The following is a 72,089-nucleotide window of genomic DNA, read 5'->3' as shown; positions in this document are numbered from 1 at the left end:
GCCTGATGAGGCTCAGTGTCTGCATCACGTGGCTCTCCAGTCGCTTTAGAGTCTCTCCGTTGTGGCCGTGAGACTGGAGAACTAGGCCGAGAATTCGTATCTGTTCTACTTTTGGGACCTCTGCTCCAGCTACCTGAATTAGAATATCCGACGGTGCCTTACACCGGAGATGCCTAGGGTTGTAGACGAATAGTTCCGATTTTTGTGGCGAACAAGCCAATCCTCGCTCGGCCGCGTACCTCACGATTGTGTCGGTCGCCGCCTGGAGCCTTTGTTCAATTTCCGAGTCACTACCCTGGTTGACCCATAAGGTAATGTCATCTGCGTAGAGGCTGAATTGTAGCCCCTCGATGCGTTCCAACTGCCCGGGGAGCGCGCACATGGCCACGTTAAAGAGGAGGGGGGACAACACCGAGCCCTGGGGAAAGCCCCTGCTGCCCAGCTCAATAATGGAAGATTCGATAGATTGGAATTTTACGCAGGCCGTCCTGCCGGAAAGGAAGTTTCGCACGTAATTGAAAGTTTTAGTGCCCACATTTAGATTGCTAAGTCCGGTAAGTATCGCCTCGTGCTTTACGTTGTCGAAGGCTTTCGTCAGGTCTAGCCCTAGGATCACCTTCGCATCCTTAGACCGCGAGTCGACAATGCCGTGTTTAATCTGAAGCATGATATCCTGCGTGCACAGATGAGGGCGGAACCCGATCATTGTGTGCGGCAAGAGGTCCTGCTTTTCCAGGTATTCGATTAATCTCGTCTGGATGAAGTGCTCCATTAGCTTTCCTATGCACGAGGTAAGCGATATGGGCCTGAGATTCCCGAGCTGCGGAGGCTTGCCCGGCTTGGGTATTAAGATGACGTTTGCCGATTTCCATTGCTGCGCCAGCTCACCTTTGTCCCAGCATTCTTGCATGTACTCCGTTAGGTAACCTATCGAGGTATCATCCAAGTTCCTGAGCATTTTATTTGTAATCCCGTCAGGACCCGCGGCAGACTTTGTGCGGAGCCTAACTAATTCCGCTCTAACTTCCGCTTCAGTGATGGGGGCATCAAGCGCCTCGTTGTGCGCACCATCATAGTCTGGAAGGGGAGTTTGATGAGTCTCACCTACGCAGTTTTCTATTAGTTTCTGCATGAAATCGTCGTCGCCACCATCAAAAGCCTGTCGAGCTTTGGCGAGTCTGATTCCCGATTGGGTTTTCGAATTTTCCGGGTCGAGCAAATGGCGGAGCATACCCCAAGTTCTAGCGAGGTTCATCTCCCCTTCCATCTGGTCGCATTTGTTGCCCCAATTTTGTTCACATAATTTAAAGGAGTAATCCTCAATTTCCTTGTTGTGTCGCGCTAACCTTCTCCGGAGGGTGCGGTTCCATTTTTGTGTCCTTAGACGTCTTTCCATGCTTTGCTTAGCCTCCCACATATGCAGGAGGCGGCTATCGGCAATCTCGGGGGCGTCTTCACCTTCTAAGGTTTTGGTAACCTCCCCGACGTTCGATTTTAGCTCTTCCGCCCATTCCCCGATGTCGCAAATGGGCTTCCCTTCCTGGTTGGATCTGATTGTTCTAAACTGGTCCCATTCGACGGTGGCTGGCGCGCGTGCCCTGCGCGTTTTAAGGCCTTCTTTGAGGAGGGATACCAGTATGTAGTGGTCGCTCCCAAAATTTAGCTCTGAATTGTGCCATTCGAGGCCGCGGACGTTCTTGCAGAGGGTGAGATCTGGAGACGTATCCGCACTAACGCTGTTGCCCACTCGCGTGGGGCTATCAGGGTCAGTGTGTAACGAAAGCCCCTGGTCTTGCATGTCCTCCCACAATTGTCTACCTTTTGGGCACTGATGAGAGTACCCCCAGGCCTGATGATGCGCGTTGAAATCGCCCACAACCACTAGAGGCCGGTTTCCGCTAATCTGGAGAGTTTTGCGGAGCAGGGCTCTGAACCTAACCTTTCTTTGTTTAGGCGAGCTGTATATATTCAACAAAAAGAGGCTGGGTTCCGTTTTTTTTGCCCGTTAAAATTTCGACGAAGACGTTCTCGATCTCCCGCAAATCGAGCTCGTGTTCTATCACCGCGATGTTTCGTTTCACAAGTGTCGTGACCGTCGATTTCTCGCCCCGGTCGCTTTGAAACGCCTGATATCCTGACATTTTCGCGGGTCCCCCCGTTTCCTGAAGCGCAATCGCGAGTGGCGTGATGGTCAGTAGCGGAAGATATCGCTGCAGAATCGGCCGCTTACGGCGGAAGCCACGACAGTACCACTGCCAAATTTGGTTCTCAGAACGACTGGCTATTTTGCAATTTTGAAACAACGTGCTCGATATTTTGCTGCCAAATATTATTGGCAACCAACTCGGTACGCAATGTCTGAGACTCTTCAGCTTGTTTCTGAATAGCCTCTGCCTGCTTCTGGATAGCGCCCAGAATGGCCTGAACTTGGGTATTCATGTTAATAATGAACTCGTCTAATGTGTTTTCCAGTTTCATCATTCTTCCTTCCAACGTCGGACCAGGGTCCGCGTCCTTAAATTTGCGCTTCAGCGGGGGTGGGAGGGTCGCCTCGGTAACCATTTTGTCCTCGCTTGACGGCGGCTCCAGGGCCACGGGCCGTGGCTGAGGCGGGGGAGGGGTCGGTGGCCCCTGGTTTTTTTTTTTAAATTTTGAATCTCTACCTTCTGAGATTCCACAATCCCGCTTAATTTTTCAACCATTTTCTTTAACTGATCAATCTCGTCAGCTCTTTTATCTTCCTTGGCCTGGGTGACCGCCTTTGCGAAGCTCACGCCCTTACGCTCCTGGCTCCAACCTCGTTTTCGTGGGTTGGCCAGGCCTCTGGAGCTGGAACGCCCCCTGGACTGGCTTCTTCCCCTGGAGTTGGCCCGGGAGCCGGATCGGCCTCTGGGTCCACCGGATTCCTTGTATCTAATCTTGGGAAGGACTCGTCTCGGACCTTGTAGCCCTTCTCCGGCTTCGGCTCTCTCGGTCGGCTCTGGCGTTCCGATGAGTCGGTCTGACGTTGATTTTGCTCCCACTGCTTCTTCTTGACGACGTAGGGTGTCCGGAAAATCTCCCGGCATTTCTTGTCGCCCAGTATATGCCCTTTGCCGTACAGTTGACACTTGGGCTCACAGCTGTGGTCCTTCGGTGGCCTTTCGAGACCGCACCCGCGGCACCTGACGTTCTTCGGGTCGGGGCAGACGGCGTCCCGATGGCCCAGGCGTCCGCAGGCGGTGCAGATCTCAAATTTCTTCTTATAAAGTTGGCATCTCAATGGGACGCCTTCAAAAAGGATCCATCTTGGTACCGTGTTCTCTTCGAACAGTAGCATCACGGCCTTCGACTCCTTGCCCAATCTTCTGACTCCCAGAATCTTAGGGTTGTCGCGGCGGTCGAGCCTGGTCTTGATGTCTTCTATCGTGTAGAAGAGTGGGATGTCGTATATCACCCCCTTGCCTCAATCCTCCGGGGTGGCCACGTAGGCAGAGGTTTCGACACACTCCCCGTCGAGCATTATCTGCTTGATGCAGGCGTACTTAAGCTTTCGCTTCTCGCACGTGGTCCCGACGAGAATAAACTGTTGTTTCAAGTTCGGCGAGAATATATCATCACCCTCTTCCTTGGGATCGATCCCGGCTGCGGCTTTGATGACGTCGCCCAGGTGGGCCGTCCTATATTGGATCAGCTTCGTCAGGCCTCCGCGCGGCCTGAGCACGATCTTCGCCGCCTCCGTCGGTATGCGCATCTGCCTGCGCTCTATGGACTTCAGCGCCATCTTTCTACCCATTGCCTTTGTCGGGGCGCGGCTTTGGTCACTTTCCCGCGTAATACTTTCCAACGGGACAATCTTCGATTTTCGGCTGGTAAACCATTGGTTTGCCACTTCCAGCTCCTCGGGTCGGGTGAGCTCACCCTCAACAGTGACCACCATGTTTAAATTCTGCGACGGCGAGCGCCGATTGACCCCGGGTAGGGCCGCCGCGGACTCAGTCGACTCAGTAGGCCTAGCGCGGTGAGGCGCCCGTTAGGCTTAGATGCTCCATGTGCGATGCGGATCTCGAAAAGCTGAAAAATGGCGAAAAAGTGGTCCACTTCCCTAATATTTTGTGCCTCCGTGGTCCTTGCGTACTCCACCACTCGATTCACCTAAAATCTGGGGTGAAAACTTCGAAAAGCTACGGAAATCGACGAAAAATAGCAGAGCCCGTGTGAAATGCATCCACTCACTCGTACTTCGTCGTCGTCTCTCCAAAACAACAAGAATTTATGCGTAGTACGTCTGTTGATACGAATTAAGTATAATTTTAAATTTTATTTCACTTGCTGTGTGTCAGCGTGCATAAGAGAACGCTGTATATTTCTACGTTTCCAAAGCCTTTGATTCAATCAATCATTCAGTAGTTCTGCATAAATTACACTTTTTGCGCCATGAGCATTGCACTTTGCACCTTGTTTGTTAATTACTTACCCAACACACTTAATTTCGTACGAGGTATTGTACATCACCCTCGTTTTTATACTCGATCTTCTGGTGTACCACAGGTGTCCACACTTTGGCCGGTTCTACTCAACTTCTTCATAAATCGTTTAACATCCTGTGCTCAGAAGTCAGTAATCCTGTAATATGCTAACGGTGTCAAGCAGGTATCATTGTTAGATAATTGTGTGAGTTTCATGAATGATGTCGATTCTGCGTCTAATTGGAATGATGTCAGAGCCTGTAATGGGATGATGTCAGGCTGTTTCGATAGGCAACCTGTTCAATGCGCAATCGTTTATATCAATGCGCCAAAATGACGTGTCATAAATTTTATGCGAACACTTTAATTTAAAAATTTCCCAAAAATGAATGTTTATTTATTTACTAACCTTTTAGAAATACTTTATTAAATGTTGACATAAAACGATGACCGCCTCTGGCTCGGATGACATCAGATGAAGGCCGGCAAAGGTGATGGGGAAGACAGAGAGCCCCCACGTTTCCATGTTTGTACTGTTATCATTGACAAGGTTTTTTTTTATAAATATTTACGTTCCCTGTACCGCCGTATACAGAAAGTTGCCCCAGTCGATGATTTAAAGAGATGCAGACCTTTTTATGTACTTTAGGTCTTGGCGAAGTTAACTGAGCGTATAAAAAATAAAGCACTTTTCGGGAACCTAAGTTTAAGTCAGACCTTGGTGCACCAACGGTTTTTTATTACGTTACATCAAGATGAATGATTAGTAATAAAAAAAAAACTTTGCAAAAGACTTAAAAATATATAAATATATAAACACGCTTTTTATATTTCTTGTGTTCAGAAAGGGACTCTACTTCATCGTTTTGTATTTTTCCAAAATATTTTGTCCTGCTTACTTCGGGCAACACAATGGACATTAGTTATGACTTACCTGAAATCTGAACCACAGTATTCAAAAATAAAGGGAAGAAACTAAAACTTCAAATATGTTAAATAATGGGTTCTTTGAGGATCTGTTCCTCGCTCAATATTATTTATATTTTCCATGAATAAAACGGTAAACTTACGGAATAGCCCAAACTTAGTATCATTTCGATATGATAACACTGCGTGCTTTTGTCACGTGGACACCGCAAGACCTACTTAAAAAGCAAACTTTAGACTGATGGAAGTAGACTCATGCTTTAAATATTATTAACTTTAATTTATCTTAGGGTTAACGAAAATGCTGATGCTGTTCAAACCGGAATGAATAGGCGCGTCTTCAATATCGCTTTTAAAATTGAAAGACGCTTTTTTTCTGCAGTCATCAACAACAAGGAAAACAGAGCGCTTCTGCACTCCTCTTTAATTGCTGTCTATCAGTGCAGTAAGCTACGTCCCAATTAAATTTGGAGTCCCTCCTATCTCTACAACTGCGGGCATTACGAATAGATGAAATATACAATGTTTTAGACGTGTTACACTGTACTTGAAGACACAATATTAGACGTAAGACGTTTTTACCAAAATAGAGCTTAGCAATTAGGCTCTTAAGATTTTCGTCAATATCAATGAGATAATGGCTGTTTAAAATTATGTGCCATGAATTGTCCCTCATGATGTAGAAAACGATTTATTAGTTAAAACACATTCAAGAACAAACTATGGTTACAAGAAGGAATATTTTCATGCACCAGAATTATGAATCAACGCTCCATTGAATAAAATATTTAGGGTTTTATTGTTATAAATTGGGAACTATTGCTTTAAACACTGCCCGATTTCGCCAAAGTTTTCATCTGTTTAAGTACAGTTTAATTTATTTAGCATGGGTTGTGTTGCAGTATAGTTGAAGATGTTGTACGACCTCGACAGGAAACTTCTGATTTTCGTCAAGTCTTTATGTTATAATGCTATCTCAGATAAATTGCTTTGTGTGTGGTTGTGCCAAAGTCTCAGACAACATCACCACTTAAACGAAATAAGTTGGCTCTCTAACAGTTGATACCCAGGAGACCCTAGGCCTAACTCAGGGTTTCTTTGCCAAACAAGGCCTAACTCCCTCCTTCAAAAAAGATCCAGTACGCCGTGTTTGCCAACAGAGCCGAAAACCGCGCAGCAACCCCTGCATCAATCTCACATTTAGGAGCGCCATCTTAGCCGTCACCAGCGTGCTGGAAGTCTTCCATGCCCACTTTGCAGTTCATGGTCTGCCGGGGGCGTAGTTGAGCGATACAAAAGCCTCCATCAATCGAATGCTGCACCTGTTATGTCACAACACTGCCAAGGATGGGGGCGCTGACACGAATACCATCTACAGGTTGGCCCGCAGTCAGATCCAGGCCAAAATTATCTATGGGGCCAGCTACCTAACCTATAGTTAGTTTGTGACAAATTAAGGAAGCAGCAGATAGTCCGCATCCAGCGCGACTTTCCTGGTTCTGTTAACACTTCGTACGTACGCGCAGCCTTAGCCCGGCGGATGGCAGCCAGCGCGTACTGGACGCGTAGCTTCTACTGCATTCCTAGCCTGTCACCGACTATAAGATTAATCGAGACCTTTGAAGAACCTCTTCTAACTCCATAAAACGTCACGCCCTCAAAAAGATCGCGCTCATTAAAGGGGCCCTGCAATCATATTTAAGCGTCTACCTTTTATGCGGTTTCCACGTCTCTCGGAGTTCGGGCAAGCCAGCGGGCACGGAACGAGTAGCTAAATATCAGTGCGCCATATTTTAACCGGACGATACGGAAACCTCCTCCACCGACGAGAGCGACCCGCGGTACCGAAAGCGCGCAAAATGTGACGTCTTTGGTCCTGGGCTTACTACTGGTCAGATCAACTAAAAACTTCTTTTTGGTCGAAATACAAAATATAAGTGGCGCGAACCGTTTCAGTTATTTATAAAAGTAGTTTTTGTTCACTATTATAGATGAAAAAAAGAAAGAAATGCAGTTTATAAAGTACGGAAACAAGAAATGACCTGTCGACATACCCGCCGCCAAGCGGTGTAAAAGGCGGCGCATACTAGAAAGGAGTAGTGGGATAAGGCGCCGACATGGAAAAATCCCGGATGTACGCGGTGGCGCTGCAGTCGTATGGACACGAGGATACGACCGGCTCCGAGCGTTCCGAAGGCCGGCGAGAGGCTTTGTCTTGTGGTTTGGCCGTTTCGCGGTATGGCAGCGCAAAGTAGCTCCCATTCTGAACTGATCTTTACCCCGTGTTTGCTGTCGTTTGTGGCCAATGAAGTGTCATACCGAATTAGTATTTAATCGCGCAGCAAACGCAATGAAAGCCGCTTTGGCTGCCCGCTGCATACAGCCTATCCAGAACATGCTTTAGTGGCGCCCTCTGGCGCCGTCGACACGGAGTGCGGCGGCCGTGAGCGCTCGATGAGCTCACTATTCCTCCTCTAGTTCACGGCCACTCAAGCCAGGACCTACGACGTCATGAAGGAGGTTATTTTTTGCTTGTTTTTGTAATTCTAAATTGCCTATAACTTTTCAAATAAAGCGAATTTCGCGAAAAGAAAAGTTTCACTAGGTTACTACGTTCAGTGCGCTCAGGGTCGGTGCAAATTAAAAAACACTAAAAAGTCCTTGCAGGGCCCCTTTAAGCAATTGATCTCGAGACAGAAGTCGAGTGTGATAAGGCCAATCGATTGAAACAAGGCCCAGCCGAAAGCTAAGGCAGCACTCGTACACATTATGTGTCTGCTCGTAATTCGATGTCAAACTTCTGCTGTACGTCATTCTGGATGGTGCTGGACTTAGTGTGAAAAGGAATAGAGCGGTGCTGATAGCATGCGAAATATTTATAACAGGACCTTACAGGGATGAAACGATTTGTGGAGAATATGTATGGTGGCATACCAACTTCTTTTTGAGTGACGAGGGGGGGGGATGCGGTGCCCTTAGTATCTCTTGGGCGCCGCCGGCCAGTCTTTGACCTGCCCAGTGGCGGCCATTTCAGGGGGTGGGCAACACATGACTTCCCTCCCCCCCCCCCCCCCACCACTCTGAAAACTTGGGGCCGAGTCCCCCTTGCCCCTCCCGGTTGGTACGCCCATGTGAATGGTAATTATGCTTGGCTCCTTTTGTGTGGCATTTTAGGCTGTTCTCTTTACTTCAAACTCTTTATTTATCATCCTGGGAAAAAATACACCAGGCCGAGGGCTGGTTTGACTTGATGTTACACCAGACTTTTTCACAGATGTGATTTGGGACATCTTCACTCCAGCAATCTAGTGTTTTGGTGTGACACCAGAAATCTAGTGTGTTCGTGTGACACCAGCAATCTGGTGTTCTGGTGAGACACCAGGATTTGTTGCGGTGTGATACCAGAGCACCTGTTGACTGGGTGTTGCTTTACTCACAAAAATGGCACAATGATAATTTTGACAACGCTGCTGTCATTACTTTCTTCAAAAAAGCAAAAAGCACAACAGTAAAGCTTCAGAAGCTTTACTGTTGTAGGGAGCTGGCCGTGATCAACTGGTGTTTGTCCGGAGCAACTGCAATGCATCGAAGAACCGGACGCCCTGCAGTTTCGCAATTCTTGGCATTTCAGCTCGCGGTTGACTGGTGTCTTAGTTACGCTGATTCGTTCCTCGTACCCCTCCGCGCCAGAAATCTCCTCTTCTAAGGCATCATATACGACAGATGGCTCGATTTCCTCGTCCAGCTCTTTCAGGGAAGCATCCTTAAGTAGAAGATTATCAAATGTTTCTTCGAGCTTACCGATGTCGGTTCGATCCGTGGCCAGCAGGACGCCAATCTCGTTGATGATCTTTGTTGTGGCGGTTCGCAGGGTAATCTTCTTTTGCCTCAGGCGGTCGACGCCCTGCTCGCTCGTAATAGACATGAACTGGCCGTTAATCCCCGGTTTTCGGCACCAAAAAACTGTAATAACTACTACCTTTCTTTGTTGTTTCGCTACCGAACCAAGCTCGTCGGAAGTCAGGAAAGTGCACCAACACATATCTTTTCGGCTTCGACTCACAAAGAAGACTCCTTTATTTTCTCAAACTTAAACAGGAATACGGTGGAAAGGGAAAGAGAAGCCCCGAAAAAGGCGAGCCGGCGAGCGCCCCAAGCTGCTCAAGGCCGCCCGGGAAACTGCTCGGGACGAGGGGGACACTTCGTGAGCACAAAGGAGCCCGCCGCGGGGTCTCCGGCGACCACCAAGACGGCAGGAAACAAGGCTCCACGTCTGGAGACAGGGCGGCAAACAAACTAATAGAAAGCATGCTCGCGGACCGGGGGGAAAAGTCAACAAAAACACAACTCTGGTGCCACATGAAACTGCGTGGTGTGCACACCAGGCTGCCTGGTGGGCACATGAGCCATTGTGGTGTGACACCAAACTCTCTGGGTGTACCCATCAGGCTGGTGTGCGGGTACACCCGCATTTCTGTTTGGCACACCAGGCTGGTGTGCTCGATACATCAGCATTGCTAGTGGGCACACCAGGCTGGTGTGCTCGATACATCATCATTGCTGGTGGGTACACCAGATATTCCGGTGTCACAGGAGGATTCTCTACGTCCCACCAGGATTGCCTGGGGTATTTTGCATTAGGGCATTGATTCCGCTAAAGAAAACATGTCGCCCCTTGTGAACCACATAGTTACAGAACGGTAAAGACTGCTTACCATGCTTGACGAAAGGCGTCTGCCCAAAATGAAACCTGTTTTGCAGTGAGCGCACATCTCAAACTGTTTTATTATAAGCTTCCGAGTCACCCATAGTGTGGGGAGTTCGAACAGAACCATATTTTTCTTCACTGAACTCCTTTACAGCGTTCTCTCCGCTAAATTGAAAAGAGTAGGGGGCTTTTAAAGGGAGCTGATTGTGTTATTCTTGTCTCTAACCTTTTTTAAACAATTTTTTTTAAATTTCGGTAGACTGAGATGGATTATATTATAGAATGGGTTCATATTGTAAATTTTGAAGCCACTTGCACCAAACAGATCTTTTGAATCTTATAAAGTTATATTAAAAATGACAACAATTGTAACGAGATACCTAAGGCTGCCAAAGTATTGCGATACATCTGAAATGTATTTCACTATTGAAATACATATGCATTTTTCAGATGTATCTAAATACAGAGATATAGACACCCGAAAGTATCTCTAAGATACTATCGCAGTATATTTGTATTGCGATATAGCCCAGTCTGCTATAAACGGCGACTATCATATCTGGTTATATGTAATACCGTGAACGTGTGACGACTGGTTACATACACTGCCTTCTAAAAGATGCAGACACATTACAAACATGGTGGTTGTTGATTTCCTCATATTTCACCACATTATTTGTGTGCTGAACTGTAGTCCTATCATCCATGTGCTACTGCGTATGGTCTAATGGCAACTGTGACTATATCACTTTTCGAGTAGCAGGTACAATTAGGGTAAAAATATTCTACAAACCTCAGGGTGATGTGTCAGTAAAAAAAGAGCCCAAGAAATTAATTGATGATAAATCAGTCATAAACATCACCTACATGTATTGAAGAGTAATGATAATGAAACACACGAGCTTCTCCCATTACTAGGGAACAAATCTTAAATTGCGACCTTTAGCACAAGACACCAAGCTTCGTCCTGTCGTGTGCTGTTCTCATCATGTATAACATTTACCAAATCGCCCAATTAGCTACCTTAGTACATCAAGCTGCATCAACAGAGCTACCAAAGGGTGTGTGCACTTAGTTGTGAATGATGCAAAAAATAAAATACAAACACTGTCATTAGGCACGCTTTTATCAATGAACTAATGGTGCAAATATTGAGTAGCGTTCTGCCCTTTGCGGGAATAGGAAAAACCTTTTGAGTTATTCTTTCAGCGCATTGGCAATAAAGAGAAAGCTTAAATGCAGCAGAATGAAGCAACTCCAGGAGAAATCTGTTGCTTCACATGGTTCACAACATCGTTTCTCGGGAGGAACCGAGCTGTAAAAAATGTGTGGGTACAGGTAAATTGACTCCAGATGAAGTTGAAGAATCTGCATTATCCTAAGTTGAAGAATAAACAATATCCTGAACATGACTATGAGAAACGTTCACCCACGAACCAAAAAATGTTGTGAATTTTTAAAACAGTTTTGATTCACACATGGAATGTTCACATTGTGAATAATTGAAGTAATTTTGTAGTGTTTCTAATATATGTACAAGTTATGTAAAGGGGTGATGCAAGCATGACAAAAATATATGACAATACAGCAGCGTCCACAGAAACATCAAGTGCAGGAGGGTGTACCTGGGCCGACGGTGTGACAATGTGTGTGTCACGTGTGGAGCGATTCCCGTCTGTGCAATAGAAATTAACACATGACCTAAGCAAGTGCCTAGACCAATTTCGTAATTATGCTAAGGAGTCTGACAAGCAAAAAAGAAAAAGGAATCAGTGTCCGTAGTATAGTTGATTACATACCTTGCCAGATGGTGCATCAGAGATGTGACGACCCGGGCAAAGTGCAGATCTTCTACCCTGTGCATCAGACATTTGAGTCATTAGTACATGTGATCTAACCAAGTACTAAGCTGAATCAGACGATATAAGCTTAGCAGTCTCACAAGTAAAGAACAAAAGAAAACAGGGTCCGCCGGATAATCAATTGCTCACCTTGCCAGACGGTGCCTCGGGACTATGGCGGCATCTGCTAGGTGCAGAGCTTCTGGCCTGCGCATCAGAGAATAGTCATTAGCAAACATGATCTAGCCAAGCACCAAGCCTAGTTTCACAAGGTATGCATAACAACCTGAGAAAAAGAAAAACAGTCTGCAGCATAGTTGATTGCTTACATTGCCAGACAGAGCCTCGGGACTATGGTAGCATCTGTGCTACACGCAGAGCCTCTCGCCTGTGCATTAGAGATTAGTCACTAGTATACGTGATCTAGGCAAGCACCCAGCCTAGTCACACAATTTTACTTAGCAGTCTGACTAGTAAAGAAGAAAAAAACTAGGGTCCACAGGATAGTCAATTGCTTATCTTGCCAGAACGTGCCTCGGGACAGTGACATCACTGCTAGGCGCTGAGATTCCGGCCTGTGCATCAAATCAGTCATTAGTAAACGTGATCTAGCTAAGTACCAAGCCCAATTTCACAATATATCCATTACAACCTAAAAAAATATTCTGCAGGATAGTTGGATGCTTGCCTACCCAGAAAGGGCATCGGGATTATGTTAGCGTCTGTGCTACAAGCATAGCCTCTCGCCTGTGCAGTAGAGATTAGAGTCATTAGTACACGTGATCTAAGAAAGCACCTAGCCTAAGTCTACAATATATGCTTAGCAATCTGACAAGAAAAAACATATCAGCAGGATTGTTGATCGCTTACCTTGCCAGACGATGCCTCGGGACTATAGTGGCATCTGCGCTACAAGCAGGGCTTCTCTCCTGTGCGTTAGAGATTCGAGTCAATAGTACACGTGATCTAAAAACGTGCAGTCTACTTTTACAAATTTTGCCCAAGAAGGAGTCTGACAAGTAGGGTACCAACATGACGATTCAAGGTCAGCCAAACTTGAGCTTCGCGAAAGCCAGTGGCCGCGAGTGCGGCCATTGCACATGTTTCCGGATAGACCTCTCAAAGTAACGCCAAACTGAGCACCACACGCACCAAAGCCGGTGAATGCTACCCTAGAGTTCTTTTATAGGCTCCTTACGGGAGCTAGAGTTTCGCGTCTGTTTTCCACATGCTGACACGCCGCAATTCACCTAGATCCGATCACGTGAGAAGCAAAATCCAAGTAGTGTGCAGGAAAGCCACCTATACGGCCTATAAGCCCCTCAGCGTACGTTCCCCTGCTTTTGCCTCCTCCCCCTTTCCTGTTTTCTAAAAAAGGAGAAGGAGTGCGTCGCTATGCGCCCAATCCAGTCACATGAGGAGCAGAATCCCGCCCCGTGCAGGAAAGCCTTTGCTCCGGGATGAACGGGCAGCTCTGGCTCAAGGTTGCCAGGTTGGGCTACTTATCTTTGGAGTAGGCGGGAAAATCTGCTGGCTGGCTATTTAGCTATTATTGGGCTATATCATACCCGATAATCAACAATTTTCAAAGCACTTGGTTTCGAAGCCATAAACATAATATTTCTGAGCCGGGTAGAGAACAACAAACAACTCAAGAGGTCAGAAAGGAAAGTATCCAAATCACAAGCGTGAAAATACAATATTTATTTATTTATTTATTTCAATACCTTCAAGGCCCAGGGGGCGTTACAGAAGGGAGTGGTGGAAAACATAAAAACAGGTAGTAAATTCAGAAATTGAACAGAGAATGAAAAATGCAGACAACGCCGGTTATTAAGAAAGTACATAACACTCAATGGCGGATCTGAAAGTGAAATCGTCGGTAGTCATCGCGATGGAGACGGGCAGCTGGTTCCATTCGTTACTAGCCCTTGGGATAAATGAATCGAAAAACAAGTTAGTGCGACAATGTGGCACGCCTACTTTGTTATGGTGGTCCGAACGAGATGAGACGTATGATGGCTCTGAAAAAAGTTCGGTTTTGAGGTGCGGGTTATAATGGTACTCATACCTCTATTTGCATAATTTACTCACTCATGTTTTGCAGACACATTTCGTACCGTTCACACATGCAGAAAAAAACTAGGCACAGCATCATCGACAGCAGACATCGAAGGAGCATCTTACTTTTTGGTGGCTCTACACGGCTTGCACGCCGAAGTGACGAGGGCCATGGCCGTCTGATCTCAATATTTGCTCGTCTAGGAAGCGGGAATTTTGTTAGGTCCTTTCTCGTTACAGCGGGAAAGCGCACAGCGCAAGATGCAAAGCTAAATGCACATAGCCGTGACGGATGCTCACCTTGGTGCGTGTGTGCCCTCATTGCCGTTATGATGTAGTGGGGTCGCCTAGAAGCTGAATCAAGACACTCCCCTCATTTTTGTCGCGTCTTTATTTCACTTTCCTTTCCTCTACATTATACTTTGAATGCCGCTTTTTGTTTACTATTCAAGCAGACCACGCACTTCAATAATTCGTGGATTCTAACAAAAAGAAATTAGGTGTTATAATTTGGGTTTACGCGCTCCACCGCTTGCTTCGAGGCTCAGCAGTGTCCTTGGTGGCACTAAAGGTCCGCAGCAACGGCAGGGAACACGGCAGACCAATCTCGCAGCCAGTGAGAACTATAGTCCTTCTGCACACGCGACAACCCCGCTTGGTGTTTGCGCGAGCAGAGGACGGGCGGCACAAGCTGCGTCGTGAAGTGGCGCCTGCGTCTTAGGAACTACAGCCATGGCGTCGTCACGTATGCGTGGAACGCTAATGGAGATCGCCCCACAGGGATTATACACTTGCAGCCATGGTCGAGTGCGCGACTACTGACCTCGTGCTGACGTCGAGCTTCCACAGTTCTTTTGAAACGTGTATTCCACACCATCAAGATTGCTGGTCATAGCAGCCTTTTAATATGAGCGGCTTCTCATCATGCGCTCTGAACAGCGCCCACAAATATGGCGTCCAGTAAATGCCGCCTATTTCGGAATAAAAGAATTGGCCGCTCTAGCGACGAAGACGTAAGAAGACCGACTTGATGGCGACTGAGGCAATTGACGGCAGACCTCGCACTCCGCTCTTCTTTTTTTGCGCTCTTTGATGTATTTCGACGACTCTTGGTTTTTGCTAAATACTTTTGCAATTAATACTTTCCAGAGAGAATGGTAAGTTAAAGACAGCTATGAATGAAGCGTATTATTCCCATGTTGAGGTACAGTGGACGTCTAACACAGTCTTGTGCAATATAAATTACACTACAGCAAAGCAGAAAGCAGCATGTTTTCGAGAGGTGAAGCTGACGCTATAGGTCTCCTGGTAATTTAGCTTTGTTTGAATTTCTGTATATCTCAAGGGGGTTACGTGCCTTCTAGGGTGCCCCTATGTGCACGTTGCTTAGGGTGATGACAACTAACCGCTCTCTCGCGACACTTTTGATACTTTCTTGTAGCACGCCAAAGAACGCCTCCAGGTACGAGCTCTGACATTGACTGTGCTACGGCGGTGTTTCGTTATTGCCAATTTCTTATGTTTTTTTTCCTCTCAGCGTTGGAATCGGGTACCGCAGACAATGGCATCATAATAAGCGGAAGGAAATCGAGGCACCATGGTGCTTTGTTGTATGTAACACAACCGGCGTGCGTGGCGAAGTGAGCAAGTCAATTCGTTTTTATTTCAGAAGGTCCGAGGTTCTCGCTGGTTCTCAAAACACTTAAAAGCTAATTGAGCGTAAATAAAAACAAAATTTCCTCACTCTTAGTTTGAGAGAAGAAGGCAAGGGTTCAAGTTTTCTATCTTAGTAGATTACTTCTCGAGTAGGGGCTGGTAATCTTCCAGAACCTATGATCTGGTACAGCTCATTTGTCTATCATATGGTATAAAATGATATGAGACTGGTTTGCTTGCACTTCAGTGGCCTCACCGAGACATCTCACTTCACTCACCATCCGCGTATCATCACCACTTTAAACTGCCTGGAGGGGAATTCAGAGAGGAAGTGCCAAACTTATCTGCATGGCTCTACAAGGTTGGGGGGACATAATCATTGCGTTGTTTTTCACGCAACTTCATCAGCTACCAAAATCACCTTCTTTATGACTAAGTGATTACAGTGTGTAAACACTTCCGTCAACAAAATCTTTGTGTCCAGCAGCTGCACATTGCCAGTGTACCCGTCGCTCTCAAGGAGAAGATGCAGACACCGCTATGGAACCGCTTTTGAATACTCAACTGCGTTTTCCGAATCTGCTCAATTCACTTGCAGGCGTTTTATGGCTGGCACCTAACCATATCTGCTTCGGTGCCAGGAACCAAAGTCGACAGGCCGACTGCCAGCGGAACTGTGGCGCAGCGCTCGTTTCCTGACTGGGTGTACACCAATGCTCGTTGAACTTTTTTTCCCGAGTGTCTCCGTTCTAATCCCGGCGGGGATAAAACGTCACGCGTTCAGACATAGAGCGGCGCTCAGCTCCGTGAAAGAAGCGCGCTCCGGGTTTCCGCAGAGGAAGGAGTACAAGACAGAGCGATAGAAAGCAGAGAACAAAAAACATACACTACATTATACGCGATCAGTTTGCGCGCTGCTCGCTCCAGTCGACACTGTACAGAGTCTAGACCTAGGAGAGGGAGCAACTGAACTATAGAGAAAGTTTGCAATTAAACGGCGGATGTCTCCCGATGCCCCTTGGTAAATTGACTGCAGGTGCACTTTCGCTGAGTTTCCATGGGTCATGGAGAAAAGCCGGCAAACACCCAGATATGTTTGCAGACGATCGACCCTTCGCAACCTTCTCGCGGCCCGTATTTAAACGCTGCCCATGAAAGACATGACCCCGGTGGAGCAGTGGGAAGCACTGTACATTACAGTAATGGCTTTACGGTAATGCAAAGTACTCAAAGCGTGCCACTTAAAGTGGCACGCTTCGGGTACTTCGCATTTACAGGCCCACTGCAGAGAATGACAGCCACAAATAAAACATCCGTGCATGGAACTGGTGCGTGCGTGATTGCCTTGCACGACAGAAGGCTGCGTGGTTAGCCATTGGCACAGATCCTTCGAGGTGCGCTCCCAAGTTCTCAAATGAGCGGGTGAGGCTCTACAGGTAACGCTGGAGTGTCTTGGCTGCAGTGGATTTCTCTTCGAAGACCGCGATTGGCGATGCATACGATAATCCTCCGCCGTGTACTTCCGCCCGGCCTTCACACTCCGCCCAAAACCGCCAAAAATGTCCAACAATCGTTCACTTACCAGATCAGTTGTGTCCCGCTCGGCGCAGATACAAATGTTATCACGGATCGTAGTGATGATTCAGTAAACAAGCGGATGACAAACTAAAGAAACTGAACGCTTAATGAGGCGAACTTGGGTTGAGAAGCGAAGGAGAATATAATATAATAACCCAAACAGTTTGCGCCTCATCGAGTGTTGATCATTAAAATGAAGTTCGCATCCTCCACTGTCGCACCTCACACTTTTATCAGTCTTTCCTACCGATGACATTGCTGGTCTGGAATCGCCTTCCCGCACCTATTTCCAGCATAGCCGATAGCGCGGTAATCAAAGCTGCACTTAGCGAATATATTTTTGAGTTTGGTTACAAATTTTTGCTTCGATCAACAATGTTCTGTTTGGATTTTATGCTTACATGCCTCATTACTGTTTATACTTGTGTGCAATTAGGTGTGTATGTCCACTCTCATCTATAATGCCTTCAGCCCGGAGGGAATCACTAAATAAATAAATTAAATAAATACTAGCGGCGAAAGCTTAGAAGTCGGCGTTACTCCAGGGGTCGAGCGCTGAAGCGAGATTGACTCCGGTTCGCCAGACCGAGCCCCTTAAGTACACGCGTGGGCTCCTAAACAATCGGCGTATAATGTTCGTAGAGCAGAAGTGTCGAACCTCGAAAAAGCAACAAGGTTCACGAATTTACCAGAACGCGACATTTATAGAAATAACAAAAATTTGCATCTTCTTCCAGGCATCCAACCTGCACCTTTTGCGTGGGAGCTGAGGACGATAACCATTCGGCCACGGACACGCTTTCTCGGAGACACGTGTGGCATTACTTTCACTTTTAAAAAGACCATCGTCTCAATGCAAAGTGGAAAAAAACGAAAAAGTGAAAAAAAAAAAAAAAAAAAAGGGTAAATGCGGAGCCTGGTAAAACACGGACAGATGAAGCATAGCACGGGATCGCAGTTCACAGTTTTATTGAGCGTAATACGGCTTAAGGCGCACGACATGGAAGATTTGAAGTCGAGGTGAGCGGCGTGATAATGTTCTTGTTCCGACGGGCATCACCTCGTAGTTCAAATCTGCGAGTCGACAAAGTACCTTGTAGGGTCCGAAGTATCGTTTTAGGAGCTTGTCACTGAGATTACGGCTTTGTATTGGTAACCACGCCCATACCCTGTCTCCTGGTTTGAAGTGGAAGTCACGGTGACGAAGGTAGTGCCAAAGAGCGCCAAAATATTGTTGGTCTTAAAGTCGGTGTCTGGCGAGCTGACGAACCTCCTCTGCTGGTTGACAGGTCAACTGGGCGTCGCCGGTTCCGCCGCCTGTTGGGGCGAGGCGTAGCATTGCGTCGAGCATTGTTTTCAATTTATTTAATTTATTTCAGTACCCACAGTGCCTGAGGGCATAACAGAGGGCAGGGGCAAGTAACAAAGCATAATACAAAAATCAGAATCAATACAAACATCTAACAAGAAAAATGCAGTCAGGGTGCCTGCTCACAAAAATGGCTAGTTACTGCAGTTCTAAAGGAATCAATTGATAATATAGATACTGAAGATGCGGGAAGATGTGACATGCGGTAATGTACATTTCCACTATGCACCAGCTATAAGGGTGTCATTCCGGTGGTCTCTTGAACTGCGGTATACGACGATACTTCATCCCGCATCTCGACCAAGGTATACGGCGACACCTCATTCCGTAACTTGTCGATGTACATAGCGATCATGTCGGAGATAGTCTTGTTGACCCGCTTCGTCAATCCGTTGGTCTGCGGATGGAGTGCAGTGGTCCCACAGTGTTCGGTGTGGCTCAGACAAAGGATCTCCTGGGTCAGATGCGCCATGAACGATGACCCTCGATCTGTATTGAGGACTTAGGGGGCGCAATGTCGAATGACGATTGACTCAACAAAGACCTTGGTGACTTCCACAGCAGTCCCCGAGGGAATTACTTTTGTCATGGCGTATTGCGTGAGACCAACCAGTGGCTATAATTATCCAAATGTTTCCCAGTTTCGTCTACAGAAAAGGACCGACTATATCAATCCCTATCAGCTAGAACGGTGCAGTTGGCGGAGGTATTGACTGCAGAAGACCTGCCATTTTGGTCGGCGGTTTCTTGCTTCGCTGGCACTCGTGGCATGATTCTGTGTAGAGGTGGAGTTTTGGAAACCTTGCGCAAGTATTACTTTTCACGAACACAAGCTAATGTCCGGCTCTAACCAAGGTGTCTGTACGTCGGGTCGTCGTGGTAGCCTTGAAAGATCTCTCAAAGGTCGGTCGCAATTACTAGCATCCACGGCCAGTTCTACCAGAAGTTCTCTTTGTAGAATATTCCATACCAAATGGCTTTAGATGGCAGTGCTCGTGAGAAGACATGTGGAATGGCAATCCTGTTCGCTTCCAGGTGCGCTATTTGTGCGCGCAGCTCATGGTCATCTCGATGACATCGTGCCATGTGGCCGGTGTTCACTAAGCCTAGAAAGCGATCGTTTTCATCGTCGTCACTGCTGCTGGAAGTTGTCTCGACAGGGGCTCTGGAAAATCAGTCGTCGTTGCTGTGCCTGCGGCCTGACTTCTAGACAACATTCATGTTCAACAGTTGTAGTCGAATACTCCATCGAGCGAGGCGTCTTGAATGGTTCTTGACGTTCGCAAGCCAGCAAAGCTAGTTGTGGTTCGTGACTACGCAGAACAGGCTCCCATACAAGTGCGAACGACACTTCGTGATTGCCCAAACAACCACAAGACATGTTTTTTTTTCAGTCGTGAAGTAATTTTTATCTGTTTTGAACAGTGTCCAACTTTCCTGGGCGATGACTCTCCCGGTGCGTTCTTGCACTTAAACCAGCACCGCTCTAGGTCCTGCATTACTAGCGTCCGTGTAAATCTGGGTTTCCGCATCCTGATTGAAGTGTCCAACCACAGGAGGAGTCTGGAGCCTTCGGATCAGCTCGTCGAATGCCTGTTTTGTTTTTCCGTCTATTTGAACTTCTTGGCGTCCTTTGTGAGGTTTGTGAACGGGGATGAAATCTTCGCAAATCCTGAGCAAACCGCCGATAGTAGGCACATAATCAAGAAATATTTGCACAGCATTTTGTATTTCGGCGCTGGGAATGTGGCGACGGTGCGTGTCTTCTCTGGGTCTGGGCGAACGCCTTCGTACCTAGGCACATGACCTATGAACTGCAGTTTGTCATAGGCAAAATGATTGCTTGAGTGTGAGTCCGTCGGTGTGTATGGCTTGAGGCACAGCTCGGAGTCTTTGTAAATGATTGTCGAAGTCGTTTAAAAACACCGCGACGTCGTCAAGGTATACGTGGCAGCTCTGCCATTTCAGCCCTGCTATAACGGTGTTCCTTGCACGCTACAACGTTGTCGACGACGTGCATAGACCAAAAAGCATCGCCATGAACTCGTAGAGCCCATCCGGCATGACGAATGCTGTCTTCTCCAGGTCCCGTTCTTCGACTTCGATCTGCCAGTAGCCGCTCTTCACGTATATCGATGAAAAGTATCGAGATTGGCGTTGCCAGTCTAGCGTGTTGTCAATGCGGGGAAGTGGATAGACGTCACTTTGTGTCACTGCGTTCAGCTGCTGGTAGTCTGCCCAGAATCTAACCTTTCCAACCTCCTTCTTAAACAATACGACTGGAGAGGCCCACGCAATCTTTGAAGTCTGGATTGTCATCGTTCAGCATTTCTTGAACTTGCTCCAGGATGACCTCTCTTTCTTTTACAGACTCTGTACGGCGATCGATACACCAGGAACACGACGTCTTTGAAACGATGCGGTGCTTCGCAACGGTGGTTCGGCGCACCATGGACGACATCGCAAAGCAGTCGCGCTATTCGGCGAGGAGGTTAATCAGCTGCCGCCGTTTCGGGCCCGGAAGCCTAAGGTCGATTTCGAGTTGCGCATGAGACGTACTTACTTGCTGAGGCAGCGAGGATTCTTCAGCAATCATGACGATTTTGGCGGAGTTCCGAAGATCCTCGACCTGGCCCACAATGCTACCTTCCGTTAAGTATTCCGTTTCTTGTCCGAAGTTTGTCACGAGGATTACAGTGCCTCCATCCTAAAGTTTAGTTACCCCCCTTGCAACCCGTATTTCTGAATAGGAGGTAAAAGCGCTAAAAAACGACGGACAAGTTGAAGAATGACGAACACCACAGAGCGCTAACTTACAACTGAAGTTTATTACTGAAAACACGTACACATATATACACCGTGACATCAAAAAGACAAGTGGCAATAATGCCGCTTCATCTATCTAAGGTTAATCTATGAATTGTTTACTCTTTCGAATGATTTCAAATATGCCACCTCAGAGCTATACAGGTTTACTGAGGGAGCGCTGACACACTTACCCTGATCGTACTTCAAAATAAAAAACGCCTCCGATATCTCTCTCGTTTTTTTTGTCTCTATTCCGAGTTAAGATAACGGTGTTGTCAAGCCGTGGGACACACCCACATCTGTTACAGTGTACAGCCAGATTGCCCGAGGGTGATGATCTAACTGACAGGGCATGTTCCCTGAGTCTGTCGTTTATGCACCGACCCGATTGCCCGATGTACACCTTTCCGCATGATAAAGGAATTTTATACACCACTTGTTCCTTACACTCTACGTATCTTGTTTTATGATTCTTATGGCATACGCCTACGCGCTCATCACCACGTGCCACCCTTCCACATAGCTTACTCAATTTTTGAGGGGCTGATAAGAGTACAGGGACCCCATGCTTTTCCCCCACTTTCTTTATTCTATGGCTCACCTTGACAACACCGTTATCTTAACTCGGAATAGAGACAAAAAAACGAGAGAGATATCGGAGGCGTTTTTTATTTTGAAGTACGATCAGGGTAAGTGTGTCAGCGCTCCCTCAGTAAACCTGTATAGCTCTGAGGTGGCATATTTGAAATCATTCGAAAGAGTAAACAATTCATAGATTAACCTTAGATAGATGAAGCGGCATTATTGCCACATGTCTTTTTGATGTCACGGTGTATATATGTGTACGTGTTTTCAGTAATAAACTTCAGTTGTAAGTTAGCGCTCTGTGGTGTTCGTCATTCTTCAACTTGTCCGTCGTTTTTTAGCGCTTTTACCTCCTATTCATGAATAACCAACTAGCCCAAGTACACACCCTTCTACAACCCGTATTTCTCTTCCCAGAAGTAATTTACTGCTGCCTTCCAAGACAACTTTGCCGCTTTAACTGCATCGGTGAAGGCGGGAGCAACAACACTTGGTCGCAGCGACAGGTTCACCTGGTCACCAGCGACATGGACAGCAACTGACGTCATTTGGGTGTCTTTAAATATAAAACAAGTGTCCGCCCCTATTGGAAAATTCGTCAAAATCTTCCAGTGACCTCCGGCGAAAACGTGTGAGCTTTTACCCGTTTTCATCTGAAACTAGCGTAGTTGATTATTCCTTACGTGAAGTTTTACCTGCAGGCACTCTCGTCACCAGACTCACCCGGGTTTGTTGAAAGTTTTACCGGCAGCCACACTCATTTTACCGGACTCCACTGGAAGTCGACGTGAGGTGAACGGCTAAAGACGAGAAAGCCAAGACGAGCAAGAGACTGAGTGTGTAATGGCGACCACCAACGCAGCGGGAGTGTTTTAGGTCAGGGCGACGTTCCACTCCTGCAAGAAGTGCGCAGAGCGAACTGCTTTGAAGATCCAGAAAGGTGGGAGGCGATCGCCGGCCACTACCGATTTGCGACAGGCAAAAGTGTCTGGGGCAGTGCAGGTACGAGACTGCTTGGGTGAAGCAGTCTCGTACCTGGGACTGAGTGTGTAGTGGCGGCCGCCAGCGCAGCTGCATTCTCGTGTTCTAGCTCAGGACGGCATTCATCACAAATGTTTCCCAGACCGACGCTGCCACAGACGACGAAAATAATCCCTGGAGAAGGGGAACAAGAAGGACGAAGGAGAAACACAATTCTTCAAACACAGCTAGGTGACTGGTGCACGACCAAAACAAAATCCGCCTGGTCCGGGTATCGAACCCCGGGACGTCTCCATTTCCACGGACCTTTTCTTTTTATCTTTTTCCTGCTCGCCGGTGCTGCTTTACCAATTTTTGCTGTGCGTGAGTGTCCCCCATGATGCGACCTCTCATGAGAAGATGAATCCCGGTTTTTTTCTTCCCCCGGTGGAGAAGATGCCCTCGGCACCGGCGAGGAGGGAAATGCGACGCGACAGAGAAAGACAATTTTCGGAGGGCGGACGGACACAGTTTTTGTGTCGGGAAGTGAACATGACGTTCGTGGCTGCGGAGTGATCCGCGGAAAACGGCGGCCCGGTGACACCATACTTGAGGCTTCTTCATCGTCTGACTCCCAGCCGTCGTCTTCCTGTTGGACTACCACCGCGGATACCCCGACAATGCCCCTTTGACTTCAATTTGAGTGAGGCCTGCCCTTTTGAACTTTTTGGACTTCACGTTTTATTCTATTTTCTCGCCTGTCCGTTGTTTTGTTATCTTATCGAATTGTCCAATGTTCTGTTTAGAACCTTAGTAATGTTGTAGCGCGCCGTCTGTTCAGATTTGCTAGGTGTGTAGTTATCTGTTGGAACTTTGTCTTTGTTGTTGTGAAATCGTTGATTATTCGCCAAACCTCGACATTTTGGCCGAGTAAATATTAATGCTATTTGTTTTAAACTATCTGCGCCCGACTCAGCTCATTAGCGTTTACCACGACTTGGGCATACGCGCCAACCGTACGGGCTAACTTGCCTTAACAAAAGTTTTTTTTTTTTTTTATCTCAGTCGTTCGAGATGGCCGGCGGGTGATCCGTAAAGGGGCTAACCGCTCTAGAGAGGGCGACTGCGGAAACATTGCAATCCTGCAATAAGTGCGAACAGCGAACTGTTTTGAAGCTCCAGAAAGGTGGGCAGCGATGGCAGGCCACACGCTATTTGCGAAAGGGAATAGTGTCTAGGCCAGAGCTAGTGCGAGACCCCTCGGGTGGAGCCCAACTTAGAAAGCAAATAGCAGTCACTTTTAATTTGCAATGTGTTTTAGTGCTTGTGAGCCACTCGTGTTTGTGGATGCTATTATTTTAAACTTATTGTTTATTATGTCACATGCCTTCAGAAAGCCAGCGTCGGTCATTTTTAGTGTGCGATTTCTTTCTGTGTTCGTCTGCCGGTTTTGGTGGTGGATGCAATTTTATTATATATATATATATTATTCATTATGCCATGCCTACCTCAGAAAGCCAGTGGCAGTCCCTTTTAATGGGCAATGCGTCTCAGTGTCTGTAAGCCAGTTTTGCTGGAAGATGCCATTTTTTTATTATTTATTATGTCATACCTACCTCAAAAAACCTGTGGCAGTCACTTTATTGTGCAATGTTCGACTAGGCTTGTGGGTCAGTTGTTCTGGCAAATGTATTTTATATGATCTAATCATTATGTTATGTCTACTTCCGAAAGCCAATGGCGCTACTTTTAATATGCAATGTTTTTTCTTAGTTCTTAGAGCAGTTCTGATGGTGTATTTTTTTTAATATCACTGGTAAATACAAGCCTATGGAACCCCTTTACCTAACGTTGTGAAGTGGCTTGTATACATTTTAAAACTACGCACTGCAGTCTTTTTCTTCTGATACATTTCATGTTCTAGGTGCTAAGAGTTTTGTTTTACTTATACCTGCCCAGTGTTTCTTTTTTCATACTTTCAGTCGCTCAATGTTTTTAGATAACTGCCATAATGGGCAGCACTATGTTGCATATTATAGGGAATTATTCTTATTATTATATGCATGGACGTTATAGGGTTGGTTGTGCAGTTTGTCTCACTGTTAGCAACCTTGTGGAATAAATAGATGGAACTTGCAAGTCTATATGAACTAACCGATTTATTTGTTACCGAATCCTCCTACTATCCCAGGAACATACACCACCCACGGTTCATAGGCTTCTTCCTGACTGCCTTCAGGTGACGTCCGAAAAAGAAAAAGAAACGGTAACTTCCGAAGAACTCTAGTAAATCCCGGCAAATCCGATGACTGCCGGTAATTTCCGGTGAACTCAGGCAGATCCGGTGACTTGTGGTAAATTCCAGCGATTTCCAGTAAATTCCAGCAGTACTGGAACTAAAAAGAGTCCCGTAATCCAGTAAAATGAATCTTCTTCTCTAAATTATTTTCCGATAAAAGATATTTTTCAATAGTGGCAGAGTCAATCTGTTCCCTCCAAGGTCGATGATGGCGCCGAATTCAAACAGGGAGTTTATGCCGAAAATGAATTGTCTGGAACAGTCTTGTAGAACGAAGAATTTCACAGGACACGTCTCACCGTTAATCTCCACTCGGGCAGTGCACCTTCCTGCGGACGTAATAAGCTGTCGCCTGGCGGTTCGGATTTGCGGTCTACCCCTGGGAGTTGTAGCTTTTCGCAGGCAGCGAGAGAGCCTCCCAATCAAGACTCATTGCTCTGGTGTGCATGAGTGTCGATGAGTCGTGGCCTTTGATAACAATGTTTAGGTTGTTGGCCACCGCTGGAGGAATGTCGTAGCGATACGTGGCGTCGGGAGATTGAGAGTGCTCCGGCGTTCTTGGAGGTTCTCTACTTCAGTAGTCTTCGGCCACGCCACCTCCAGGCGTTGCCGCACCTAGTTTTTTGAGACGAAGTGGAGGAAGAATCTCTCGGCGGGGTTGTGGTGCTAAAGACGCTTAACACCGTGGCGATGGTGAGCGGGCTGGGGATGGCGATCGTAAGAGATAATCGTCAATGTCACCAGGACGTTCGCCGTACCTTGGGAGCAGTCCGTACGGGTGCTACCCGCACAGCCCCAGTTGTCGGTTATGGCATCGACGGTAGATGTCGTCGGCTTTCCCGCAGTGGCGGCAAAGCGAGCGTCGGTCGGCCGTTCACCAGACGCCTCTTTTTTTTTGGCGAGGGACGCTCTGGACGGACGTACTGAACTTGTTCTTCCTGACGTCGAAGATACTGCAGAATTGGAGTGTCTCGTAAGTGTGGCGCCGAGGCTTGGCTGTTAGCTTGCGCCGGTCGTCGGGCCATGGAAGCGTAGCTCAGCGCCGTTTCCTCCGGCGTCGTCGTGTTGATGAAAACATCAGGTTGGACTGTCCGTTGAATTTCCTCGCGCACAGCCTCGGCGACGGCAGCTTCTTGTCGTCTGTGTCTTGTGGGTCGGCAGGGGCGCTCAGACGCAGGATATCTTTTAAAAAAAATTTTTTTAGACAGCTTAGATGGAAAAAGGATGTCATAAAACGATTTTACAACGAAGAAACAAAATTTTTAGAGCTATATTTACGGCGCTATACGAATTTGTAGTTGGCGCTCGCGGGAGCCGCCGCTGGTCACGTGGTAGGCCCGCGCGCCGCCGCGCTGCGTCGCCGCCGCACGCTGAGCGTTGTGCGAACGCCGCTTCAACGCGTTTCTCCACGCCGCCGTCGCCGCCGCCTCACAAGTTCGTCTGCTTCGGCGCGCCGCCGCCGTCGTCTGACCGGCGCACAGGTCTATCACGTCTGCTTGCGCTTTTTCAGGAGTTTCCTTTGGGCTCTAAAAGTTACTTATACGTCTTGGTTTTTTGTTATACTTCAAACAAAGATGAATAAGTTACTTTTAGAGGCCATAGGAAGCTTCCGAAAGAGCGCAAGCACCACGTGATAAATAAAGACCAGTCACGTGATAAATACAGACCACTTTTCCGCGGTGCCCAAGGGCGCCAACTACAAATTCGTTTTGCGCCGTAAATATAGCTCTAAAAATTTTTTTCTTCGTTGTAAAATCGTTTTATGGCGTCCTTTTTCCATCTAAACTGTTTAAAAAAAATGTTTCTTTCCTTTGCATGTGTCCTTTAAACGAAGCTGGTGACGCTTTCGTTGGGGCGTTGGGTTCGCATAGAGAGCAGATCCTCTGTCCTTTCTCTCGTCGGTGTTGGGTGGCGGACGTCCGCTGCAACTCGACCACGCAAATGTACCGCGACGTAAGCGAAGCCTCTTGGTTCTCGAACCGGTGCCTCGAAGTACCTTCAAGCGAAAAAAAGAGATCTCGCAGGCACTGCTCAGGAGTCCATTTGTTATACCGTGCCACGCGCTCGTAGTGTTGTAGCCAGTCTTCAGTATCCTCGTAGATCTCGCCATGGAAGGGCGTAGAAGTGCGTGGAACGACGAGCGGGTAGACGATGAAAGAGGCGGCCGGGTTCTGCTGGGACGTCGTCGTCGTCTTGGCCTTCCGCTGCCCGGATAGAAAGCCAAACCCGGGGGCTGTCTCTGAGTGCCACTTCTGGCTCGGAAAATTACTGCCTTTACGAAAGACAGTCGTCCGGGACTTTGTATCCGACTCGTCCGGCGGTTCCTTGGAGGGGTACGAAAAAGGGACATAGGGTGGAATACCCCGTGCCCCCAACAGTAATGTCATGAATGGGAGAGATTACTCCGTGAATAAGCCGATGAGGCACTAAAGAAACTGAACTTTTAATGGGATAAACTTGCGCCGAGAAACAAAATAGGATCGTAGCGTCGCAAACGTTCAACTCGGCGTAACAGCAGGGCTTGAGCGCCGAAGCGAGGCTGACTCCGGATCGCCAAGCCGGAGTCAGTCTCCGGCGCTCACGCCTCTTATGTACACGCTTGGGCTTCTGTAACAATTAGTGTTCAATGGTTAGCGGGTAGAACATTCGGACCCCGAGCAAGTAACAAAGTTCTCTAATTTACCAGAACGCGAAATTTAAAGCAATAACAATAAGGTGCTCCAGACATCCAACCTCTGCCCTTTGCATGAGAGGCAAGCACGATAACCATTCGGCTACGGAGGCGCATGCTGGGAGACGCGCATTGAGATATAACATGCATGAGATCAACGAAACCGCGTCTAGCAATTTGGGCGCACTGAGCGAATGCGACCAGCGCCATCCAGCCTCAACATGTGCGCCCAGTTTCTTTAAAGTACAGCTTCAGATTTTGTGTTGTGACTGCCTTGATCACGCTTTTACGGTAAATGACACTTTTTCACTCGCCCCGTTTTTTTTTATAGTGGAAAATTTCAGCTTAGGAAGCTTAAAGAGCTATACCTTCCTGTAAAAAAAAAAAACTAGATTAACAAACTTTTCAAAGGTCTACGGCGGACATCAACGCAGCAAACTAAGATAGAGATGGCTGTGCTTGTGCCATCGCCCAAATAGCGCATTTACCAGACGACACTATGCGGAGGGCAAGTTCGTCTGCTTCTTCCGCAGGGGGTAGCGGTGACGTCAGAACGCCGAGCCCTGATTGGCTGATCGCGCACCCCTAACTGAGCGTCGTCTGCTCCTTTGCAACGTCGTCTGCTCGCAACGTCGTCAGCGTCTGTCTTACCTTTCCTGCGACTTTCGGAAGTGCAGAGGCCAGATTCACGAAACGATCTTACGCCAAAAATGTGCGTAAGACAATAACTTAAGAACAAATTCCTATTCACGAAACGAAATTTTCGCAAGTTTTGCGTTACTACGAAATCGTACGACAGCTCTGAAGCTGTCTTACACACTTCTTACGATCAAATCAGCATGGCCGACAGCGTCGCGGTCGCGACGACCCACAGACGTTAATTTTTCTACGTGCGCTTCTCACGCGTCCCGACTTCAAGCAGCAAGAAAAAAGTAAAAAGTACTTGAAACAGACCATGACGAACAAGAACGCTGGATCCACAAACACCCGGGAAAGGCTCAAACGGCCACGATTCCACCGAACGCGACCATAGCGAGCTCGGCATTAGGCCTAGCAGGCACTCCGCGACTGGGTGACCGTCTGCCCACGACCGGCTGGCGTGCTGAATGGAATATGCCCGCGCGACCCTCGTGAACCCTTTCCGTATTATACTTTGATCGCTGACCTTAATCCTAGATTAAGAGGTCAATTTCTTCCTCTTGTTTCCCGAGGCAACGGTGACTCTCGCCGGTGAAAAAGCGGTGAATCTCCGACAGATGCAGGAAAGGTAAAGCAGCCATCGCTTTGACTAGCAGACGTAAAGCAGACGACGTTAACTGCGCCAACCCTCCGACGCCATTGAAGAATGAGGGGTCTCGCCGCACACGAAAGGGGGGAAAAAGTATTTGGGAGGGAACTTTTGGACACTAACACGCTCACTCTCAGTTCTTAGCAAACAAACCTCGGCGCCTCGGGACACCTCGCCAGAGAGTAATTTGACTTCTCTATTTGAGGCGCGTCTGCTAGTTGTTAGACAGAAACAACGTACCGCTCGAGTTATTTCGTCTGCCCTCTGAAAGGCGAAGGCGAGCTCGCTCGTAAAGACCTGCACTTCCGAAAGTCGCAAAGAAAGGTAGTAAGACAGACGCAGACGATGTTACGAGCAGACGAAGGCGCAAAGGAACAGACGACGCTGAGATAGGGGGTCGCGATCAGCCAGTCAGGGCTCGCCGTTTTGACGTCACCGCTACTTCCTTTCTCATGCGCAGAAGACGAAAATGAGCCCGCTTGCGAGGTGTATAGGTTTGACTGAGGGCGTCGTCTACCCATTCCGTCTATCGGGAGATGGCACCACGAGTGTAGTTTCCCCCAACTCGGTCTTCCCTGTCCATATCCGTCATTGATACTGGCAAGTTTGTCCGCCTCTTTTTTCCCATGATGTTAGCCACTTCTTAAACTTCACAAGCTAAAACTCGGCATTAGAAGCACGTTTGATTACTATTTGATATCCCGACAAGGAGGTGCATATTTTAGTGGTCAATGTTAGGGTCCCACTCAAAAACCCTGTCATTCTATATTTAGGGTTTGCGCGTGAAGGCAGGAAAGTCAGTTCCTAACTGCCTGCCTGTCCTCCGCGTCTTCTGACAAGATGCCCGTCATTATGTTTTCACAAGGTTAAACACTTGTCTTTGTAGCCAAGTGGAAGCGTCGAAAATACATGTTTTAGTATATCTGCCCCTGTCCTCCCAGCTGCACTTCACTTGTATGCTTTCATTATTTTTTATTTATTTTACATTTTATTAGTCTTGCGTTTAGGACTCTTATAGGAGTGGGAAAAAAACAATTAAAAGAAAAATGCAGGGATAAAACAACAAAGTCAATTGCATTCGTGCGTATCAATGGAAATTTCAGGAAGCGCGCTCAATGTACAAAAACGACCTCAGGTTGGCTGCAAAACACAACACTTTCGGGCAGTACACTTCACTCGCGTGTTGTGCTTGGAAAAATCATATTTTTAAAACACTCTTTGGTGCAGTTGTATTCTTGCAGATGTCGACTGTGCTTATTTCTTAATATTCTGGACTGGTGAGGTGTAACATATGATGTTTTGTTGACATAAAGAACATTAGTAAGATCCATCTAAAGAAGTTTTAGAACCTTAGTTTTTCTTCTGCTGGTAAGCGACGGTAGACCAGCTTGAGAGCAAAGCTGTGTGGGGGACTGAAGTCAGTGGTATCTACAAAATATAAAGCGCACAGAAAGGCGTTGAAAACTGTCCAATTCCAGTTTAAGACATATTACGTACGAGTCCCATATTTCTGAAGCATATTAAGTAAGAGCCTTACCAACTTTTTATATGTTGAAAGCCTCGTCTCAACGGTGGCATGTCTTAAGGATGTGCGGAGAAAACCCATCATACTATTAGCCTTTTTAACTATACTACGGACGTGCGTATTCCATCTAGGATAGTTTAGTATAGTAACGCCTAGGTATTTACAATCTTCCTCGTGATCTTAGAAGGTACCATTAAGATTATAGGGAAACACTAGCGGTTGACATTTGTGGGTGATGGTCATGCACTGTCGTTTTATGGTTCATAGACATTTTCCGCGATGCACACCATTCGCCTAGTTTGGCCAAAGCGCGATTTAGTATTTCTTAATCGAAGACCATTTGGACTTCAGTAAATACTAAACAAACTTCTGAAAAGAGTCTAGCGTGCACATTTTCATCACATACATTTTCATCACATATTAAGTCGTTTAAAAATATTAAAAATAGTAATCGGCCCAACATGGATCCTTGAGGAACCCCTGACGTCATGTCACACAATTCACAGTGGGCGTTCTGAATACTAACTTACTCTCTACGTTTATTTAAAAATGACTCAATCCATTTGTAGCGAACAAGCGGGCGACACCATCTACACCGTAGAGCAACGTGCACCAACGCACGCACTGCGAACGAGACAGGAGCCTCGAACCACGAGCGACACGCACACGAGACAGAGCTCCGATGGAATACGCCGGCTGGAACCCAGGCTCGTCTCATCCGACATAGACATAATCTCGGACTGGCCCGTATGTAAATATCTATCTGTAAATTATGTAAATAACAAGTGTGTCAGCAACGAATGCCTCTCGGTATGTTGACCACACATCCAACCAACCTATGTTTTTTTAACCAATCGTAATTTAATCATTAATTTCTGATGGCTTACTTTTTCAAATGTTTTCTTTAAATCTAGAAAGACGTCATCTTCCTGACCTCTAGCGTCTAAAACGCGTGAAAAATAATGTACAACTTCAGTTAGCTGCGTCACAGCGGAAAAGCCCTTTCTAAATTTGTGTTGCCTATTATTTGGTATAATATAATTAGCTGAAAAGGTGTCAAGTTGCTTCGATAACAGTGATCAAGACGTTTTCAACAGCTTGGGGTTAGTGAAATTGGCCGACAGTTTGATACATCTTACACATCCCCTGATTTTAGGATTGGCATAAATGTAGCCATCTCCCAATCGTCTCGAATAAAATCAGAAAGCAATGATGTCTGAAAAATAATGAAGACATCTTTGGCAGACCATTCAGCGTAACTTTTCAAAAATGAGTTTCGGACTTCGTCAGGTCCTTCTGACATGGCAGGGTCAATGTTAAGTAGTATCGGAAAAATTCCTTCAAAAGACACGGGGACATCATCGATCGTTGGAATATCAGAGTATTCATTCTACACTGATGACACACTATAATCGCTTGAAAATCCCGTGGAAAAAAGATGACTAAACGTGTTGGCTTTATAAACTCTTTCAACGACTTGCACACCATGACTAACAAATTTAAAGATATCAATCTTCCAAGCCAAAATTTCTTGGAAGCAGTCAGTATAAATCTAGACATTGTGATGTTATAGAATTTGTGTTTATCTTATTGTATGCCAGTCCTTATATTTGCGTTCACAATTCTAATAGTTTCACGCATGCATTCACTATGAGTTTTGCAGAGGCTTGTTGTACATCTGAAAAACTTTTTGCTTTTGATGAACTATATCTTTCGTAATCCACGGTTTGTTGGTATGCCTCCTTTTTGTTTTGGTGAGAATGTACTGGTCAATGCATTCGATTATTATTTTCTTATATTTCAGCCACGGAATGTTAGCATCGTTTGCAGGGCCAAGGTTCAATTGCCTAAAGTAGTGATATCAAGATTCCGGTTTTTCTTTAACGCCAGCGTCATCTGCATGATCAAAATACTTGTATTTTGTCACGTCGGTACTCGCACTAGGCTGCACACCAAGCGATAAGGACAGCAAAATCATGAAGTGATCGGCAATGCCTGGTAATACACGGTACTCCTACGGGAACAAAATAGCGCTTTCGCTTAGAAATGACAAATCAAGAACAAATTTACCTTCACCCTGCGCTCGTGTGTACGATTTCACTATATGAGATAAACCATGCGAAAAGGTCATATCAATCAAAGTCGAACACAGTATGACGTCTTGGTTCCCCGGCTTTAAAGTATCTCTATCGATGCTTGGAACATTCAAATTTCCGGAGATTATCAGCCGTAATGTCGGAGACATTACGGCTGTTGGGACGTGTTTTAACTAAAAAGTCGTTTATTTTTTTCTGGAAACTATAAACCAGAATTAGGTGGTCTATAGACGGCACCTATCATCATTTCGATGTGAGACAATTTTACTTTGCACCAAACACTTTCTATTTCCGATGAGTCCTCGATTTTGGTGCAATCAAGACCATGCCTAGCATTTATGGCAACGCCACCACCCCCTGCTGCCACGATCCTTCCTAAATACTTTCTGTTCTGGAGGAACTATTTCGCCGTTCATCACCAAATCAAACAACCACGTCTCCTTAATAACCATAAGATCGGGGTCATGCTCAATTAAACCATGTTGGGGGTCCTCGAATTTGTTAATAATGTTTCATGCATTTAAATTAATAATAACACTATTTTGTATATCTTTAGTTGCCCTCGGTCATATCGGTCACAACTGAGGGCCCCGAAATTCACTTTCTGGTGTAAGTCTTACTTTATCATTTATGCTATCATCTCAGGCGTACGTAGCGCCGTTTATTTTTTATCTTATCGTATGTGAGAAAACACTTTTCACCATTCGCTCTGTTTGCGCTGCTATTTTCCCACAGTTTTTGCCTAATATCTCTAACCTCTCTTGAATAGTTTTCGTTGGCAAAACATGCTCTGTCCTTTTATTTTGTTTTTATTTTTTGTGTTACGAAAGATTACAGTTGTGTCGTCTCAGCAACGAAGTTGCAGAAAAACAGTTTGTAGCTCATCGGGTAACTGGCTGCCCAGCCTCTTGATCTGCTGTACACTGCTAACATTGATCCCTAATCTTCCACTGACTACCTCTGTATTTAACCGAGCCTTGCAGAGCTGAAGGTTGCTTCAGTACCATAGAATATCAGCGTTTACGCCTTTCTTGCTTATCTTGCTAGTCTACTTTCATCTGTAATTCCAAATTGGTTCTCTTTGGGTCCTTCAGAGACGCGTCCAGCGACGTAATTTCATTTCGGGCTTCCTGCACTTCACTTGACAGACGATGTAAATTCGCCTACCGAAGACTCTACGAATTTCAGTCTTTGACCAAAAGCGTTTCGGTTTCTCAGGATCTCGCCAACTTCCAAAGCAATCTATTTCTTACTCTCGAGCAGCTGTTGCATAATAATAGTGTAAGGGCCAGTGTTGAGCTCTACATCACTGCTAAAATTAACAATAATGCAATCACACTCCATGACTCGGAGATGATGTTGCACAAGCTGCCTGGGGTCGGCACCACTATGTGATGCAATCATGTTTAAACCACTTGCAGAAGTATTTTCTACTAACCAGCACCTAGAACAGGAAGCGATTAGACATCCCCGCTGCGATCGTGCCGCCGATCCCACTAAAGCCGCAGCGTTTCCAGGAGCAGTTTTCGAGAGCAGCCGCGGGCCACTCCTCCATCGCAGTATCCGATCCTCGGTGTCCCGACGCATACTTTCTTATTTCGTCGTCGTCGATGACGGGACACTCACTTTGCACGCGCCAGGATTACGGTTGATGATCACGGACGTTGCGCAGCTTGACGGAAGATGCCGCTGCAGCCACTGGCCTTGCATTCTTCCAGTCCACTTTGCCGGTGTAGAAAGACTGCCACAGCAGGACCTGTACAGAGAACAGGAAGCGATTAGACATCCCTGCTCCGATCGTGCCGCCGAGTCCTTTCTATAGTCTCTATAGTTAATGAAAACGATGGAAGAGCAAGGCGTCTCTTCCCAACCCCCGACCTGTAGCACACGCCTTTTGACTTCCGCCGTGCTCTGGCTACACCTGCGCGCTCGAAGTTTACCAGACACTGATGTGTTATTGAAGATGCTCCCGCTGGAGACGGACAACTGCTCCCCTCCCCTCTCATCCTGTAGTGACCTCTCCACAGCTATCCATATAAACTGATATGCGATCCTATCAAGTAGGTTTTTTTACGCCTCAGACTCCAGTTTTCTGCTTTACGTTATTGTACTAAATTGATTGATTATACTTTTATGTGTTTGCACGCTGGCAATATGTTTGCTTGCAGGCAAATGTACAAGGGTGGTGGGGCGTCGTAAAGTAAAATTTGCTTCCATTTGCCCCCCACCTTTTTTTACTCAAGTACAGTGATATTAAAGTTAATATTATTATTATTATTATCAATATTAATATTGCTATTACTATTACTAAATTTATGATTAGTATTAATGTAACGACGCGTCTGTTCACACTCCTTTCTGAAAATCCGTCAGACACACGACCCCGCCGTACGTACCGGATGAGTCATCCCAGCACTTTTCTTACAAAAAAGAAGTTGAAGGCTAAAACGTCTAAGCAAGAAACAAAATCTTGGTTCAGCCTAGCGCGCGCGAGTACTCTTGTCAAAAGTAACAAAGATTCGAACTCATTAGTGTTGCACAGCCCAACACTAGTTCATATCACTAGAGTAGTCGTAAGAGTAAAACTATTTGCAATGGTACACCGTGCATTACGATTGGTCTCAAGGAAGCCATCTGTGCAATCAACGCGTGCTTTTTTTTGAGCTAAGACAGATATAGTGTGCCGTGCGCGTACGTAGTGTAGTGTGTGCGCTCACTCAGAGACGTATTGCTTGTACAGCTTGGGCCTAAAGAATCGTTTTTAGCTTCGAAACGAGGCACACGCTATGGACTCTTGATGTATCACAATTTTATGCGGCCTCGGGGGGGCTGAGAAGTCGATATATATTTTAAAGTTAATTTGTGTTTAGTTTGTGTAGGTCAGCGATCAAACTATAATACGGCAAGGGTTCTCAAGGGTCGCGCGTTCATGTTCCATTCAGCACACCAGCCGGTCATGGGCAGACGGTCTTGGCCAAGGACCGTGGGAGCACCGCTGCGCCGAGTCGGAGTGCCTTCTAGGCCTATCTGCCGAGTTCGCTTGGTCGGAGTCGGTGGAATCGTGGCCGTTGTTGTTTTTCCTGTGTGTTTGTGGATCCAGCGTTCTTGTTCGTCGTGGTCTGTTGCAAGCACTTTTTACTTTTTTCTTGCTGCTTGAAGTTGGGACGCGTGAGAAGCGCACGTAGAAAAATAAGCGTCTGTTGGTCGTCGCGAAAAAGCCCACCAAGTAAATGAGCGACGCTGTCGGCCGTGCTGATTTGATCGTAAGAAGCGCGTAAGATAGCTTCGGACCTCTCGTAGGATTCCGTCGTAACCTGCGCAACACTTACGAAAATTTCGTTTCGTGAATACGGATTTGTTCTTAAGTTTTGTCTTACGTACATTTCTGATTAAGATTGTTTTGTGAATCTGGCCTAAGATGTGTGGCGTACTCTGGGGGATACGCGGAAGTGAAAAAAAAACCTGTCCCCCTCCGCAGCTACAGTCGCCGTCAGCCCCGTGGCGAGCCGTCTTTTGTGTCGATCGCTCGCCACAACCTTCGATGATGCTAATCCTTTAAAGTCGATAATCGCGGAGGAAGTGGCTGGGGTCTCTGAAGAGAGAACCCAGGGGGATACCACGTGATCCCCCAGAGTGCGACACTCGAAAGGCGACGTGGAGAGTTGAGAGCCACTTTGACCTCGATGTGTTTTTTTTTTTTTTTTGCATATAAACTAGCGCTCGCAAGAAAATACCGTTTTCTGTTTACCATCTTTTAGACCACTTGAGACTGGGTGGAAGAGACACGACGACGTCTCAAACAAAACTAACCACTTTATTCAGTGCCCCCTTCTTTTATACCTCCTGAACCCAAAATCGTCACCATAATAAACACTCTAAACAATGGCTCCAAGGGGACACGCCTTAACCTTAACTTCGCAGCCACGCTGGTCTTAAAAAAATAAAATAACGACCACTTTGTACTCACAAAAGGTACACAGACAACAAAACATCGGCCGAAGGGAACATTCTTTGACCTCGCAGCCACTCCTATCTTTACAAAAAACGAACAAGCGAACCACAGGGAACCGACTGCAGTTCAAACCTATCAACCTGTTACACTTTTTTTTTTTACGTATCCATAAAAACGGAACAAGATGATGAAAAACTGTTCATTTCATACTCGCAGAAAAGCTTTCGCCCTGTCACTAAGAAGCATAGACGCCTGGCTTATGCAATTGCCAATCGACCTAATTTTCACTGTCTCTTTTACAACCCTTTTGTTGATATTGACCTTTTTGCATACTACCGTTCTACGGGACCACTCGGCTGAGGAGTTTCTGTTCTTCCTTTCATGGGTGACACATATTAATTTCCGCAGTTAATTGGCCAAAGTCTGAAACTCGTTGCACCGCCCCTTTACAGACCCCAGGCCGGCAGTCATACTGCAGCTAGCTAAATTTCTCATATACGGTGTAAACCAGCGTCGCCAAACTTAAAAGGCAGACCGACCTTACGCTTTGTAAAACGGACTTGAAATTTGGTGTCGGGCACTGCTGGCACTCTTTGTATCGCCAAAGGAGGGTGTCCGTGGTAGTCAGCAGTTGTAGTGTAGCTGTTGTAAGTTTGAACTCTGACTCGGAGCCCGGGAGGGCTAGAAACAGAAAAACAGACAACGAGGTGGCGATAAATCTCACGTGGTACGGCGCAGCGTAAGAACGTAAACAGACAAGACGAAAAATAAGCACACACAAAGAGAAAACATCGAGCACGAGGAAAGCACGTGAATGCTCGGGTAACCTCGACTGGCACCTGACAGACTGAGCTTTGCCCGCGGCCTCACGTCATGTTTACACCAGCTCGGGCGAACTTGAGCAAGACGAGATGCCTGCCGCCGCCATCAACCATCTGGGGGTGCGAAAAGCGGACGGGAAAAGAAGCGGAATCTGAAACGTCGGTCGGAGGAGAGAGAAGGAAGACGCGAGCAACAGCAACAGCCCGGTGTGGGAACAAGAGAGATCGAAAACGAACGCCACGAAAGACGCCACGCAAAAGGACTCTTCTGTGTTTAACGAAGCTTGAGTTGTTGATTTAAACTAATAAACAGTTCGTATTGGGTTAAACCTTGCGGTTGTCATTAAACAACAAAAAATTCTGGTGCCGAAATCCGGGATTAACCGCCAACGAAACCCCCGAACGAAGAAATGGCAACTCAAGCTACAATCGACCGACTAAGACGCAGAAGAGCAGTGGTCCGAACGTCATCAACGAAACTCCTGAACGAAATCGACGTTCTGCTGGCCACGGAAGACACGCATACGGGTGAGCTTCAAGAAAAGTTTGAACTTCTGGTGTCCAGAGAATCAACGTTAAAGGAACTGGACCGCGAGATGGAAGAAGTAGTGGACTGCGAATCGATAAAAGAGGAGATGACAGGCGCGGAAGTTTACCATGAAAGAATCAGCGTAACGAAGACGCGATTGCGAAACAAGCTGACAGAACGTGAACAAGCCGCTGCCAGGTTATCTTTGATGCAGAACACGGCCGTCAAAACTATCGAAAATCAAGGACGGATGACTGCGACAGTGAAGCTCCCGAAACTTGAGATAACGAAATTCCAAGGGCACATACGAGCATGGCAAGGATTTTGGAGCCAATTTGACTGTACCATTCACCAGAACGAAACTCTCTCGGAAATCGACAAGTTCAAGTACCTCAAAAGCTACCTGATCGGAAAAGCTGCTGCGGCAATTGAGGGACTCACCGTTACTGCCGCCAACTATAAAGTTGCAATCGACCTCCTGAAGGAAAGATTTGGTCAACAGGAGCTGATCATCGAAAGACATCTGTCACGACTTCTAGAGATCAAACCAGTCCATGACTCCAGGAACGTCACTGCACTCAGAGCGTTATACGATGAAGTGGAGACGGGAGTTCGAAGTCTTGACGCCCTGGGGGTTCAATCGGATACTTATGGAACGATGCTCCTTACCGTTCTTCGAAAGGTCGTGCCGGCCGATCTGAGCCTTGAGTACAACCGGAGGTCTGCCTCACGTACAGCGACAAAGCACAACAAGCTGAGAGACTTCCTGGACTTCCTGAGAATCGAGATAGAAAGCCGAGAAAGAAGTTTATATGGGTCAGGACATTCCGTGCCACGAACCGAGGATCAAAGAAGCTTTCGTGCAAGAAGAGATCAGCAGAGTCGTTATCCTCCTTCTGCATCTGTACTAACAACGGCTGCAGGCCTGGATGAAAAGAACTGTGTGTTCTGCAAATCAGGTGCTCATCTAACAGCGGACTGCACATCCTCAATGAACAACGACGAACGCAAGCGTGTTCTGAAGGCTGAAAACCGATGTTATCGTTGCACTAAGAAAAACCATCGAGCAAAAGATTGCAGAAGTGCAAAGTGGCTGAAGTGTGCGCAGTGTGCAGGGAGACACGCGAGTGCCATGTGCGACCCAAACTTCAAGCCTCAGCATAAGACTACGGCAAAAGAAATGGCGGACACCGGTGAAACATCAACTTCGGAAGGAACGACATTCCAGTCAACGCTCAAGATAACCAACTCAGAAAGGAACAGTGGAAAGCGAGTACTTCTGCAGACAGCTCAAGCCTGGGCAGAAGGTGAAAGAGAGCGTTGCCGGATTAGACTTCTCATCAACGGCGGAAGCCAGCGGACTTTTATTCGCCAAACCGTTTCCAAGAAACTTTACCTGAAGGAACTGGGTGAGAAGGACTTGACCATTTTCACGTTTGGAGATGCAGCAACGAAAACGAAATGCAAGCGAGTGGAACTGTGGCTCCGCAGCCAATACGACAGAAAATGCGTAAAAATAGAAGCCCTCGAGGTTCCTCACATCTGCTCAGATGTCATGAACAGCCCCTCCGAGGAATTGCGGGGGCTGCCTGACGGAATGAACCTCGCGGACGTGGAGCTCGGGGGCAATCCATGCGAGGAGGAAATCAGCCTTCTCATCGGAGCCGATCACTTCTGGGACATTGTGAACGGCGGAGTCAAGCGCTTGGATGGGAAGCTGAGGGCAGTCGACACCATTCTCGGGTGGATACTTCAGGGTCCCGTTACCTCTACTTCTGCGACAATCTATTCGCCATCAACTGGAGTGATGAGGGTGACTGTCTCCGAAACAAACGACGCGGAAAGTTCAGCTCACCTCAGATCATTCTGGGAACCTGAGCACATCGGAATAGCTGACAACGTGACGAAGACTTCAGAGACGGAATTGCTCAGCGAATTCAAGAAATCCGTAAAGTTCGAGAACGAACGGTACCAAGAGGGCTGGCCGAGTCAAGTGGAAAATGCTTGCCAGGTTGCGGAAAACAAAGCAGAAGAAAAGAAGGCAATAGTGTTACAAGTAACAGCACCAGCTCTGTTTCCAGTTTTCGACTTGGAAAGCTACAACTCGGCAACCAAGGTAATCCGCGTAACTGCCGGGATCAAACGTTTCGTGAAGAATTGTGCCAAGAGAGCAGACAAACGGAGCGGACCTCTCTCAAGCGAAAAACTGATAGAAGCCGAAACGTATTGGCTTACCATTGCACAAAACGAGACTTTTGTACCAGAAATCACGAGCTTGCGTGAAGGCGAACAAGTTCACAGAAAATCGACTCTCAGGAATTTGAACCCATTCCTGGACAGCGACGGATTGGTGCGAGTGGGTGGACGATTGCAGCACAGTGACAACAGCGAGAATGTGAAGCACCCAATCGTCCTTACCGCCGATCCCCCTTTCACCACCCTTCTCATCGCTGGGGAATACCGTCGGCTGCTCCATGCTGGGGTTCGAGACACATTAGGACGGCTACGGGAATCCTACTGGATCATCAGAGGACGACAAGCCGTAAAGAAAGTAATTCACAAGTGTTTTGCCTGCCGAAGACAAAGTTGCCTGCCCGCATCCGAGCCAATGGCTTCCTTACCGGCGGCCCGAGTCACAAGAAGCGACCCTTTCAGCATCACGGGGGTAGACTTCGCAGGACCTTTGATCTGCCGTCAACGGAAAGGAGGCACCAAGTGTTGCATCGCTTTATTCACGTGCGCTGTTGCACGGGCGGTCCACCTGGAGCTGGTGAGTGACCTCTCTTCCGCCACATTTTTGTTGGCTTTCAAGCGCTTTGTCGCACGACGCGGGATCAGCACGACAGTGTATTCGGACAACGCTTTAACATTCAAACGGACGTCCAAAGACCTTGAACTAATCTTCCGTGCCATGCGGTCTCGAATCACAGAATCCGTTGGAAATTTATCGTCGAGAAGGCCGCATGGTGGGGCGGATTTTGGGAAAGAATGGTGCGATCCGTCAAGGTGTCTCTGCGCAAGGTGTTGGGACGCAGCAGCCTGGATTTTGAGGAACTAACGACTGTACTGGCCGAGGTCGAGGCCGTCATAAATTCTCGCCCTCTGACGTAGATGTACGCCAACGCCGAGGAACCAGAGGTACTTTCTCCAGCTCACTTCCTAGTGGGGAGGAAACTAACGAGCCTTCCGCCACATCGACTACCAACGGAAGCGGTACTAGCTGGAGATCAGCTTGCTCGAAGATGGAAATACCGCACTGCGGTGGTGCACAATTTCTGGAGACAATGGTGGCGTGAGTATCTGCTCGAACTAAGGTCAGCGCACCTGGTCAAACCGACTGCCTCATCGGGACTCCAAGTTGGTGACCTAGTCTTCTAAAGGAAGACCGTCTACCAAGACACATGTGGAAAACCTGCAGAATAGAGGAGACCATTCAAGGAAGGGACGGCAGAGAAAGAGCATGTAAGCTGATCCTACCCGGGGAGGTACACTCTCAGAAAAAAAGGTGTATTATTACACCCCTTGTCCCATATAATACACCCCAAAACTTCAATTCGACGTACAGCGCCCCATAATCGAACAGGCGGCCTTAAACTGTACGAGCGGCTTGATAGCCATGAGGTACAACTTATTAAGATAGCTGATGTACGTAATATCGCATACAAAAAATATTATCGAAGTTTTCTTGGCCGTACTGCGAAAGCTCCATATTTTCTTTCTGTGGTTTTTGATACGTACTTTAGCAATTTAATAAGTTGCATCGCACCGTTATCAAGCCCCTGGTAAGATTTGGTGCCGTCAGTGCGACTATAGGGCGCTGTACGTCAAAATGAAGTTTTGGGGTGTATTATATGGGACGAAAGGGTGTAAGGTGATACCCTTTTTTTTTAGAGTGTAGGCTTCGCCGGCCCATTCAACATTTGTACCCGTTGGAGTTAAAAGAATGACCGTGCCCGCTCATTCCGGGGGAGATTGTTGTAAGTTTGAACTCGGAGCCCGGGAGGGCTACAAACAGAAAAACAGACAACGAGGTGGCGATAAATCTCACGTGGTACGGCGCAGCGTAAGAACGTAAGCAGACAAGACGAAAAATAAGCACACACAAAGAGAAAACACCGAGCACGAGGAAAGCACGTGGATGCTCGGGTAACCTCGACTGGCACCTGACGGACTGAGCTTTGCCCGCGGCCTCACGTCATGTTTACACCAGCTCGGGTGAACTTGAGCAAGACGAGATGCCTGCCGCCGCCATCAACCATCTGGGGGTGCGAAAAGCGGACGGGAAAAGAAGCGGAATCTGAAACGTCGGTCGGAGGAGAGAGAAGGAAGACGCGAGCAACAGCAACAGCCCGGTGTGGGAACAAGAGAGATCAAAAACGAACGCCACGAAAGACGCCACGCAAAAGGACTCTTCTGTGTTTAACGAAGCTTGAGTTGTTGACTTAAACTAATAAACAGTTCGTATTGGGTTAAACCTTGCGGTTGTCATTAAACAACAGCTAGTAGCTGCATCGGTATTGGCAACCGTCCCCCGTAAAGCAGTCCTTGCCAAGGACATGAACAGCTTCACTCTGGTCGGTCTAAAACGACGAAACAGCCATCTGTGAGAAGAGTGTGGGCTTCCCCGGAAACAGTTTTTCCTAGTGTGCCACTGAAAAAAGTCCTCTTTGTGTCGCGGCTCTGCTCAAGTTACCTCTCCGGTTGGACCCTTTTGGTGTACGTTACTTGTACTCTAAGATTTCTTATCTGACGCTGGAGTCTGCTAACCTCCCATGTGTTATACGCTTATTTTGAAGTCACATTCATTTAATACCTGACTCTATCTTCCAAGACATTTCAAATCGGAAACGCGTGAAAGAGGTTTATTCGCCTACGCATACTAGGGTTAAATGCGTTTTATTAATGAGTTTCGGTTGAAAGGACGGGGAAGCGAACTGGAATCTTCGATGTTTGTTGAGAGATTCTGATCTATTTCCAAAGGTCGTCCGTCCACCAGGAGTGTGAATCCATGATGGGTCCCCTTGAGCGACGCTGCTCACTACAGAGGTCTTCATGCGTTTCGCCTTGCCTAACTGTCAACTGATGTGTACGACTTGAGTGTTTCTGTAAAATTTCGTTGAACTCTGTGCTCAAAACGCGCTTCTTCCAGGTGTCCCTTGTAGAACAATTTGCACGTGGCCTTAGCGAGATTGCATTCATCAGGTGAACGCATACCTGTGTAAAGGATACAGGGTGTCTGTGATGATTTCGCTGCCTTGCTTGTGGTTGCAGTGGAACCTGGCACTTTACCTTGTTTCCGCATCTGGAGTTGCTGGCTGGAGGCAGACTCTGTTTCCAGTGCCAGAGTGTAGGCGCAGTCGAAGTTGATGTTCCGTTTCATTAGCAAAAATTGACGGTGGGAATCCTTGATGGCCACAAATGAATCGGTCCCTCAGCATCACTTCGAGTGGTAGCACAGTGGAGAATTCTCTCGCTGGGGCTCGCGGGACCTGTCGAGTCTCTTGTGGTGAACCGGCATTTGACACGGGCATGGCTGTCGTGGCCGTTGCCGGAGAGGGTGCGGTCGGTGTGGCTGTTACTGTACCAAAGTTGCAGTCAGCAGTGATTTTTCGCGGTGCGGCCTCATACTCCGATATGGAGCCTATCGGTATTTGGTTTGTTCCGTTGATGGAATTTGAACCGACAGAGCAGTTTCGCTGGCTCGGGGTCGTCGTGTTCATTGAGGCGCTGGAATATCTCCTCAAACTCAACGTCCGTAAGCTTTTTGAATGCGAGCAGTGCTCGTACGAAGAAAATTAAGAAAATTATGACTTTTTTCTGCTTTATTTTTGTTTGTTCATTTTGTAGTTCTTCACCAAAAGGTCCCGCTGATTTTGTTTATGGCTTTTCCCCTTCGTCTATAGTTATTCCCAAAGCGACAATTTCTTTCTGTCTTGCCTTCAAAAAGCTTGATGACGTATTTGTGGGATCAAAACCATCCATCTGACGACAGTCAAGCGCGGTTCATGGATAAAGCACGGGAACAGGTGAGTACTCGACTTCGGCTCGTAACAATCAATTCCTCAGCGTATACTCGCGTATAGTGGCTCGTGTCCAACCAGTGCGGCGATGATAATAGCCAAACTGTAACAATGCCTGGAGCTCAGCACGCGTTTTCTACTTGGCCAGCCCCAGCGTGTGGGTGTGATTAAGGTTGGCGGCGTATGGCAGGCACCAGTCACGTGTCCACGTGTTCTGGCTCTGAGTTGAGGAGAGGAACGAGGCTCGCATTTCTTGATTTTTTTTCGGCGACTGCCATTGCCTAGAAAGAAAAGCTAAGGCAAGTTTATTAAGTAATTAACGTTATGGAGTGATTCCCTTCTAAGGTGAAACAAAATATAGTTCAGAATTAGGGTTCGAGCGTTCTATGCCAATGTAAAGCGAATCAACGAGCACAAGTTTTTTAGCACATGAGTATACCCGAGACATAAAAACTTGGGATGCGGACGAAGCAATCATCTCTCACGCACACGACTCAAACAATAAATTTTTGATCACTTCAATTTAGAATGAATATAATTCGACAGTGGTGGTCACTGTCGAATTAGTTCACTATCATTTGTACCAGAGCCCCAACAGTATACTACAAAATCACTCTTGGCTCATAAACGCCGCCGACCGTGCTCGGCGTGATATAAAAAAAGAAGCGTTGATAAGATACTCGTATGCACAAAAACGTCTTTAAAGTATTTTTCTTTTTTATTTAATCCGGGAAACGGGTGGGGGTTGTTATTAGGCCAGTACATATATATACAGTGCTTATCACGCTGGCGAAAAATTGTGAGTAACTGGGATGTGGTCGCATTTGCGGCGTCTTATATTTCTTGAAGAGCTGCTGCAGATTCTCAGAACGCGTTTTACGGACCAGTAGGTAAAGAAGACACCACACTGAAGACAATTATTAGAGAACTTCTAAGCTCAGTCCACCCCTTGGCTGCAATGTGGTGGGCGCTATGAGATCACCGGACCACTCAACCGCCTCTCTTTGATCCACTGACTCCGATTTCCTCTAGAGGGTAGCAGCGGGAGGTCGCGATATGGTGATGAAAAATTGGCCTAGGACCGGTCCAACGAGTTCGCAGCCTCCAATCCGCTGTCAGTTTTGGAAAAAAACTAAGTATAAATAGGAAAACCGAGGATTAAAAATAAAGAAAAAAAAATCTTATAAAGTCGGTGTTTTTTTTTCTGGTTGTTGTTTTAAGAGGATTGGGGATATTCGAGGTCACTGACACACTTGACCATTTATAGTGACTTTACTATGTTTCCCCTCAACCTACGATAGACTACGATCTAAGCTATGGGCCCCCAGATCGAATCAGGAGCCAGTTCCAGAACCATTTGGTATTCCTCCAATATGCGCATGAGAGCGGCGGATTTATAAGAACGCCAATGCAATGTACCGCATGGTCTCTAGTTGGCTCGTGATAGGAAATCGCGACTCGTACATTTGGCGGTAGTTCACCGCAAGGTGATAAGCGCTATAGATAATTCCTTTACGTCAGTGCAATTGTAAATATATTTTCCGTTTTTTTTAAATTTATTATATTGTTAAGAGCACCGATTTCAAGAGGACTATATAAGAAAGGGGTGGGGAGGGGTCGGGGGGGGAGGGGGGAAGCGGGGAAAAGGGTTACACAGGTTTTTTTTTTTTTTCTTTTTACAAGGAACACCATGTTGATAGGTGGATGGCAGCAACTGAAAACCGCTTGGTACATTTTTACATATATTGGTACTTTAATTTGATCTGTTCCACTAAAGTAGAGACCCCAAATTATTAAATATCTTATACTGGTAGAAAATTACTACCACAACTACCACCCCAAATAGTATTTCTAATCTTAATAATACTACTAGAAAAAATTATTAAAATACTCATTTACATTTTTTGTCGACGAAACTTTTTCAGTCTTCACCTCGGTACTGTAATACAGGTTAAATAGCCGACGAGAAGTGGTTTGCCATGTGCATTGGTTTCTTGGTGCACTCTTTTTCCTGAAAGTAGTTTTCGGGTTTGCACAAAATTATAAACGAGTGTACGCTGGGCTTGTGAAGAGATGTATTGCAAAAAAATCCGTAAAAGACGCACTAATACATTTTGGGCGGGTGAGTTATAAGGCCAGCCGGACATAAGAACAGGTGGCTAATATTTGTGGCAAGTCAGATAATTAATTAAACTTTCTTCATTAACTTTCTAATGAGTAAAAATAATCGTATAGTTTAAGTTAGAAACATGCTGAGCATGATCGAAAACCACTATATCAATCAATTTTAGAACGACTTGATGCTCGTGGCAAACTCTGGGGCGCACCAAAGTTCCCACTCGCGCAGCAGGCGCAAAGCTAGCAGTGACAAAACGCGCATGATTAAATTAGGATCGCGTAAGACGCTCTTATGATTCATATTTATATATTCAATGTAGGGCCTTGGCCTGATTCCTGCCTAATGCAACCTTTTTTTTACTGCGATAACAACCCCCCTTCCCCTCCCTCCCCCCCCCCCCCCCCCCCCTTCAAAATCAATCAGTGTCAAGCCTCGCGGCAACGCTTTTATCCAGGCTTCACCTTGATCTGGGCTTCACTAAATGCCGAAAACATAGCCAAAGAACGTTTCATTTAAAAGTATGATTGAAGTGTTGTTTTCTGTTTTGATGGACTGCGTGCTCTGTACAATGTCTGCACGCAAGTGCACAGTGGGAATGTTTGTAACATGGCAAATGACTGGGCCATTGAGTTGCCCGTGAAAGGTATGGCATCTGCGCTCTCGGCGCTCTTCATCGGTTTATTTAGCGACTGGCTTAAAGGGGAGATAGGGCAGCTCTGCATTTGAGGAAAAACACTTGAACTGCGTTCATTTTGCCATTAGACTAACAGATATCACAATTGTGTTTCAATGCGACGCGCCGGAGAGCCATAAGAGCAATTTTAAAATAGGGCTGAAGCCCCGCCTCCCGGGCTTTGGGCAGCAAAAATGTCCGTCGATGACGTGACGTACAGCGACTGTCTTTCGCATTTTTTCGCGTTTAACAATACTTGCTTAGCAAATCGTTTGGGTATCCGGGTTGAGGGTCTAAAAATACAGTAGAATTAATATAAGACTCATTCTTTTCAAGAACCTCCGTAGCTTCCCTTTAACGCGTGGCATGTACAGTCGGTAGAAATTCCTTGAATGGAGATGCCAGTGCTAACGCGGGTTTTTAAAACCTGTTACAGGATATCAAGCGGCTATCTGCTGGACACAAAGCATATACCCCGCAGGGCTCTCCCGCCAAATAGCACCTCGACTCACGGCGATGTTTAATTATATGACACATAGCTGTGTAAAAAAGAAAAAAGGAAAGCTACGTCATGACATTTGGGGAAGCAGAAGATGAGGACCTTATTTCAACCGTGGTACACAGTGCCCATTCATTATCTCCAAAGAAACTTCGTGTGCAACACGGTTCTTTTTTCAATCTTGATGTAGGTAGCCCAGGCCATACCCCGATCAATACAAGTGCAGTCTGCAAGTCACACGGACTTTTCGCTACGTTTCTTTGGCAGTCGCCACTGAAGTTTAAAATCTCTTTTTGACCTTCAAGAGTGGCGGATTTGATCTGTTACATGTGGCTCTAACGGTAAAGACAAATGGTTTATTTTTTTATTCAGAGACCCAGACGACAACATTTCGCGATGGGCACTGTATGCTTTAGGAGGTATATACGTACTTATATCATTGGATCATCGGCGTACCCTGGGAGCCGAAGGTGGCGAAGTGTCTCTACTTCTACAAAGAAACCTCGGAGGCGATACAATGTTTTCAAGCTGGGTTCTCACGGGAGTACCTCCACCAGGTAAAGAAAAGGCAGCTGTACTAAAACAAAATGTCGTCAAATACATACAAGCGATATGTTATATCTGCGTGTAATCAACAGAGACCTCTAGAAACAATATACTGTAAACGACTTAACTATCGCGGGCTCAAATTTTCGCGAATCGGGCCAAAGCTGAAAATTTGAAATTATTCGCGGGCTCTAATTTCTGCGAATAGAGTGTAGCTTGCGTAGCGTTCACATTTTGCCCGAATAGTTCGCGGGACGTATTTTTCGCGATTTGTAGGTGATTCGCGAAATTCGCAAAAATTAGTTCCTCGCGAAAATTTTGTCGTTTACAGTAACATAGAAAGAAAGATTATGCCTAAAGCACCTTACAGATAACAGAGACATTATAGTTGTTCAAGCAGCTAAAGGAGGTTGCATATGTATAGTTAATACAGTTGATTACATTTGGGGAAGCAGATAGACAAGTGAATGATACTAAATATTATGAGAAGCGAAGAGACAATTAAGAAATAATTAAAACGTCTACGAGAAAAGAAGCACATAGGGAGGGATATCTTTAAATATCTCCTACAAGAAAATTTTGGACCCGGGCATGTTTATACATTAATGATGGCACACAAGTCAAATAACCCAAAAATATATTCATCATTTATGCAATATGACCAAATACTTGAACCAATTCAGAATATATATATACGAATAAATTAATACTAATGCAGCTAACACCTTTCCCGTTGGGCTAAAGCCCATACAGGAAAGATTTATGCCGTTTTTTTTAATTTAATTAGGGATGCGCAATTATATTTATTTCAAAGTATTGCTAGTAACAATGGGCGTAATCACGTTATACAGACAGACCTCAATATGAAGGAGTACAAAGAGTTCTATATAGCTCTGATGACACTGACCTGGCTGTGAGTAAGAATGCTTTAAATATTTTCATGCATTTAACATTGAAACTCCATAATTGCACATTTATGAGTACCCACTACTTACAGATTTATAGCGCAGCGATGGGATCACGTTTTTCTCTATCTCATGCAGACATTTACATGACGACTTTAGAGGAACGTTGCCTAAAGTAATTCTCACAAAAAAACACTTTTTAACAACGTTCTCTAGACGATATATTTATCAGTTGGAATAATAGAGAAGAAAAAAATTCTTGAATTTATTAATATCGCAAACAGTGCTGCGGCACAGAAATATACTGCATGGATGTTACACTTAGGATTGTACAAAACAATTTAAAACGGCTTTAAATAGACAGCCTACATATAGTCGTTAGTTCTTACATTATAAAAGATGCCATCCTGTAAATAAAATAAAAAGAATAACGTGCAGCCAAGTCCTGAGATGAAAAAAATTTATGTTTAGAGGAAGAGTACTTTGGAGGACAGGAAAGAACACTACGAGACGCTTTTATTGATCGTGTGGGTCCCATACAGTCAGTAATTAACTTAATATCGAAAACGGCCGGAGAAATTTACGAAGCCTTCCTCAGTAAGTCCCACCACGACAACTTTTCTGTAAGCGCTCCCTCTTTGCCATTGTCCGACGAAGAATCCTACTATCTAAAGAACCAATGACGCTGGTACTTGAGGGTCGTGTGTTTTTAGACCATATCTTTATGTTCTGCCAAGTGTGGCTGTTCTTATATTTGTAAGAGTATGACATCGAAATAAACTATTCACTTAAAAGTTACACTGCGTCCTGTCCAGTTCTCTCTTCGCTTTCGTCCGTGTTGTTTTGGCGTATTACAGCATGGCCAAAACGCCGTGCTATTCCTAGGGTTGATAGTTTAATACGAAGACCAACGAGAGTAATGATAAATTAATACTCATTTTGTTATATTAGTCATAGTTACCAAACATTAATCAAATCCTTCGACGCCATATGAATATATTACGCATCGATAAAACATTTTCAAACCGTAGTTCCACAGCCGCCTCGTTTCTCTATTAAGCGGCCACGTAATTTTATGAATATGTTAAGACAACCTAGAGACTCCATTGGACGTAGCACGGTCCCTTCGGTTGCGCAAAATCTAATAATAAAATCTGTAATTTATATTTGGATTGACTTGTTTCTTACTCTATTTGTACTACAGCAAACAACTTTAATTGGAAAATAAACGACGCGTTTAAGTGTATTTAAATAAAATACAATATATTTGATTCAATATAACAAATGCCTAGTTCAACATATTGAAGAAACTGGAAGTGTAAAAAACGCATGAATCTACATAAAACTCACATTTCTATACTTGTTCCCGGACACGTTTTTCGTCTAAAATGAGAAACATATTGATGTTTCTCATTTTAGTTTTATCATATTTCAAGGTTACTTTAGAACTATTAGAGACCGGAAAAAATAAGGCATCGCAATTAATTCTATCATTTAATACCCTAGGACCGAAGTGCTTTAATATTTATAAAGGAACTTTACCGCCTCCTTGAAGATCTTTCAATCGGTGCCGCACTGTTATTTTGTTTCTTTTTCTCCTCGTTTAATCGTTTGATACGACATGAGCGAATATTCTAACAAATGACCACCATAAGATGACACAAGGTATGTTGGCTTCACGCCAGCCACATGTCCCAAAACTGATTTTACCTTGAATAACCTTTTTTTTTTGTTTTTTTTTATTAACATGGTAAGGTGTATCCGGAGACGATGCCGTCTGCTTCTTGCTCAGAGGTTGCGGTGACGTCAGCACGAAGCCGAGCTCTGATTGCTTTGATTGGAAGGATGGAGGGTAGACCTCAGCATTGACGCCTTGAGTTCTACCAACTATTTGTTTTCTATCAAGCAATAAGAGTCGGGATTCTAATATCACTTCAACCCCTGCGCAAAAAGCGTACCAACTTCAGCTCCGCATTGCCTTATTAGTTCAATTTCATCCAACCATTAAGCGAGATACAACTTTAGTAGATATTTTTCATGAGGTAATATTGTTTTTCGCACCTCTATTGTTTTTTTTCTTTTTTTCTTTTTTTGCGCGCGACGATTTTAAATTGAGGAGAGAAAACAAAGTTTATTGAGGTTTTTAACGCACTGAAGAAGGACCTGCCATGTCTCGAGACGTTTCCGGCTTTTTCCCCGATCGCTACACAAAACTTTTACCACCAAGGATATTTTCTGAATTTCAAACGCTTGCCATGATTTGGGACGGACCCTGTCTTTAATCTAGGCACCGTAGGCCTGGATGAGGAACACGGCGCCATCCGTCGGTTTGTAAACCATATTCGGCGGCAGGTACTTTTTTGTTAGATGCGTCTATATAAATCAATTTTGTGTTTTGCTTTTATCGTCACAGAAATGCTTCCACGAACGGAAGCAGAGGTACAAAGGGCGCGGAACCCCGGCCGATAAGAAAACATTTCGCAATACCTGACCTGAGTTTCATCCAGATAAACGAAATGCCCACGTGGTTTTGCGAGGCAAGTTATCTCGAGCAATAAGTGGCAGACGTAGAGGTAGTGGCCGGCACTAAAACGTCCAAGTTTCTAATGTTTTGCTAGCCTTAATCTCAAACATGAAGCCGAACGAGCTACTTATTTTTCAACTCCTCGCGGTGCTTTCTCTGGGTAAGTGCCCCTCTATTCTCTCTCGCGCCCGCCTGAAATTATGATTTTCATTGCCCTGACGCTAGTGTTGAAACAAGCGTCCGTTTCGTTTTATGAGATTGGGCTAGCACGTTCGTATCGTTTATCTCCGGCAGCTGATAGACAGCGTTCGCGTGGCGGTTGCCGTTTTCAATTCTGACGTCCCCGGGTTGGTTCCAAAAACAAAATTGCTTGGTTTCACGATCGGAACACTTGAGTGGTCAAAGAACTTCTAATATTAGCATTACTTTGGTTCGAAACTATTTGTGTAAGAGCTTACGAACTGCAGCTTAACAAACGTTGGGCGTGGTTTCTTATGTGAATTTACAAATATTTGCTTTTTTTACTTCTTAAATAAATCTTCGGCGCTCTCATTGGCTAGTGCTGCAACTTGATTGGCTCAGGAGTAAAAGGCTTAATACTCGCCTCGCCGTCTGTTTCTTGAAGCTGTTGGTGTCTATTAGGAAGCGGAAGACAGCCACGTCCTAAAAAGCTTCCAATCGCACTTTGTTGAGTGATCGCTCGCGCCCTGTGCTGACAACCTGAAGTCTAGTTCCGCAAATGAGGTAGCTAAGAAATCGGGTTCATTCTTTCATCATGAGACTTCGTACACTAATGAAATGACTGTGAAAGTCAACGTCACTGTCGTTCATGCTATGACAGAATGAAGCTTCCAGTTCCGGTGTTTACTATACACCATTCCGATATTTAGAGTCATCAGCCCAGCGTGCGATGTCCTCAGCCCAGCACGCGGATGCTTGTCTCTTCGGAAAGCGAGCAAATCACGCTCCATACGCATGAACACTGAAAATGATACCGGTCAGGAAGAATTTTTTGGACCGGTCTATACAGCATGCAAATAATTAGAGTTTCGTGTTTTTCAGAAAAATCCGAAAAAAAAACATTTGCCTATAAAACATCTGTCAATTAATAATTATCCGAAAAGCCCGGCATTTTAAGGTGACGATAGCCAAAAAAAGATCGTGTCTTACAACTAAAGTTTAGAAGAGCACAGGGTCAATGGCCCTGAAAAGAGGCCGCTTAGTTTTCTTTGAAATCTTAGACTACTGAAAAAACGGCTTTACCTTTAGGCTCGTGAACGTTCGATGAAAATCTCTGGTTTATAACAAAAGCCATGGTTGACGTTTTCTGTTTTGACCATATTATACTTGATTCTTAAAGGAAGGAGGAGTAGTATTTTAATTACGTGAAAGCGATCAACCCATAGATTTCAATTAAAAGGGGGGGGGGGGGGCAGGTTCAGCTTCAATGTTCCCTAGTGACTACTTCCAGGAATGTAGTCGTTCCAAAGTTCCAAAGTCGTAATTGAGGCAACACCTCATTGTGATATTTGTCGTGGGATAGTTGGCATTGGCAATGGCAAGTGCGTCTATGCCAAATGTAGCAGCAGGGGTATTCGATACAGGTGAGTTCTGACAAATTTAAAGTATGTTCGTACCCGGACTTTATATCTTCTCTATTTATGTGTTTATTTTCAATTGAGAAAACAATACAATTAGTGTCCAAGTTTTATGTAATTGAGATTCTAACCAAAAATAAATTTCGATAAGTGCCGAATTCGCAACAAAAAACAAACTGCAAAACACGCCCTCCGAGTTTCACTGGAAATAAACTCTGAAAGCACAAACTCCTATACTCCACTAACTATATTTTAAAATATTTTCTTCAGCGCCCTCGTTTCAATTAGTGATTTGTTTCCCGTCGTAAAAATATACCATAGTAATTGTTAAAATCGAGACAATCAAATTTTGTTCCGCACTATTCCTTGGCAGAAAAGATGATATACCGAAACCAGACGCAGAAAAAACGGCGATAAAACCCTTTATTTTTTGTGAACGTTGAATTGAAAATATGTGAAAAGATTGCAGGTAAGTCTAGCTGCAAAAATAGATAACCTCCCTTTCAGAATAAAGTGAAATCCTTGTGTAAACGCTTTGCACAAATAACGACTCTAGGCCAAACGTAACTTCGAAACACTCGTTTTTGCTTCTAAATACACTGCTATGTAAGTTTCAAGGAAATATACAGTTAATGCATGCGTTTAGTGCGTCAACAGTGTTTGTACTGTGATGTGTAATGCCGCTTTCAATTATTCTTTATCGTGTAATTTTGGGCACGTATTTTTCAAAAATAATTCATCTTACGGGAACAGTTATATCACTCACAATTTCGTGCTCTAAAGTAAACCCTATCTCTAGACCTTGTTATACAACTACCCTGTTCTGACATTTTCCATCAATGATATTATGCAACAATAATTTGCCAGTCTACGAAAATCACCTTTCTAACCCAAATGCTGACAGCAGTTGACATTTAATGAAATAAACACGCTTGCATCAATAATTCCTTGTTGCTTTGACGGGAAATCTACGCGGGTTTCGTACTCCTTCGAGCTTTAGCGAGGCCCCGATGGCCTGTCTTCGGTCATTTAGAAATAAAACTTGATGCCTTTTTAGTCTAGATGTTGGTTAAACACGTACACTGCTCTTGCCAGATACAAGAATAAGACCGTAAGGTAAATAATCGAAGCACACGTTTTTGAAAGATCTGGTGCAGGCTGCGTCAGCGTTGCCTTCATCGTACAAATAGATAAGGAGGTTGCATTCTTGCGAGCGGGGCCGAGTCCTGAGATTGGCTGAAGGTGCTATGATCTCAGCGTATATACTTCCCCAATTCTTGAATATTAAAGAGTTGAGGTCAGCCTCCTGAGTCTCCTCTTTCGTCCTCGTCTCCAACGGTACCATGTTTGTTTTTAATATCGAGGTTCATTTACCTGCGTTGTGTTTGATATGCGCCTAGAGCAACCTCCATAAAACTCGCATCGATCAAGGTTCATGAGCACGTCATTCTTACAGCGTATGTTATCATTCTTCTCTCCTTCGATACCCTTCCGTTCTTTATCGCTCGTTCACGAAGAGATCGAGCAACTCCAGAGGGAGAAGGTTGAAAGCACGAAGAAATGCACTTCTCGTGAAATTTGTTTTCAGTTATGTATTTTGTTTTTACTTTCCTTGCAGTTCCAGAGAATTAAACTGACATGATAGTTGCCAGTAGGGTTTATAAAAAGCTACGTTAAGAGTATCAGCGAATTTTCCACTGTTGTGCGACGCCACCACATTTATCAAATTTCTGTCTTTCTTTCTTTTTCCTTGGTTACTCGACATTTTATTTATTTTATTTATTTTATTCAGAGGGACAAGGCTTGCATGGCGCTAGCAGAAGAGGGCATTTATGCCTGATCAGTCATGTCCGCCAATTGCAGATCCGCAATACACCCTTCTCGAAGCTGGGCGCCATGTTGTAGCTCTTGTGCCCCTTGTCATAGTCCGCCATTGCATGGGCACGTACTCTAATCACGTTTCGGAAAGGAAGGCTACGTCGGCGTTTAGCGTGAACTTGGCTCAGCTCTATCGAAACTGCGCGCTGCGGCAATGTTTGGCAAAGACTCGGATCCAACCACACTCTTCGTGCGTAAGAAATCGCCACCGCCATTTTTTTTGCTTGGTGGGGTTCTCAAAAGAGTCAATTGTTCCTTTAAAATAATGACAACACGATAATGAAGAAACCTAAATAAATGCAAAATATACAAAATGTACTTAGCGAAAAGTTGTAAAAATATATTTTTATAGCTATTGGGACCAAACCTGGGAGAATAGTTAGTAGTGATGAGTGCCAAGAGGAAATTTCAAAATGTCCACTACAGGAGAGATGTAACAATAAATTGTGTCCCAAGCGTTTATGAGTGTAGTGAAAACACTGCAAACTTTAAGACGCTTTTGCACAATTCAAATATTCAAAATGGTTGTAACCTTCTAACATGAACATCAGCACTTCTGTATTATACTTATTCATGACAATACAAAGTGATAACCGATCTTACATACCCCCTTGCGGAACGTTAAAATGAAATCATTGACAGTTTGCACGCACACGTATAAATATATCATACATAAAAAAATCACGTACACAAAAAACATTATCAGACAAGTTATTGAAAAGAATGGTGTTAACAATATTTGCTTTAATTTATGCACCTGTCACGTAGACTGTTGGAAAGACTACGCTATAGCTGTGCTCATTTTTAACTCAAGGAAAAAGGAAGTTTAGCGCATTGTTTATACGCCGAGGAAAGTAGTTCTTACAAGATTTGGTTGTCGGGAGAAGACGCGATGCTTTTCGCATTTGAAACGTGTACATGTTGACAGAGTAAGATATATCTAATCTAAAATGCACCTACATATATATTAGCTCTCCACACACACACACAAAAAAAAAGGAAATTAGAAACGCGTCGCTAGAGGCCGGTCTCTTCTTACAACGGTTCTCTAAGTCAGGGTTCTCCAAACCTTATGGCTAAGGGCCGGGCCCAACTGGGGACCTGTCGCAATCTCGAGAACCATAAAGTATCTGAGTAAATACATAATGCATAGATTAGATAATAATAAATAGATAATCCTAAAGAACCGTTTTAATACAAGAAAATAAACTGGAGTAAGAATAAAAAATATACATGGATGTGGATGAATACATAATGTAAACACTTCAGCTTCGCGAGATATAAATTTTTGTGAATTTCGCAAATTGAAAAGTTCGCGAAATTTAGAGGCACGCGAAGACTTTGGTCTTTAAGAGTTTTATATCAGGCACCTGGAATTCGCGAAAATTAAAGGGGCCATGAAACGAATTTTGGGTTGGAATGAATGATTTTAAATTGGGACTTCACTAATCGCATACCGTTTAGTTGGCCAAAAAGAAAGGGGCTAGAAAGTCAAAAGCCAGCTTTTCGGTACGAGCATTTGAAAATATGGCGGACTATTTTGTACCTTCTTGCCTTCGACATCTCTCCACTTTTTCACTATGATACATCCGCGGTTTCAAAAGCGCGTCACCGGCGCCAAACTGACGTCAGCCGAGCCAAGCTCACGCATTGGACGCGAGAACTGCGTCACTCGGACGTATGCGCTCGTCAACAATCAATCCGTCGACGAATATTTGGATTCGCGTTCGTGGCCAATGAGTGCCCTGACGGAACTTATTGTCACTGGGGAATCACAAGCTCTATGGTGTGCATAAAAAGCACGGTGGAAGCTAGGAGTCATCGCACCGGCGCCGAAGGAATGTCACGACCACGTGATTTCACAATTCTCATTTGAGTTGAGGATTAAAGCTAAGGAGGAAGGAGTAGGAAAATCGTTTCATGACCCCTTTAATGGCCGCGATTACGCTCTCTGTGACCGATTCGCGAAATATAGAGGCCGCTAAAATAAAGGTTTTACAGTATACAATAATTTTAAATGCAATAGGATGCTAATTATGATATTTTAAAATAATTGTGACCAAAGAACTCAGCGGGCATAAATCAAAGCGCATATTAACTTCAGCCAAGTAACATGGGGGAGATGAAGACAAATGATAATGCTAGATCTGATGATGAAAATATGCCCGAGTTGTGAAAACGATTATAGTTAAATAGACATGAAACAGGAAACTACAAATGATCATGGTGGTGATGACAATGTGCAACAAGAACTATGGCGAGAGAACAGGCGTCTTGAGGCAGATTTTCTTTCATCATCTCTTATGTCTTCGCTTGCCCTCTTTGAAGCGCCCCGCGGCATTGCTTCTTTTTTTTCCCCTTTTTCTGTAGGCATTTATATTTGCGTTTAGAGCAGAGGGCTCAGGTCGGGCGTGACTTGAATAACCGCGGCAATCCCCGGGCCGGGAGAAGTGCCTCCCTTGCCCTAGGTTAAAATGAGTTTAGTTCCGCACAGTGCTGTCGAAGCCACGGATAGAAGCGAGGGGTGTAGGCACGTTTGTCATGTGCGCATTCATCATAGGCCAACTAAAAATAGGCCCGTTCGTAATAGGGGAATTTGTCACTAGGAAAGTTTGTCACTGTGCAAACCGGATACTCAAATTTGTCCAACTTATATTCACTCGGCTTTGCAGGCAATAAATATTAGTACGTTATATTTCACTTTTAATGGAGTTGTACTTCGAAAACAACAGGTTTATTGAGCGAAATAAAAACAAATTAAAAAGCGATATTCCGAGCTGCCGCCCAGAAGGTTTCAAGACGATTGCGACCATAGTAGCGGCTCACAATGATCTGAAGACGCCAGTTGCAGTCGTCGTGCTTCTTGGACACCCTCGAAGATGTCGTGCCGCCTTCTGCTTGAGCTAGCTTCATCTCTGTCAAGGACTGCTCTCTCTTGATGCAGCCAAGGAACGCCCAGATATTGGGGGAACTGCAGCCTACGTTGCTCTGGCATAAAAAGAAAAAAATTTCACACTGACTCGTGGAGAAAACTTTTTGAGTGGGCACCGTACTGAAATTTTGAGCTACAAATACACAAATGTGCTAAAAAAAAAACTTCCAATTTCTCAGAGGATTAGCTCAGTCCCTACCTGCAGGCCCCGGTGCCACGCTTCGATGCTGTTGTTCGTCCTTGGCATTTCTGTCCTAGTGTTGATTCTCTGACTAACCAAACCAGAGGAGGGAAGGTGGCTGACGACAAGCCATTTCGACGTGGTCTCCCGATATACACATCCTTGAAGTATTCCGCCACGAGTGAGGCACCGGTTGGGAAGACCTCGAGAAGGTCCTGGAAGGCCTCAGGAATGTCGGCGATTGGTAAGAAGGCCAATGCCGGAATCATTCTCATCTGAAAATCTACAAGAAATAAAGTAACCAGTTGGTTTAACTGAACACAACAATAAGACATAAATAGAATGCCGCACACCAGAACAGCAAACTCTTCATCTGAATTGTAGTGACTCTGGTGACCACTGGAGCACACCTTCCTGTACACCGACTGGGATAAGAGGAAAAAGCATCATTGTATCTTAGCCCAGGGAATCATGGCTTGTATCGCGTTGATGCCCGCTATCTTGAAATCCGTGTAAGCCACCTCAAGGGAGTTGGCCCCCCTATGACTCAGCACGACGTCGAAAAACCTTACAAAGACCGAACATATTTTGAAGTGTTTGAACATATATCCAATAATAGGGCCACCGAGCGTTTCGTTTTACGCGATTAGTAGAGCTCTTGAATGCTTACCTTCTGTAGCTGGCTTCAGATTTCTTGGGCAGCAAGCCGGAAACCATTGGCACTACCACGCCATTTACTGTGGCATGTACCGTGTACAGTTGGTAAAACTGTGCCGGGGTGACTTTGAAGATCCCGTCCGCAAACAACGTGGTCGCCTGAACCAGACAGCTCAAGTTGCGCTCGGTGGCAAAGATCAGGATTCTTTAGCTGTATAGCCCACTCCTCTGTCGTGGATGAGAAAGGAATCGCCCTTGACTGTGGTCTGCATGCAAGCAAAATAGTCATAATTATTATAATATGTCGCGCAGTGATTTTGCGCTGGGTATTCGTATGTCGGCACAGCAAGATGGTACGCTGTACTCGATATTCGCCCGCTGCCTTTGCTTGCGGACTGTGCGCTGAAGTGTGGACGGTGCGGGAATCTGCGATGCACTGTCGTCACTGACACAGGCAGCCGCATCCAGAAGTATTTAGTGCGGTGCTAGACGGCCTCTATTGGAATAAAGGAGGGCTTTAGTGAACTTGTTTTGGGAATATAAGAGCAGGAACAGATTTTGGTACATACCAGACTTTTCCTTCATCTGGTGACAAACCCGAAGCAGGTTTATCTCGGTGGGGTCACCGCAGGCACGTAGCCAGGTCAACCAGGTGGGGGGGCCCATGGACCCCCCCCCCCCCACCAAATCTTTCACTGTGCTGAGATCTCCTCTCCCCCCCCCCCCTTCCCCGCATTCAGCAGCATACAGCATGTTGTCACGGGCGCCCCCCCCCCCCCTCCCCCTCCCGAAACACAATCCTGGCTACGTGCCTGGGTCACCGGCATCCGTATGTTCACTGGAATAACAGATTACACGAGCCTTGGCGTGATCGGTGACTATTTAGTTTTACAAACTCCTTTTCGCCGGCAGGCCCAATACAACGTAGTAGAAATGTCCTTCGTGAAGAAGCATACCGCCACCTCTTTTAGTAGTAACTACCTCCATTTAGGATTTGAGTCAGACGGGAAGCAAAAAAGAACCGCCTTTTATAATGAGAGAGCAACCGGCATGGTAAGCACTGAAGCGGGGCACAAAAAGAAGATAAAGAAAAAGAATTGGTTTTAGTGGACTCTTTCCTATTGTAAACTTTATGTTCTGGAAGTTCTTTTGTTAGTAAGTTACCCAGATAAGACAATATGCAGGCTGAAGGCTGTATGTTGTCTTATCTTGGGGTCATTGGTGCCTACTTTTGTTCCCGTTCGTACAGTAGTCAACCTCACTGACGTTGTACGGATTTGGTTGGGAGACCCCCTTTCGTAACTTGCCTAAAAGAACAAAATAGAAAAAAAAACGTTTAACGCTCTTGGGGTCAGTGTGTGGCAAACTGCCGGCGTGACAAATCATCCTATGACGAAAGTTCCGCTGTGACGAACGAGCCTGTTACCCACTGATCTCTATTTTAGTAGGCTGGATCGCGGATCGGGAACCCGTCGGTGTCGCCACCGGCGGCCATTGCTTGACACCAGGCAATACACGCAACTATATGGGAGAAACGCACAAAAGAAAGAATATTGAAGCATGTGCGCTGTGCTCGGAGGCGAGTATTTTATAGTGCGCTGCGATCCTTACGTCGGGTGTTTGGAGATCGAATCGGTATTTTTCAAACATTCGGTCGCCGAATAAAAAAATCAAACGTACCTGAGTACCTACGGCTGAGCTGGCAAGCTTGCTCTCGTGGTGGGGTAAACAAGGCAACTTGCCGTCAATGAGACCGTCTTCGGGGAAGCCCGGACGTTGATGAATGACAAAGAAGTTCCATCTCGACAACGGCTTTCCGAGAGTGAGCGAATTCCACGTTGCAAAGTTGTTGCAAAGTTGACGTTGTCGTCAGCTAACCCAACTCAACGAAACCGCCACCGACTCCGCGCTAACTCTAGGTAACTCGCATCATTGAGCTGCACTACTGCGGAGTCACTCTCGATTACAAAATATTTATTTATAAGAATTGCGAGGGCTGTCAGTTTTAATGTTTGTACGTAAGCTATTTGACGGGCTTATCGAAAAGCATCCGAAAAGTTTCAGTGCCGAGAACAGCTTAGGAGCAGGGGAAAACGGCCCTTTTTCTCGTTCTTCCCATAGAGCCCCATGCATTGGCTGGGGTCAATCAATGGCCGTCGGTGGCGACACTGGGCCCCAGCTGCCGAGGCCGCGATCCGCGATCCAGCCTAATACAATAGAGATCAGTGCTGTTACCAGTTGCCCCATGACGGATCGACATGTGACGAATGGGCCATATTCCGGAAGCGAGAGAAAAGCCGCTTTTGTACGAATTTCGGGTGACAAGCTTATCTCCGAAGGAGAAAAAGCGGGATGAGGACGATTCGTCACATGCGCACTCGTCACAGGACGATTTGTCACAGGACGATTCGTCACATACGAGAATTCGTCACAGGATGACTCGTCATGCGGGCAACTGATCGCTTTGATCGGGCAGGGGACGATAGTAAATTGTAAATTTCAACAACTGCCCACTTTTCCTGATGAGGAGTTTCACGACTTCCTACTGTGACATAAACCAATGGTTAGAAAAACGAATCTTACAATACTTGTCCGCTTTTCCTTTCATCATATTACCACTCTTCAGCAGGTTGATCTAAGTTGCTGGCTTCAACGAGCAATGATCCGACTGGCAGCCAATACAGTTTTTACTTTGTCTTGCATACACCTCTTCGAGAAAAACAATAAGTTTCGGAATTCTTTTTGCTGCATGTTTACGAGTATGGCTCCACCTCTCTCTGTTGCGAACACCTCCATCCTTATAAATGTAGTCTGAGTTCAAAAATAGTCGCTTTTGTATGGCCCCCCATTAACCGTTCCGGATGGACCCAGAAGCTAAAACGCCTGTCACAAATTCTTCGAATCCCGGACAAAAGCTCACCGGACAGAAGCTCACCGGACAAAAGCTCAGCCATTTCTTCGCAGACCCGGACAAAATCTCACCACGAGAAAATTTAATGTTGGTCTTAATACGAGTGCGGACAATTTAGGTGCATGTGCGCGACAAAAAACGCAACGATAAATTAAATCTGACAGGCGCATGGTTTGCTGATCTTAAAGGGGCACTGACACCCCAAAGGTCGTATTTATTTTTATTGTCTAAAACGATGCAAGTTGCAGTCATAGACACGCAAAAAAAACCGCATCGCGAAAAAAAATTTTCTCGCGCGCACGCGCGCCTTTTTATTTTTGGCGTTTGATTTTCCCGCCTCTCGCCTCCTCGCTTCTTTTGATCGGTGACGTCAAAAATCAGGAAATTTAGAAGCTTTGTAGGCGACATCTTTATAACATTTAATGACGGCAATCCTAAAACATGTTTTTTAACGCAATTCCGAACGCACTACGGCCCTTCTTTTTGAAATACCAAAAATCGGGAGTTCGTTGTGGTGCCGTCTCCTGGATTTGTATCCTCCAACGGAAAACAGGCGACACCGCTCAAAACCGGTCCGCCGCAACGCCGGCGCTAGCCGGCGCTCGCTCCTATCCTCCTCGCTTTGGGTCGCTATGGCAACAGCAGGGAGTGGTGACAGGAAAGGGGACTCTCAGGTCTCCGCAATTTTTGACGTCAAGGCACCGGCGCCGATCGCGCGGGAACTTCGAATTCGGCATTTGGAAATTGTTTTTTTACTTCACAAATACTGAATTCCCAAATTTCAAATTTTGAGGTTAATGTCCCGGCATCGTTTTCAACCGTTTCGGATAATAAAAAAAAATATGATTTTGATGTGTCAGTGCCCCTTTAATAGAAACGAGTTTATTTATCGATAGGCTAGAAGCTAACGCAGTCCCCTACTAGCTCCAGCAGTCTTGGTAGATATCGATGTACATGGAAGCCCTCGCAAATATTTCTAAGACGATTCTGGGGATACTCGGGGTGGGCCCACAGTGTCTGTCGGCCCACCCGGAGAGGTGGGCCCACAGACACTGTGGGCCCACCTCTCCGGGCTTGTGTCAATCAGCCTCAAGACGCTTGGATGGGAATGGCCGACGAGCTTCTGGAACCCGGTACTCCCTCCTTCGCAGGTGTTGTTCATCCGATCTTGATCTTGAAGAGTGGCGTCGTACATATTCCACCGTTACGGGAGAAACTCCGGTCGTCATCGGCGTAGAGTCAGGCGAAGAGAAGAATTCGCTCTGGGTGCCCCCGCAGAAGGAACAGAATCATAACGGGAGTGGCCGTTGACATACGTGCAATCAAAATAGACCAGCAGGTAGCCGATGTCACCGGTAGACTTTTCCCTGATAGTTAGTCACTGTGGAACAAGCAGTGGTGGAAGGAACGCGAGCCTATCTCAAATCCCGTACAGTTTTCTAAATTGGTCATCTGTCTTGTACTTTTTCAAAAGGCTCAACTCCCGTTCTTTCAAAATATTTTTCAAAATTCGCAAGTCAATGCTTTTTATATTACAGTTTTGCTTCAGTTTCCCTTTCAAATCAATTTGAGATAATCCTTCATTTCAGATACAATTACTACGAACAATGACGGAAACAATTTAAGTTCATTAGCAATTCACTTTAAATATTACCCTGAACCCCAAGAAAACCCATCCATTTGTAATAAAGAGACATTAAGCCTAACCTTCATGACGCGTTTAGCGTGACATAGCTCAATGAAAAATCGAGGTCCCCGATGGATAACTTGGCTTTTTCGGTCACTCTTCGGGTTCAGAAAATTCTCTTCACGAAGTTTTTTGGGCGTGGCACAAAGGTGCTTTGGCATGCCTTAAGTCAAGCAAGCTTGATCTTATTAGCTCAACTCAGTTTCAGTGACCTAAATTTTTGTCCCAAATCGTTGCTTCTCTGCCTGTGATGGCTTACCTGTTGGCACCTTTGCATGGTATGGCGAACAAGTTCGCCTAAAGATGGTTTACTGTTCATCGCGTCCGCACTTTATTCCAGCCTGTGTTTCGCCCGGGTAGCAAAAAAAAATCGAGGTGAGCTTTTGCCCGGGTCTGTCAAAACACGGGTGAGCTTTTGTCCGGTGAGCTTTGTCCGGTGAGCTTTTGTCCGGTTACCAAATTCTTCGACCTTGAGAAGCGAAAGACATGCTATGATAAGAGGTGACCCACTTTGTCAGGCCAATGTTCGGGACCGAACCAGAAGCTAAAACGTTTGTTACAAATTCTTCGCCTTTCGGAAGCCAAAGACACTAAGATATGAGGTGAGCCACTTTGTCCGCTCGAACGAAATTGAACAATACATTTTTCGGAGGACGAACTATCGTAGGACCGGTTGGCCGCTTGACGAGTCGTCCTATGACGACCGTTCCTGTGTGACGAATCGTCCTGACCAATCGTCCTGTGACGAGTGCGCATCTGACTAATGGACCGTATCCCAGAAAAGGCGACGTCTGGAACACACAGACTAGGGCTTGTGTGAGAGGGCAGTTCCTACTTCCCTTCTCCTCCAGGTGCTTGGGTTACACACTCGCCCCTGTACCTATGGTATGGGCTGTCACGTGCTTCGCCTCCACCGCTTTGATTGGCTCGGGGAAGCTGTAGCGTTGACACTCTTCCAGCTACTGTAAAACCACGCAAAGTGCAGTGTATAGACCGTTCCATTAGGGTCATAGCAGAGAGGGTAAAACGAGAAAAATTGCCCTCCCCCTCTCACCCGCATGTCGTCTGCTCCGCTGAGTGATCTGTATCTAGCGTCCGGCTGGCGTACAAACTCTGTTTAAAATCGCGTCATTTTGGAACTTTCAAGCGCAGATGCGCAGATTTTGGTATGCCAGTTATCGTGTAATACTATGCTAGATAAAAAGACAAACAGGACCCAATTGCGCTGTTACCTGCGTGCAAATAAAAAAAAAAAAGGGGGAAAACTGTGTCAGATTGGTCGGTCTCTCCGGCGAAAAGTAAGTCCGGCTGCTGTACCTTGTTTACTATACAAAGTTTGTACTCGTGTAGGCCTTTAGCGACCATGAGTGGAAGTCTGAAATAATAAATAAAAACGTGCTCTCCTGCCGCAATACACACAGTAATAAAATGCTTAGATGGGCCAGTTGGTACATCGTGGGAAAATAAGCGCCAAAAAAACACGGACAAAGAGTAGATTGACAACGACACAGGGCGCCTTGTGTCGTTGTCAATCTACTCTTTGTCCGTGTTTTTTTGGCGCTTATTTTCCTACACACAGTAGTTGAGGGTAGTACTACCGGCTGACTCAACTGCTATTTAAGTAACGGAAAAAAGATATGCTAGTTGATCATTTACCGAAATAGAACGACAGAGAGCTCTAGGCTGATTTCAGAGCAGCCATAACTATTCTAAGAACGCGAACCACCTCACAACGGCAGCCACGAGCGAGAGTTCGATGATCCGTACAGCCCGCCGCTACAGCCGGTTCCGCTGCTACAGCGGAACCGGAAGCACCAGATGCTTCCGGTTCCGCTGCAGAACCCCTCGGGGTGTCCCCACCACGTAAGAACGTGGTCGCTGTGCTTCGATGGAGGATGGCAACTTCCCGAATTGTTGTCTGCTAGCGGAGTCGGGCGCGTGCCCCCTCTCTCGTTTTACCCCGCCGAACAAAATGGTTCCGCCCAGAGAGCGCTAAATGGAATGGTCTATAGACGGTTCTTTGTCCACGTTGGTCTTGTTGCAGCTCAGGCCGTCCGGCAGAAGTTCCCCGTCCAGTGCTTCCAGTGCAGCTGGGACGCAGAGGTGGAGATGGACGAGGAGCGACGCGAACATCTCGAAACGCAGATGAAGAAGATCGAGGACCCCGAAGGCCTGCAGGGACCTCTGAAGCCTCCCTTCTTGGGCATCAACAACTTCGCGGAAATGCCATCAAGGGACCAGCTGGCGCTGCAGTGTAAAAACTGCACCAAGGTGGACGGCACCTGCGCGCGATGGACCTACTACACCAACGGTGAGGGCTGAAGGGTCATCTTCTGGGAATGTCGTGGCGGTGGATCTTTAAAATGACACTGGCGCGGTATTTATGCGCGCCGAAATCTTTATTTGAACATGACCTTTGAGAGCCCAACTACCCTGAACGCAATTTAGAGCGAACGACGAATAACGAAAATAATCCCTGGAGAAGGGGAACAAGAGGGACAAAGGACAAACATATATCTCCAAACACAGCTAGTATAATTATAGCAATTTTTAGATCGAAGTTTGTTTTCTTTCCGCCGGAACACCGCCTATAGAAAATTGGCTGGTTTGATGCGCCCTCGCTTTCTTTTTCTTGGTCACGTGCCGTTCAAACTAGCGCACCAAATATATTCAAAGTAGTGGGTTATCTAAGACACGCGTTTTATATTAAAACAAAAATGTGTATGAACCTAAATTTTGTGACTTCCAACAAACTGCAAGTATGTTGATTGAAAACAAAAATGTTGCACAAATCACCGAAAGCACAAGTACTACATCATTCTCAACATGGCGACGTACTGCGGGCTGGGTGAAGCTATGGGCGCGGATGGCAGAAGAACGTTGCGACGAACGTGGGACCGCTACTTCGGAACTGTCTTTCGCAGTACCGCCCAATCGATCTTCAAGGACAGACCAGCGAAACGATCACACGACAAAAGAAGCACGCAAGGTCGTCGTTGTCGTCACCCGCTTGTATAATGCCCCACGGGCCCTCAAGGAAAATAAATGATGATGATGATATGATTCACACACCGGAATATCGGAGTAGGGTCATTTCATGTCAAACGTCCCAGACGTTGCGCTCGACCTCTTCCGATTTCTGAAAAAAAAATTCATGGCCTTTTGCCGCAATGTCCGTAGCCATACCCTGAAATATTTTTGCCGAAAAAAAAAATTTGATGACGTGAGCGCGGCTTTAACTTTTAAAAACAGCGTGAAACTAGGCATCACTCGATAATTTATGAAAAATTAGCTTTTTAGTGAAACACCCAACGATATTTTTTTCAGGACCGACATAGCAACCTTGAGGTGATGGCGTGGGTGTTTTTTTGCTTCTCCGCATTGTGGCAGAAATGTCACTTGTGCGTGAACCGCAGGGTGGTACTGATGCTACGACTCAAGTCACACATGATACACGGCACATTGTTCTAGCCAATTAGGGTGTTTGTAATCTAGGATCGGGAAAAAAAGAGATTGAAGTAGTTTGAATATCGTGTGAACTCCAGACCTGTTTAGTTTTTGGCACCCCTATGTTCTGTCCAAGTTTTCGTAGAGACGTAGTCTTTTTCGCATATACATAAGGAGAAATCAATATTGTTGCGTTAGGCTCATCGCATTGAAGCAGGCTACGGCCCGTCATGAATGGACTGATGAACCCTCGCCTTTCCATGACCGCACACTTCCGCCAAGCCCACTTTAATTTAAGCACGCCGAGACAAATAATCAACGGTTTCAGGAGAAGTGTGGGGGCACTGGGATCGAATATCATGCAACCATCATAAATCTGCTCAGCCAATCATCTACCTGAGCCGCGCCCCTGCTTTTTCTGAAATGGACAGCCATCGTACAGGTGTGCGGTTGAGTAGTCACAGCAGCGTGGAGCACGTTACAGATTTCAGGTTAACTCTCAAGACGCACTAGATAAGTTATCGCTACATAACCTTGAACCACGCAACCAAATCACAGAGGAAGATTGCCCTCTCCCTTTTTAGACGTTCACGAAGACCGATTTGTTTTCCCTCACTCAAAGAGACAGTGAAAGAAGAGGAAAAATACAGAGAGCTCTGTACGAGTGCAATTGTTTATAAGAATTACAACGTACTTCCCTGATGAACTACGTCAAAAGAAAGTTCAACGCCACCGCTTTGCGCTAGGGTGAGATCCCCGCCACATAAACTTAGTGGTAAATGTTTCTCTTCTCTTTACCAAAAGACTAAGTCCGTCTCTAAATCTGGAAAACAAATATCTTCAATAGTTACTTGAAAAGCAGGTCAGTATTGTGCAAGATTTATTCTGAACGCCGTATTAGTCAGGGGATGTTGGTACATTCATGTCATCTGTCAAGACACGGGAAGGTTCTACGAAGGCGTCATACTTATTTAGGACAGAATGTTGTGATATAGGCCATCACTCAGTCCAACGGCTCAAATATGGTATTTAAATTTCTCGTCCTACGGTTATCATAAAACACTGAGCCCATTCTCGTAGCTTTAGGTCGTCACAGTAAATAAAATAAAGCGCAATGTTTAGACAATCGATCAGCAACAGCGTGCAACTGAGTACTGCTTACTGTTAATATTATCAGGTGGTTCCAGCACGTGAAATGACGCGAAATGAAGCGCGCAGTTCTTGGCAGAAATATTGAACAAATTCAATGATTTCGCCATCTATTTTCGCCCTGAATCTCTGGATTGAATCGTTGCAAGTGATGAGCACACCTCTCCCTTTAGCCACTCTAGTCCGGGTCTAAGCGGGCAAGCATTAGATCCAAATTATTTTGCCCCAATATTTGTCCGCACCTGTAAAAACATTTTTGGTGGTGCGTTAGTGTGAGTGAGTGTCTAGGCTTACCGTCTTTCCGGGGGGGGGGGGGGGGGGGTATCCTTCTCCTGAGTTCATGAAAATTGATAAATGCAGAATGTCTGGCTCACCCTTTTGCGTACATTGCTTTCAGAGCCGACCTTGGTCACTTATAGAACAGTAATGGCCCGTTCACACTCTTGCGACCAAGTAAGACCGAGAGAGACCAGACCGGTTTTTAAGGCTTTTGCGGTGTGTTAGAACCAGCTCCGCTGTAGCGCATCCGGTCCTAAGTCGCCACAAGAGGCTTAAAAACTGGTCTGGTCTCTCTCGGTCCTACTCGGTCGCAAGAACGGGCCTTAATGACAGAGTCACTGGTGCCAGGTAACATAAGAAGCAATACAAGCAATAAGTCACTGTTTCTCCTCCGGCCCTTTCGTTGCAGTCGCTTTTGTCGCTATGGACACAAGTAGAGAAATTAAATAAGCTACGCATAAGAGTAACGACACTTAATCATCTTGGGGCTTAAAATTATGGTCGCCAGTTATCTGAAACTTCACCTGAAATCACAGGAAACGTTTTTCCGTCCTCCACAAGTGTGTAAAGAGTTCAAGACAGAGCAAAGCATTTTCACATAATATTTCTAACACCGAATCTAATGCTGAGAATGTCGCACTTTTGAATCATTACGATCGGCAGATGCGTCTGCTCTACGCAAGCACAAAGATGCCGGCTCCCACAATAATATCGGGGAACAAAGTGCCCTCTACTTTAAGCGTAGCTCATTTAGTGGCTTTAGACACAAGGACACAAGCAAAGGAATATTCCTCGCTTTACTTCGGTGGCCAGAGTAACAGCGGCCAACATGAAATCAAGGAAGCCACAAGATACGAGCAGATATCGCGAAAGTCCTGCTTCGGCCAGTTCAGGGTTTTCCCGTTAAATGCCGTCTGTTTTGCTAAAGTCGCGAATACTCGGCGTCCACACTTATGCGCGACTTCGTGAAGGGTAGCGTAGTTTACAGAATGTTCAGCGTCGCACGGCTGCGCCATTACGAGGCGTTACATCGCATCTCAATCGCGGGCGCTCTGCAACAGAGCGTATACATCAAACGAAGCTACGCGCTCTCATAAGTTAATTGGACAGCACTGCTTGACCTACGCTGACCTTGCCAGTGACAAAAATGTTAATGTAAAATACATGTTGTTGTTGTTGTTTTTTTATTCTGGGCTTCATATTTTCTGACCCCAACATTGTGTTGTTGTTGTTTTCTGACCTGTAGCAGAAAAGTCCATCATTTTAAAGTTTTAACCTAACTGTCCTTAATGTCCTCTATGCCCACTGAGAGCTTAAAGAACGAAGGACGTGGCAAGTCGGGAGCATCTTATTAACGCTCCGTAGCAAATAAGACTGCGTCATTATTTCATAAGAACGCTCAAGAGCAACTGCGGCAGCAAAATCCGTGTACTATATATTCCACGTCCTGCGTTTTTAAAGGTGTCAATAACCATAGCCTCGCCCAGCAGGTATATTCTACGATGTTGAATCGTTGTTACGTCGTCTGTCTTGCAGAGCAACCCCGAAACGTGACGTGGCTGTGCGTGAACTCCGTGGAAGTGGGCTGCTTTGTGGAGAAGCTTCCCAACCAACTCAGGAAAGAAGTCTGTCTGTGCAAGGACCAGGACTATTGCAACGGAGCTGGAACACTTCTGCCGCCGGCGCAGCTTCTTCTGGCGATGTTTCTACTGCTGGGACTTGTTGCGGCAGCACGTTAACACGTCACACGTGGCCATTTTACGACAACGCAACGATTCTACCAAATTGAACACCCTAACAAACGTACCCGTAGCACGACAGTAGTCACTGACAAAATGAAAACGGCAGGGATGTCCTTCGAGTGTTCGGCCTCCAGCGTGAGCTTTCAGCCTTCAATAACGCTTCGGCACTTTGGGAGACAAGAGCGTTCAAGAGGAGCCTAAACACTGCGGAAGACAGCGAGCGCACGCTGAAGGACGGGCGTTCACAAAGAGACGAACTGCTTTTTTTTACAGCGATGCAGCGAAGATGTTTATGGCTAGGGTTTCGTGGATTTTTCGTGTGCCTGAGCAAACACTTTACGCTTGTTCCGCCGCACGCGCCGTACGCGCACGCCTTTCCCGTATAAAAGATTCGAAGTAAATACCCAAAATAAAGCGTTGACGAACGCGCGTGCAAGATACCATTTCTTTTAGGATTTTACTTTAGAACAGTTACTGCTGCAGACGCCGACACGTGCAGCACGTGGAACATCATTCCCTGCATTACCCTGGATGATTGGGTAGTTTATCAATAGGTCTATTGAGTAGATTAGTTATCAAAAGGCACCATTTTCAAGATCAGTAGGCTCTCGGGTTGATAATAAAGGTTTCTGGAAGATTGCCTCTGTGCTACCCGCGTCGGCCATGTCTAGGATCGCACCGCCATCTCTTTGTCGTCGTTCCAAGCGCTTGCGCGCCTAGTTTCCTCTCCTTCCGCCCTCCCTGCGTGGCGGTCCAGTTGCGCGTGTCTATTTTCCTCCGGGTGGCGGTCCCGTCGCGCGTGTCTAGTGCCCTCCGGCTAATCTGGGCGGGTCTCTGTCGTGTGCTAAACAGCTTCGCTGGTCATCCAGCTTCACAAAGTGGAATGGCTCATGATTTTGTGTTTTTATTTTCTCAGTGACTGTATAGGTGGACCTTGTGTCTTTTACGAACGCCTGATAGCCCACGGAGTAACTAAAGTACGAATGAAGCGCAACGGTAAAAAACAACACCGAATCGATGCAAGTGGCTGATATCTTTTCACTCGAGCTATGGTACCTGAAAAGCGTCTGCGACTGGTGTGTTTACTGCGTCGAAAATGGTTGTTCCTCGAGTTTCGCCTGGTGACGCAATTCCAGTGTCGTGCTGTCGCCAAACCCGACCCTGGTGATGTCCCAATACCGGTGGCAGGCGTTGCAGACGCCTCTTCGCTGCAGCTCTCTCCTTAGCTTGAACGACCACGACTGTCCGCGGAAGTTTCGGCACCCAAGAGTTCGGACGCCGCGACGACAGCGATACTCGCGTTTGTTCGTGCTTTTTTACCGGAACTAAATTTTTACGGTTAAACACCGGTATCCCAACATCCGACAGCGTGACTGCCGGTCTTTTGCGTCGTGATTTGTTGCCACTTCGCGGGACCAGTTTCGAAACACGGGCGGAATGGGACGCTAAACACACCAGGATGAAACGCGTTTCAGGCACCGCAGTTGAACGTAGCGTTGCAATCACAAGCACATCAGGTCAAAATAATGGCAGGCTTTTAATACAAGTGGCTCTTTGAAGCGCTGTTGTTTGCTATATGCGGCAAGCAAATCAACGACGCACGCGTCTGTCCAACCAATGAGATGCATTCGGAAGGTCCGTTGTTTTTTTTTTTTCTTGTTTTTTTTTTCTTTGTAACTTGGGAGTGTTCCCTTGGAACCGGGGACCCAGCGGATCGATATATGAAAGCGATACGAAGGAAAAACAAATAGATTGCTCTTCGAACTTTCTTGACTGAAATCGAGCCTCCTTTGAGAGTGTGATCCGTGTATATTAAACGGTGGGAGAGGGAGTATACCGGAGTGCCAGTCATGCCAGGAGTGCCAGTCATGCAAGGAGCAAATTATATTACGTTAAGGAAATGCGCAAAAGCAACAAAAGAATGCTGTAGACCAGTCAAGTGCTTTTCAAGAGAGAGAGAGAGAGGAAACGTAAACCGCTCTAATTATAAAATATTTTTAAAACGCTAATTGCAGTTAGTTTAGGGGATGTCATATATATTAAAGCACTCATTTTAAAGTATTTTGACAGTATTGCGTAGTGTGTGTACGAACCCTTGATCATATAGTTCTCTCAATTTCGAAACAATCTATTGATTCGTTAACTGGGGTGCACTTGCTTCGTTAAAAAAATGCCTAGCCAATACGAAATTTACATATGTCATTCACCTTTATTAAGGTA

The 72,089-nt window shown here is 45.9% G+C and overlaps 1 protein-coding gene across 1 annotated transcript; it reads left to right on the top strand.

The window, feature by feature from the left end:
* Window positions 1-51,417: 51,417 nt before the first annotated feature.
* LOC120848981 lies at window positions 51,418-70,509 on the top strand. Its single transcript, XM_040221053.1, has 3 exons — window positions 51,418-51,568; window positions 65,297-65,563; window positions 69,664-70,509. Exons 1-3 carry the CDS (start codon window positions 51,517-51,519, stop codon window positions 69,864-69,866), a joined length of 522 nt encoding a protein of 173 aa, XP_040076987.1. The 5' UTR covers window positions 51,418-51,516; the 3' UTR covers window positions 69,867-70,509.
* Window positions 70,510-72,089: the final 1,580 nt, after the last annotated feature.

The sequence above is a fragment of the Ixodes scapularis genome, unplaced genomic scaffold, assembly GCF_016920785.2.
Source record: "Ixodes scapularis isolate PalLabHiFi unplaced genomic scaffold, ASM1692078v2 PGA_scaffold7__128_contigs__length_106722199, whole genome shotgun sequence".
Classification (NCBI taxonomy): Eukaryota; Metazoa; Arthropoda; class Arachnida; order Ixodida; family Ixodidae; genus Ixodes; species Ixodes scapularis.
Note: the sequence above shows the minus strand (reverse complement) of the source record. Positions and strands in the feature narration are given on the sequence as shown.

Coding starts and splice junctions, on each gene's coding strand:
- LOC120848981 (XM_040221053.1), top strand. CDS start 51,517: ATGAAGCCGAACGAGCTACTTATTTTTCAACTCCTCGCGGTGCTTTCT. Junction 51,569..65,296: donor CCTCGCGGTGCTTTCTCTGG/GTAAGTGCCCCT, acceptor GTCTTGTTGCAG/CTCAGGCCGTCCGGCAGAAG. Junction 65,564..69,663: donor ATGGACCTACTACACCAACG/GTGAGGGCTGAA, acceptor TCTGTCTTGCAG/AGCAACCCCGAAACGTGACG.